The 72,089-nt window shown below is 41.2% G+C and overlaps 1 protein-coding gene across 4 annotated transcripts; it reads left to right on the forward strand.

The window, feature by feature from the left end:
* The first annotated feature begins 3,001 nt into the window (after window positions 1–3,001).
* On the forward strand, window positions 3,002–37,574 carry nr4a1 (nuclear receptor subfamily 4 group A member 1). Of its 4 annotated transcripts, none has more exons than XM_012957244.3 (7): window positions 3,002–3,272; window positions 30,644–31,458; window positions 33,362–33,491; window positions 33,944–34,095; window positions 34,589–34,791; window positions 35,947–36,125; window positions 36,681–37,574. In XM_012957244.3, the coding sequence occupies exons 2-7, from the start codon at window positions 30,646–30,648 to the stop codon at window positions 36,935–36,937; spliced, it is 1,734 nt and encodes a 577-aa protein (XP_012812698.1). In that variant the 5' UTR covers window positions 3,002–3,272; window positions 30,644–30,645; the 3' UTR covers window positions 36,938–37,574.
* The last annotated feature ends 34,515 nt before the right edge of the window (window positions 37,575–72,089 follow it).

The raw sequence follows: 72,089 nt of genomic DNA on the forward strand, positions 1-72,089 counted from the left end.
CCCTCTGCCTTGTGGAGCTGAGCCACTGGTCCTGATTGCATTGTGGACAAACACAACTCCAGTACCCATACTAAATACAAGACTAGTGCTAGTGATATGCTGTGTCTGTAATGATAGCTAGGTGGATATAGTCAGCTAAAGGCAATGTGCACTGTATTGCAGCTCCATAGGCAGTGAAAACGTTATGCTTCAAAGGCCTTTATCTGGGACACTATGGTCATATACCTATGAATACATACAGTAGCTCCCTGGCTAAAAGTCATAAAGGCTCATGTACGTCTGCAAATGCGGTTGCAGTCCTCACACTTTTCTTGCAGTCACTTTCACTTAAAACCACTCATTCCCTCTGCCTTCCATTCTAAATTTTGTGCTGCTGTGCCTATTGACACAGGGAAACCCCAGGCAACTGGGGGGTGAAGGTGGTGAGTGGGGCATGGGCAATTAGGTTGCAAAGAAGCTTTTGGCTCGAATCTGTCGGGTGCAGATATTTAAGTGACGGCAGCACAATGGATTGGGTTGGGAAAGGGCAGATCAACTATTGGTCACACAACTTCCAAGCAGCAGAATACAGGGTAAGCTTCTTGTCTACACTTGCACAGGGTGCACTCGTGTATATCAGATGCAGGTACTGCTAAGCTGCTGCTGCAACTGTCCAAACGCAACCCAGTAGAACTGGTGAGCAAATCTGTTCAGTATGTTCCCTACCATTTCTGGAAATAAATATCAGCCTTTCAATAGTTGTATGTTTTTTGTAGTGCTTGATTGGCATCTACTAAACCCTAATACATACCTCCCAACATTTCATTAAGAGAAAGAGTGACGCGGGTAGTTGGCAAAATTTTTTTGGCCACGCCTGCTTTGTGACCATGCCCCAACATGCCACACCCACTTTACATGCCCCAGATGTGCCATTATAATCACTAAATAAAAAGAATAAAGGACATATTAACTTAAGTGTCAGTATGACTACATTAAATTGATAAAGGGCATATTAACCCCAGACATCCCAGTAAAATTACTAAATGAAACTGATAAAGGGCATATCAACTTCAGACATGCCAACAGTTCTGTGCATTTGCCAAAGTTATAAACAGGGTCAAAGCCAGAGGTACATAAATCTATGTTATTTCCTTCTATTCTTTATCAGTTGAAAGCAAAACAATATTAATGTACCACTAGAAGTTCTAGCCATATTAACAAGGCCTAAGGTTCCCAGACTTATAAGGGCCCCTTTTAAATGTCTGCTATATTTTACCTCTTCCCCTGCATGCTGTGCTCTGCCAGAGATTCCCAGAGAGATAAATGTTAGGGGTGGAAAGGTGAAACTGCCCAGCACACAAATATAGACAGCAGCCTCTTCTGCCTGATAAAAGACAGTGCCCCCTCAGCCCCTGACCCGGTGAGCAGGAAAGGGATGCCGCCAATGCTAATAGTTAACCCTTGCCTGTCACAAATGCTCCACCCAGGCCCGGATTTGTGGAGAGGCCACAAAGGCCCGGGCCTAGGGCGGCAAAAGTTTAGGGGTGGCATGCCGCCCCGCCGCAATTAAATTTTTAAATTTTGCTCCTATACAGAGCAATGGGGACCTCTCCCCACTGCTCCGTATGGGAGATGAAATGTATGCGCATGCGCAGCTGACGCGGAGGGAGGGTTCGCGCATGCGCTCGCTGTGTGGGGGGGTGGGGTTGGCGATTCACGCATGCGCACAGGGGGAGGCCGGAGGGGGCGGCCTCAGGGCGCCCGCGTCACAAATCCGGCGCTGGCTCCACCCAGGACAATTAAACATAAAGGTAAACCTGTGAGCTTGAGGTAGCAGGGGAGATTCAAGAGTTAAGGGGCGGGGCTTTATTCCCCAGAGCAGAGTAGGCACAGCAATCAATTAAACGGCAATGCTGAGAAGCGGGACATCTAACAGTGAATCCGGGACAGTGGGCAGTGCTATAAATATTGGGACTGGCCCGCAAAAAGCGGGACAGTTGGGAGGTATGTAGTATAGTCTTCCTATAGTCAGTATAGTCAGCATTCTCACAAACCTTATCAGACACCATTCCCTTATACACACTGCTTGACCCTTGGGGGCAGGCCAAGGTCTAGGTCAGTGTGGGTAGAAGCAGAAGCAGAGAGGCTCTTCTCATGAAGGCTAAAAGGAAACCTTCTACAAAATATTTATCCACTACTGGAACATCTTCTAATAGTAAACACCTATTCCCGTTTTTAGCCAAAGGCCCAAACGTGGGTTGAAACGTTCATAATGTGCCTGACAGGCCCAAGTGACAGAACACAAAGGGGGGCAGAACTGCATATTTGTGTCTGTAGCACTGGGAGAAGGTGCAAGCTGCATTCCACAGCTTCAGCAGGATGATAAATTTGGCGCAGGGCGCAACTAGGGAGCTGTAAGTTCTGCTTCTCTAGCCACTAAACCCTCCGGCGCTTCCCATTGCGCATTGTGAATAACACAGTAGCTAAGGGCACAATTACAGAGAACCCCCAGGGGAGTGTTTGTGTCTATTTTGCACTTTGTCCCATTTCTTGTAAGTAAGGCTCGGAATCTCAGGCCTCGGCAGCACTGAGCTGTTCAACTATAATTAAACCGAGTAATAAATATCTGCTCCCTAAGCAGCAACTACAAATCCTTATATAAACGCCCCCCGTGATGAACACGATGAAATGAGAGCAGGATCTGTACTATTAGAACTGACGTCCCAAGGCAGGAGGAAAAAAATAAGCCACAAACAAGCTCCATTTAGCTCAGCCTGAGCTGCGGGAAGCTATAAATACACCGCGGGCTCGATGTCTGCCCCCATTGTTGTCTGTGGAATAACTGCTGGAGCTTGTGACACAAAAGCATGAGAGTTATTTCGGGCTTTTCTTCTCTGCTGCTAATTTTAGCTCATTGATGCAGATACAGGGATTCCACTGACGTCAATGGGGCTCTGTGCTGACGTCACGGGCACTCCCCCCCTCCCCGGCTGCCGGGAGAAGGAACAACCTGCCAGTGAGAATGCGAGTGAACTTGTGTGAGAAGCAGAGACGGAGCGTCAGGTTTCCCTCTCCGCTCGCCTGGGCGATGGGCTGCCGGCTGCGACAGAGCAGGAGCTTCCCGACTGGAAGAAGACAGATAAGAAGGGGGCTCAGGGAGGGGGAGAGGGCTAAATGTGACCCAGGGATCCCTGCTTGTCTCCCCCCACACAGAGCAGGTGGATGCGTCTGGAGCCTGTAACCTGATCAGAGCAGTCGGGACTGGGGAGAGACACACAGAGTGTGCCCACTGTGTAAGTACAGACACTGCTCTCAGTGCGTGGATTTACTGCTCATGCTTTAGAGATGACTCCAATAACAATCACACATAAGGGTATATTCTTAATCACATATATATATATGTAGTCTTCAACTGAGGCGGTGGAATATACCCAATGTATAAGAATGAATTGCTTTCACTAGAATTGAAATAGGTAAGAATAAGCTTTGTTTATTGTATCTGTATGATTGTATTCAATGGGAACTGCCATACAGCTTTCTCAGTTGGTTTACACTGAAATGAAACAGGTGCCCAGTTGTTAAACTGGTAGAATAGTTGCTGGGATTTGCAGGGCAGCAATACACTCTGCTCCAGTAATGGAGCAGTGAGCTGGTCATTCCCTGTCAGGGTGCTCCCCTCTCATACTGATGACAGGGGAGCACCCTAACAGGGAATGACCAGCTCACTGCTCCATTACTTCAGTAGCTTCAGCTGCCAGACAGTACTGAGATGCCCCTAGAGTGCCAATTGTCATTCTAAAGCTAATGGTATAACCCCCACACAGAATGATCAGGGAACTTGCACTGAACTCTTACTTCCAGCATCCTTGAGCAGCTTTGGGAGCAGTGTATTCTTTAAAAATCTATTGAATAAGGACAGTGAGGCTTGACTTGAAGTTTTGATTTGTTAGCAGAGCATGCTGGGACTTGTAGTTAAGTAGTTGCTCGACTTCCACTGTTTGACTGAATATGGAGTGGAAAAGGCAAGACATTCTGGGCTGTAAGAACAGAGTGTCCCTGATCCTTTCTGATGTAGCACAACAGGAGCAATCCCTAGTGTGCAGTTACTTGAAATCTGATGTTCCATTGGGACCAGTGAGAGCAGCTTCTGTCCTGGAACTTGAATGCTGTGCTGCCATACACAACATAGCATTGTCTGAGCAGTTATTAGTTGTGTTTGTAAAGACTCTCTGATTACTGCACTGCTGCAAATCCATTTTTATTCTCTCCACGATTCTGTACAGTGGGCAGGTCCTACCTGCAGCCCTTCATATTAGAGTGAAGACACACTGAGATACTAGTAGCAGCTTCTTGTCATGGCTACTGAACTCCAGAAAATACCCTGCCATAGACAGTACTAAGAATTGCCTCTGCTAAAACACATGTAGAGAAATTATCAGTAAATGATCATCACTGTCCATTTTAGTCAGTGCCAGATTTCTTATACTGGCACCCCGAGGCCGCCCCCATTCTTGCCTTGAGAGGAAACTTCTGTGATTTTGGGAAATCGCGGCGCCGCTTATGCCATCCCACCGGCGATTTACATTATCGCCGGTGGGATGGCATTTCGGGGAGATTAGTGACCCATGACAAGGGAGATTTGTCGCAGGTGACTAATCTTTCCGTGTATCACAGCCCTAAGGGTGCTGTAAGTCTTCTTTTGGCCACAGCTGAAGATCTGTAGTTTGGTTTATCTTGTTCCAACTGCAGTTGCACTATCACTAGATACCAAAGGGAAAATGTATCTTTAGTGGTACATGTTGCAGTTAGGGGCACCTGAATCAGCCTGCAGTGCTACCTATATCAAAGGGAAAATGCATCTTTAGTGATACATGTTGCAGTTAGGGGCACCTGAATCAGACTGCAGTTCTACCTATGGGGCACATACAAACAGGGCATTTTTCAGGCAGATGTGATTAAGACCACATTCAAATGTGTTAGTGTCCTACAGACTTTGAAAATCTCCTGCAATAATGTTAACACACAAGTCCCATAGGCAGAAATGTGGGGACGTCCAGGGTATTTTAAGAGTGTAAAACACACAGTGGGCAAAATGTACCAAATCACTACCTGTGATATAAGCCAAACATTGGTATCCAGGTATTGGATAGAAGTGATAAGCAGCTTCACAAAAATAGGCACTACATTGCAGAAGTGCAGTTTCCAATAGCAACCAATCAGCAATCAGTTTTGAACAGTCTACTACATGTTAAAAATGAAAGCAGAGACCTAATTAGTTGCTTTTGGCAACTCCACTTGTGCAATTTACTGCCTGAGTTTGTAAATCAGCTCCTCAGTCGCAATATAACCGTTTTAGTGGGTTTTGAATTTTTCCCCTTACCCCTCTGCAACTTGCCAACCTTTTAAACATTGTGCAGATGAAAGCATGTCTGTACTTTGTAAAAATGTTTAAATTTTGCTACATCTGGACTTTACTGCCCCTCTTCCCTTCATCATGCAAACCTGTATATGGTTGTTAAGGTCAGTCACCCTAATAACTCAACTGTACCTAAATGCATCTGGGGGGGGGGTCCTGAGCGCCCAGATGGGTGAAGGCATTTGCTGTATGGTTTAGTTCCACGCTGCTGGTGCAAGTGGGCCCTGAGGGGGATGGTGCAGACATGTAGGTGAGGGAGCAAACTGCTCATAACTGCCAATGTTCTAATGATTTTTGTTTTCTGAGACACCCTAATCCTGACTGTTAACATCACTGCCCAAATGCAACAGCAGGGAGTCGCAGAATAAGGGTTGTGGCAGACGGGGAGACTAGTCACCCGCAACCAGGGAGATTTGTCGCGGGCGACTAGTCTCCCCGAAATACCATCCCACCAGCGAGTATGTAAATCGCCGGTGGGATGGCATAAGCGGCGCCACGATTTGTCGCGGGCGACTAGTCTCCCTGTCTGCCACAACCCTAAAAAGGTTAGAAGACCAACTGTTGATGTATTTCAAGTGAGGAAAAAAAGTCTGTTGCATCTGGCGCAGTTGCAACAAAGTACAGTTGCAACAAAGTACAGTTGCCTTCATTTTGGCAATCTGGATGCAGTTGCAGGTGGTGCAGTACAAATGTGCATCAAAATTGCACTTTGCTCACTGCACATGTTCCTTTATTAATTCCTAGATGTTTGGCTTCATGTTACTATGTTACATCAGTATGTGACCAGTGGGGTTCTGCTTTATTTTTGGACTGGATTAACCATTGTATGTACTCAACAGAGTAAAGAGTATGGCAGCTCATATTCACATTAATACATTCAAATGTGCAGAATAACCTATGCTAATGTTGTTTGCTAGAAAATCATGGGGAAATATATTAAACACAACTCCATCTGTTAAATAGGGTATATTTTCCCTTTAAGATACATTGTGGTAAGATACATTGGGTTGACTTATCCTTTAATGAGGTGCAAATGACTAGGATTGGAAATTGTTAGCTGATCACTAACCTGTGACTAGTTTATTTCAAACAAAAAAAACAAGGAGACTCTGCTGTTTTGCTTTGGGCCGACTAGTAATGTTTTCCCTGCGCGCTGCCAACATTTTCCATGTCTGAACGTTGAACCTTAATGAGGATTTTTCCAGAACTTCAAATGGCCCCACCAGATATGTGTCATAGTACTTAGGGCGCATGGGCATGTGCATCTACTTGTTTATCTGCTCACTGGGAATCTGTAATTAGAGAAATGGGGTTTCTTTCTTTGTAAATAGTGGGATTTCCCACAAGAGGAGTTTATATTTTATATGTGTAATATCAAGCCATGTACATACTGTTTGTGCTTTTGCCTTACATAGGGACAGATTTACTAACATTTTGAAAGCCCTTTTTGTTTTTCTTCCCCGGGGAAAAAACACTTTTACTGCAATTTACTATTATTTGCCATTTTTTCCTGGCAGGAATCAGAGTGTTTTTAAGTGCATATGTGTTTGAGGTTATAGACCTAGTGATATGCTGGTTATATCTGTGGCCTTCCCCTGTTGGATATATACTTAGTGCAAATGTTAGACACTAATATTTCAGAATGATTATATATAAACAGCTATTATACACCTACGTTTCATGCAGATTTTAATAATACTGCAGAAAAGATCAGAGACAACCTGATATCTTCTTTAAAGGTGAACTGTGCTTATAAGGAGGGGCTGATCCTTTCACATAGACCATCCTGGAAGTTAGCACTTACACCTACTCTAGTATATGAGAATCTCCTCAGTCCTTCTGTTTACAGTTTGGCAAGATTGCCACAACTATAGGCAGCTGCTGAAGGGCAGTACACAGATATTACTACACTATGCTCTATTAATATAGTAATACCTGTAATATATTCAGAGAAGTGTAAGTTTCTTGGAAGATACAGCACTAAGCATGGGCAATTATAAAGTGTGATTGTTTTTAAAGGGGACTTGTCACCTTAAGAAATAATTCCAAATTGTTTTTTATTGTGTTTGTCAAGCAAAATAAACTTTACTTACACTATATAAATTATTTTAATCTTATTTTCTTCAGCCTTGGAATTCACAATTGCAGCAAGCAGGCAGGGGCCATTTTGTGGACACTGTTATCAAAGCAGGCATTGCATCCTGCCATTCTGTGCCAGTATGGGGGGACCTGATACCCATGTCCATGCACTGGTTACAAAGTTAGATGGTGAGGAGGGAGGGGGAATTTAAGGAGGGCAGCAACGTCTAAAAAGTTCTGAATTGAAAGTGAAAGTAACTGTCTGCCTAAGGCATAGAGGCGGGGCAAGCAATATATGATTGACAGCTGGGATTTGTAAATGCTTTTATAATGGGTATGGATGTGGTAATAAAAAATGATTTTAGGTTTCATGTTTAATTTGAAAAGGGCTTTTATTATACAGCTTTTTATGTCTGGGTGACAGGTCCACTTTAAGCAGTTATGGAAGGCATAGCCTAGACAGAACCTGCAGGTTTCTACTTCTGACTTTCTATGCTTAATGTAATGGTAAATAGAGGATTTCTTGACTTTTCTATCCTGGAGGTTGAAAAGGACAAGTAAAATCTTCTGTATCTTTTTAATTTATAAATTGCATTTTGCCATATCTATACATTACACACTCATTCGGTCTCTGTCTGCCTAGCTACTATCTATTTGGCTGTATTCTATAGGTTCCTGGATTGAGAGGTTACAAGCAATGAATAGAAGGACCCCAAAATGTGATGTTTTGTATATTGATCTCACTGTTAGGCCTAAGCTTTATATTTCTCTTACCTTTTTCTGACATAAGGAGGCCTGAAAAAATATTACAAGCTCTATTATACTGTATATTAACAAATCAATTTGACCATTATGATTTATATATCTGCAGTGTTTATTAATAAAGGGCAGAGCCATAGCAATGATGCACACACAAATAATCATTTGAAGAGATGCTGTTGGTGCAAGCTCTCTTTGCATAGCAATGAATGGGGTGCAATGAGTGACCCATGCTCTAACCTCACTCTGCTACCTCCGTTTTCTGTCTCGTGCCTTTCTACTCTCTCTTACCCACACATTAGGGTTGATTCACTAAAGTGTGATCAGCGGTATCGCACTAAAGTATTATCGTGTGCGTTAAGACGCATATCGCATGCGCTAAATAACATATGATCGGAAGGCGTTCATTTTAACACATTGCGTTAATTCTCGCATAGAAATAATACCAACGCATGATTGACAAACACATAAGAAGCATTAGTCTGTGCGAAAATTAACACCTACTTAGGGCAGGAGGTACTTAAAGAAAATTGTGGTTCATGAGCTTTTGGCAACACAACATGGACTTTGCAGTGGGATTTTTTCAAGTATATGTTGGCCCTAGAGTGATGCAGCCTCCAGTTTTCAGGGAAATGGTCATTTTCAGAACAGTAGTTTTACGAACGTAATGGTTACGTGTGTTAAATTGTGCGCTAATATAGCAAGAGGTGAAATATATTGCGCACAGCGGGAATTAACGCACGAGCGGAAAATAATGCAAGAAAAACGCTCATCGCGACTTAACGCAAACAACATCGCATCTTAATTAATGCAAGTATCCTATAGTGAATCATGCATTAAGTTGCAAAAAATAAGAAGCGATAAAATATTTAACGCATGCTATAAATAGCGCTCGAAATATTGACCTTTAGTGAATCGGCCCTCTTGTGTCTTGTACCCCTTCTTCTTTTTCATCATAAGCTCTTTCAGATAGGGCCCTGTTTACCTGTTGTATTGCTTAGCATAGGGTTGCCACCTTTTGAATTTGCCAGGCAGGGGGTGGGGTGGGAAAGTGATATTTTGTGGGCGAGTCAATGACACCAGGGGCAGGGCTATGACACGGGGGTCAGTAATTGGCTGATTGCAGAGCTATGTCCGGATTTCATCATTTCTAAATCTGGACTGTCCTTCCGAAAACTGGGCTGACAGGGTGCAGATCAGTGGCACCCTAGGTTAGCACCTTTTTGGGTTTTTTTGAAAGAAATATTTTTGGTCATTGTATACACACATTTATTTTACAGTGCTGTGGAATAAGTCTGCACTTTATAAATACACGTTTATTCATCCAAGCCAACACCCAAGCACCTATAAAGAGTTAGAACAGTGCAGCTTTTACTTGTTTTTTCTTTTTATTGGCTTTTGAATAATTTCCCTATCTGGATTCAGATCTAGGGGTTGCAAATCAGTCAGTTCTAGGGAAGCTTTATGTCCCCTTTAGAAATGCAGGGTAAAGTCACTGACCTGTATACAGATATAATTGGCCTGCAGCCGCAAAACAAATACATGTTTTTAATTATGTTGTGTTCAGCCACAAAGAATAATCCATGGGGTGATCTAGGTTTTGGCAGGACTTGCCCCTTGCAGATGTTGCTTACAGCAGCCCCCAACAGCTGTGGTACATTTGGCTGACATATCCCTGCACGTAGGGGAAGGCTCACTGCCTGCGTCATTTTGAGAAGAGTGAGCACAAGGAAACACTAAGTGTGTAAGGGATCCCCCAGGATTAGGTTCCATTACGATTACCATTACTGTGAAATCCCCTAGAATATTTTTCTTTGCTTGTAAACATTGCAAAATAGATTTAGAGAACCACTACCCTCCCTTGCACTCTTTGGATAAAGAGCTTTTTTGAGCAAATCTATTCAAATTAATATATATTGAATGTCAGTGTGCGGGCTGCTGCCTGTCAGTGGTTATTAGAAGCAGATTTCATTTTTCTGTCTTCCAGCAATAACATATACAATGACTTGTAAAGTGAAATAGCAAAGATTTACATTCTGAACAGATGGAAGTTGTTTGGGCATAGTCCAAGAACTGGTTACTTGAGAAGACTGTAAAGATTTTCCCTCTGTTACATGTTGGTAGGGACGTTATGTGCAATTCAAGGCCATGTTTAGCACATGAAAACTTCATAGTTTCTATGAGCATTTCTGAGATTTGGAATTATAGTAAGCCATAGTAATAGGTTTTCTGTTCTTCCCAATGCAGATTTAAAATAAATCTGCAGTTCATTCTGTTTTATGATTTATAAAAAAAATTCTGTGCCGCCGGTGTCCTGGCGGCCCAGTCCGACCCTGGCTACAGGTTGGGTGCGGGCAGGTCTGGACTGGAAGTAAAAATAGGCCCTGGCATTTGTTCGACTTCTTTGAGCAGATGAACACCTTTTTGTGCACAAGGCTGTTCAGCAGTAATGCTGCTCACTAACTATGCGCGATTTGATGCTCAACCCAAGGGACCCGCAGGTTTAGCCTTAGAGCAGGCAGGTTAACATTGAAATTTGGGCAACCATTGTGGGTTAGGGTTGGGTGCAGATCAGACTGGGTAAGTACACAAGTTTACCTGTCTTGGAACCTAAGGTGTGCACAGAAATAGCATACAGAGTGGAAAGACACAGCTACAGGTTGGGTGTGGGCAGGTCTGGACTGGAAGTCAAAATAGGCCCTGGCATTCTGAGTACACAGAGGTCCAAACTGCTATGGCATCTTACAGCATCCCCTATGGCATTTGCCAGTCCGGCCTGGGTGCAGGTCATACATTTTCTGGGTTAGGGTCGTGTGTGGGTTGTTTTTCATGACCTGCACATCACTGTTGCTCACTATCTTTACCCCACCTGTAAGGAAAAATAATTTATTTTGATTCTGATTGCAGTATCACTTTCTACACTAGTGATGAGGCTCCTCTTGACCCCCACCAACACTGAAAAGTTAAGCATGAGGGGGACAGCATCAGAAAGGTCACCTCAGGGGTGCCCCTGCCAGCACCTTAGCGTGAGAAGGTAGTTAAAACTTTCTGTGTTTTTTTTGTAGCCCACCATCGGCTGCTGACCTTAAGGTCCCATGTAATTTAATACATGGGTAGAGCCATATTTTCATGTTCCACCTGGATGGGGAGGCAGCATTGGCTTCTACATGATACTTGATGTGTTTCAAGCATGAAAGAGGAGTTAAAGATCTTGTTGGGTGATTATAACACTCACTATACCATTTTCTTTCATTCTATAAGCTGGCTGGGCGATGCAGATGTAGCTTATCAAACCACATTTTGTTGTTATTTAACAAGACTAGTCTTTAGTAACATAGCAGGAATATGCTAAAAGGCCTGAAATTGGATGGCACAAAGAAGGTAACCAAGCAAAAGGGATCGGGAGTTGCCCTAAAGCTGGCCATACACTGAAATACCCGCTTATTAGGCAAGGTCGCCAAACAAGGGAATCTTTCTCCAAGATGCCCACTTTTAGGTGGCCAATGGTATTAAGGCAGTTGAGGCAAGGACCACATCAAAAAGCTGTTGGGCTCCTTGCCCCAGCTGGATTTTTAAATCTTCACAATCGTCATCTGCCAAATGTTCAGCTAGATTTTGGCCTGGTAGGCCCTTTAAGGGCCCTATACATAGCTCTATAAGCTGCTGACGTGGTCCTTCTGCAACTTTTATCGGCCCATGTATGGCCACCTTGGTTTGGCTGGTCAGGTTTAAACCTTTTTTGTAAGGTAAATTTGTTGCACTAGGCAACTGAAAACAACACATTGTTGTCTACAAAAGCTAAAACGTTGCAAATAATTTAATGATTATCAGAATCATAAAACTGAATTCAGTGAATCTCTGCATCATTTTTGGTCTTGTTGCGTCTGTGTCAAGTTCTTAGAGCTGTGTTTACAACAAAAATACTGATAGATGATCACAGGAAAAGTACCTTACCCCCTCCATTAATATGCTATTATCATTCTGAGTTGTGAAAATATATATACCCAACACTTGGTCACTGAAACCCTGCTGTATTTGCCTGTTAATGTCATGTGCACAAGCAGAGAATGGAGTGCTGCCCCAGATGCTAAAATAGGGCTGAAACCGTGCGTTGAGTGATGATAATTGAGTGCTAAGCAGAAAGGATTGATGGCCATACTACGTTAGAAACTTATCAAAATGCGTTACTGTGCCATTAGCTTTTTATAGATGTCTCGGCTATATCCGACCCTAGTTTATGGTGGATCTTTACGATCCTATGTGTGTAAGGAGACTCTCCTACGCCTGCTGGAATGCAACTGCGTATACAGTTAAGGTCAGAGGTGAAAGGGGCATTCTATTTCAGCTTTCCTGGATAGCTGTTAGGAATGGCTGTGCTTGTTGCAGGCAACTGGGAACGGGCTTCACACTTTATGTACTTGTTAGAATACTTTATATTTCCAGAATAGAAAATGTTAGTAATCCAACTTTTATTCCTTCTTCCACATCTTCTATCTTTAGTTGTAGAATCAAGGGATGGCCCACTATATTTTAGGAGTGATGATACCATAGATGTCGCTTGGCAAAATAGCAGACCTTCCATGATGCCAGTGAGGCAGGGAGTTTGGCAGCCACAGGTAGCATTGTGCAAGGCACACCTCACTATGAGACAAATATATACACCCAACCTGTTTTCCTTATTTTCACACAAACAAAGAAACATGTCTTTCGTGATGGGACATAAAGCAATGCGCACTGACTCCTTTCATTATCACTGGGGCTTGAAGGATTCCTTCAGCTTCTAAACAGACACAAGCAAAACACTACACTGGTATTCTGTCTTCCCTCATTGTGTGACCATTTTTAACGTATGCAGTCTTCTTTCCTCACCCTTAATGTACGTACGAGATTGCACAAAAAATGCCTCCTATGTAGAAAAACAGGATTATGGTTTCCAGGGTGACCCACCAAATTTTGTACAAATGGCACACTAAAAATTGGGCTCCACTATTGACCACTTCTATTAGTATTTGGCTGTTGGCGTAGTTGTAATGTGTTGTATTAGTGACAATCCCCACTCTACCCTGAAGGTCTCCTTCTCTGATATCTTTTATGCAATTCAGAAGCTTCCAAAATAAAGAATTGCCATTGTCAATCCAATTTTACTGCTACTAATTCCCTTCAGTTGTCCACTTCGTTGCTGTCGGTTTGTGAATGTGATATTTGTCACTATTATCTAATTTGGTGCTGTCCGACTGGCTGCCCATGCCCCACCCCCAGTGGCCCCCCATCTGTATGTCTCCTGTGATGGCTTAACCTTGTGTAAACTTTAAATGTTATTAGTACTGAGATTAATGCTTCCCTGCATTATTCATACTTTAGATTCAGGATGTAAGCCCCTGTTTTGTTCACACCTTTAAGATCCTGCATTTTCAGACTGTAAACCCCTGCATTGGTCACATGTTCACACCGCAGACTGTAGGAGCAGTGTGGGTATTGTACTGCAGTACACACATGTTGGAGTGGTCATGATCAGTTACTTGTGCAGTCATAATAGTTTTCCCTTTCACCTTCCCTTCTCTGCCTGTACTGCTCTACCCTGCCTGTGTGTACCATGCTCTGCCTGCCCTATGTTGCCTGCCCTATGCTGCCTGTGTGTGCCATACTCTGCCTGCCCTATGCTGCCTGTGTGTGCGATACTCTGCCTGCCCTACCCTGCCTATGTGTGCGATACTCTGCCTGCCCTATGCTGCCTGTGTGTGCGATACTCTGCCTGCTCTGTGCTGCCTGTATGTGCGATACTCTGCCTGCCCTATGCTGCCTGTGCGTGCCATACTCTGCCTGCCCTATGCTGCCTGTGTGTGCCATACTCTGAAAGCCCTATGCTGCCTGTGTGTGCCATACTCTGCCTGCCCTATGCTGCCTGTGTGTGCCATACTCTGCCTGCCCTATGCTGCCTGTGTGTGCCATACTCTGCCTGCCCTATGCTGCCTGTGTGAGCCATACTCTGCCTGCCCTATGCTGCCTGTGTGAGCCATACTCTGCCTGCCCTATGCTGCCTGTGTGAGCCATACTCTGCCTGCCCTATGCTGCCTGTGTGTTCCATACCCTGCCTGTGTGTTCCATACTCTGCCTGCCCCACCCTGCCTGTGTGTTCCACACTCTGCCTGCCCTATGCTGCCTGTGTGTGCCATACTCTGTCTCCGCTATGCGACTTGTGTGTGCCATACTCTGCCTGCCTTATGCTGCCTGTGTGTGCCATACTCTGCCTGCCCTATGCTGCCTGTGTGTGCCATACTCTGCCTGCCCTATGCTGCCTGTGTGTGCCATACTCTGCCTGCCCTATGCTGCCTGAATGTATGTCATACTCTGCCTGCCCTATGCTGCCTGTAGGGAGGTGAACCTGGCAGGGGTTTGTTAGCATTTGGAAATAGTTCTTAGGGGGTCCCTAATGTGTGTTAATACTGTATAATATGACTTAAACTTATTTCACATAAGAGTGATGGCCATAGTGTTCATTACTGTAATATGCAGTTACCAATTTCAAATGGAAAACTGCTCTTAAAATGCATGCAATAGACCTGAGGCTGCAGCTAAGCTACCTTCACAGGCAACTTTAATTTTATAAGATGGCATCCTAATTAGTTGTTTAATTAAAACTTGTAGTGCAAGAGAACAGACTCTTACCACCTTATCCCTGAGGCAAATGGCTTCTTCCTAGTATCTGACTGAAGTATTGCAGTGGCAGGGGTGCTTCACTGTGGTGTAATTGCTATTTGACTTTGTTCTGCTGCACACTTGGAATTACTGTGTTTAGGAAATGATTTGTTGTTTGATGATTTGCTTGTTGCAACTTTCTAACCAGGTTCAGTGGCAGTAGTCCCACAGCATTGTACTTTGCTAAGTGCTGGTGGTGGTAGGTGGTATCCACATCACCTTACTAATTTCAGGTCACACGACTCTTGTGACAAGGGGAGAAAATAGAGGAAGCCAAGTGATTGGCATCAGAATATATGTCTTAGCCATAACAATGCCTTTGTGGCTGAAGTGATTCATGGGCATTCCCCATGTTTTGTCAACACAAAAGTACGTCACGGCATTCAAAATTCTCCTTGAGCGCAGCTACCCTAAAGCAGAGGTGATGGGACATTTTGGGTTTTAGTGGTCCAACATTTGTTTTAAGGCCCCATACGCCATACTGCTATAGTTCCATGACTATACAAATGAACATTTACACAAATTTCATCCTACAGGACTGCTCCCCCAACTATTGCTTTGGGCCTTCGTGGTGGGGCAAGCCTATAGTTTGGGAAGCTCTTGCTTTTGGCAACGCCAACTTAACAAAGAAGCAATTAACAATTCAGAACGGCCCATCCAGGATTCGACCAAGATTTGGCCTTTTTAAGCACAATTCAGATCTGGCCGAATCCACATGCCTGGCCGAACCAAATACAAATCCTTAAAAGTGCTTGACTTTTTGTCACATAAACACAGAAGTTGAACATTTTTCACTGTGCTCTCTTTAGCCCCCATGGCCTTAATTGCGTGTGCAAATTAAGATTCGGTATTGGGCTGAAAGTTTCATGAAGAAATAGTGGATTTGGTACATCCTTAATTAGCACATGACATAAATACAAGGCAAACCAAACAGTTTATCAGTTTATCAATATATCAATGTATTCAGCACTATTATTGGATCATATTTTGCCACCGGCACCATTCCAGTTAATAACGCATTACTTTCTGATTGGTTGCATCGCACAGGCGTTCCCATATCTCCACACAATGCTAAGGAAACAAACACTTTCCCTCCTGCATCTCTAAAATGCCATCTGTGCAGCCCACCTCTTCTGTTGATGTATGATTAATACAAGCAATTTCAAATCTTCTTTAGGCAGTGGCTTGAATCCCAGAAAGCTGCTGGCAAAGCAGTCCATAATAATAACCACCAGCACATTCCGAAAAGCAGCAGCCCTGGGCCATATTCCAAGAATCCAACGCAAACATGCCATAAAGTTGAATTAATTACGCATGTGTGTGGACCTGCTTAATTCAACTCAGAAAGAACTCCAAAAATAGAATTTAACAAAAGGAAAAGTGCATAACCCATTTCTGTTTGTATTTCATATTGCATTGGTGGCCTTTCATATCCTCTTCATGGCCTGCCAGCTGCTGACAGCTTGCCAATACTTTGTGTTTGTACATCTTGGGGGCAGTGGGTTCACCTTCAGCAGGATCCAGTCTGGAAGACAACCACAAGTCCTGAAAAAAACAGGCATTTTTAGAAGAGAAACTAATTGTTTAAAGTCAGGGGTGCATTGAGTGCCTTTACTTAAAATCCCTGCAGTTAAAATCCAAGACAATTTTGCACCTGCTGTCTGCTATACAAGTAGCTGTGCATAATGGCGCAAGCTAAATAGGCCCATTAAAATCAACCCTTTTATAGTGTTTCTGTAAAGGACTTTCTGGCAGGTATAATCCTGAGACAAGACAAAAACAATGAAAAGACCTGTTTTCTGCTTGGATTTAAGACGTTAATTTCCAGTAAATGACATAACTCGTATCTCTGCGCAGGTAGGATAATTGAAACTACAAAGCACTGCTAAGCCAATTCTACAAGCAGAGTATGATCATTTTAAACTGACATTACTGTATTCATTTGCCTGGTATGTGTATGGGTTTTCATAATAAGGGCATATTCATAGCTTGAATATACTGGATTGAGAATTTGTGGGTCTACAAATAAATGAAAGAGGTTGCCATAACTATAACTACATTACTTTCTCCTGCTAACTGAAATGATAGTCATGATAATTTTAAGTTGCTTTCATGAATTTTAGAAGTTGCAATATTTAAAACCCATGTCCTGTTATAAAGGAGTGGTTGACATTTAGGGGCTCATTTACTACTTGAATTTTTTTTTTTTTCTTTTTAAAGTTGCAGAGAAGAAATGCTGCGACTATGCGTCTAAACAGCTAAAAATCAAAATTGGAATATTTGGCAGTTTAAACTTGCCGAGTTTATGTAGAAGTCAATGGCGAAAGTCCCTTCCCTTTCCTTGATGTTTTTTCTTTTTGTCTTTACTCTGGCCTTTGTCAGAAAATCCTGACTTTTTTTAATTTTTACAGTGACAAATTGATAAAATCTGGATTTTTCACTTTTTTAAAAAAGTGGAGTTTTTTTTATGACTTTTCTTGCAACGACATTTCTGTGCAACTTTTTTTTTTTTTTAGTAAATATTAGACATTTGGGAAAACGAGTTTAGTAGAATATGTAGATTCAAAAATACGAGAAAATATGACGTTTTAGTAAATGTGCCCCCTAAGTATGCTATAGAATGTCCTATTATAAGACACTTTTCAGATAGTCCAGTCTTCATTGTTATAGGTTTTTTTTTTGTTTTGTTTTTTTAATTATTTGCTGCCGCCTTCCCTCAAATAAATCCAAGCAAAAGAAGAATGAGGGATAAGGTGTATCCCTAACATATATATTGCTACACTCTTAGTTGAGATCAACCCAAAAAATATTTTTTTGCCTAATAAAAGAAAACATAATTCTAAGCAACTTTACAATATGAATTTATTAAATGTTACTGCTTTAAAAGTTATTTGTAAATGTAATTGATATTGAAAGCAGCATTTGCTGAACTGGTTATGATTTTTTAAACAATGTTGGCAAAGTTAAGCTGGCCACACATGTGGCGATTTTCGATCTTTCATGCGACCATCGGTTGCACAAAAGATCGTTCCAACCCTCCACTGACATTCAGGGGTGAATCGTCAGATATGGAGGTAGAAACAATAGGATTTCTACCTCCTTCTGCCGATTCAGCCCTGAAGGCAGATTTTGCTCAGGCGCCTTCAATGGCGCCCGATCAAAATATTTTAACCCGCCCGATCGGCAAGTCAACCAATATCAGCAGCCTTCTGCGATATTGGCCGTTTGGCCGAGTTGCCATACATGCACCGAATATCGTACGAAACAAGGTTTTGTACGATATTATCAGTGCGTGTTTGGCCAGCTTTATTCTCCTCCAGCAAGGCAGGTCTGTCAGGCTGCTGTCTGTGTTACATTGGTTCAAATGCCAGAGCCACCAGGGCAGAGAATAGAAAAGGACAAACACTTCTTTTAATAGCAATTATATATACAAAAAAACCATTACAAATTTGTAATGAATGTATATTGCAAAGTTTCTTAGAATTATGTTTCCTTTTATTAGGCAAGAATTTTTGTGTTGATGTTTCCTTCGGGGTGCAGATGTGGGATCCCTTATCCGTAAACCCTTTTCGAGAAAGCTCCAAATTATTTTAAGACCATTTTCTATAGAGTTTGTGTTACGCATGTATTTCTAATTTTACTCTTTCTCTTCAATTATAAATAATGGATCTATATTTTGGCCAAATTTAGGTATTGTGATCCAAATTACAGATAGATCCCTTATCTGGAAAACCACAGGTTTCAAACATTCTGAATAATAGATCCTATACTTGTAAATCTTGTCAGGGAGCTCTTTAATGTAAGTGTCTAGCTTAAGTACATCTGCGCCTGCCATGAAATCCATAAATATTGCTAAATAATACATAATAGCACTGATATGGTACCTCAGTGAGTTATGACACAAATGAGATCACAATGACCACAGAAAGGCACAGAGCAGCAGGCCCTTCCAGGGTGACAGGTCTTACAAAAGTTCCACGTGGTACAAGTGACATCAGTAAGTGCCAGTTAAAACTGAAGACATCACTGAGCACCATTTATAAGGATATATTTTACAATTTATGCATGGCTTTTGTGATAAGAGTATATGTTGTGTTTATGACTTTTAGTATTACAGTATTGTATAGTGTGAGCACTATAGAAATAGAAAATAGAAAAAGAAATATAATATGTAAGAAGCAGCCATTAGGGGCTGAGGTTCCTGCCTCTCAGTTCCAATGCTTTTTGAAGAATTTGTTGGCCATCAGCTATACATCAAGTGGAACCAAAAATGTAAAAGTAGTGAAATTATCCCCTGACTAAAGGAAAACAATTTTTATTTGTTAAACGAAGGGTCATAACAGGAGTATTGTACATAGCTATAAATCATCTGGCCTCTTATGTAATACCCATTGCGTGTAAAGTACTGAATACTGAAATTTTCTCCTTAGATTTATGCCTAAATATTTTGTAAAAAATATAATTCAGTTCAGCTGTGCAAACAGACTTTGCTACTTTTTATGGATGCCCTTTTTTTCTTTCAAAACTTGAGTCTCATTAACTTAAAACTAAGCCTTTTTGCATTCCAGGAATTAAGTAACTACAACTCCCAACATCCCTCCCCCCACTAGCGAGGGAGCTGGAAGTTCCACAACAGCAGGGGATGTGACAGTTTCATAGGCCAACATAAAATGAATGGTTGCCATTAATCCTGAATTTTTTTAGTTTCCTAAACAAGAATACAAGCCATCTGCGTATGCTTGAGATGACAAGCAATTGGGTATCGGCAGTCAGTCAATGCACAGCTGTGCTCTGCTGCACAAGAAGCAAAACCCCACGACAGCACAGACTGTGAGAGTATCTCAGGAAATGTGTGTTTGATAGTGTCTCACTAGCTAGGGTGGGGTGTATGCTTTGCTCTGTATGTGTAATGCTCATTCGTTTACTTTCTCTGGCTGCCTTGACTTTCCAAATCTTGTCAGCTACTTGTATATTTCAGCTTACTGGCCACAGAAATGTAATAGTCTATCCTGTGTGCTAAAGTTAGGACAGTAGAATAAAGGTGTGGTGTATAAAACATAATTTTGTTAATTTTATATATTTGTCTAAATGTATGTATACACGTTAGAATAATTATGATGTTCAGCAAATCAATACTTTTTCTCCATATAATGTTTGTAAGTGCAACCTGACAAATCAAACACTACCTTGAGAACATAGCCAAAAGTTGTTCCTATACAAGCTGTTAACATTGCAGTCTGATTGGGCAACATGTGGGCCAGCCAACCAATAACATCGAGCAGAATACACACTGGCATTTCCGCCTGGCCAAGAATCTCTCGCAGGTCTCGCATCAACAGGTTGGATGTTTGGTACAGGCTTTTTAAAGAGATTGCACAGTGATCTGTCAGTATGCGTAGGACCAATCCATGGAGAGAAAATTACTGACTATAATGTATTGCTAGTTTTGAAGTCTCTGTACAGAAATAAAACTTTCCATTGTTGAGTGGTGTGTGCAGGCATGTTATCCAGAGTGCTTGGGACCTGGGGTCTTCTGGATAAGGGGCCTTCTGTAATTTGGATCTGCATCTTTTGTCTTCCTGTAATTGCCTTCCTGTAATTTGGAGCTTTCTGTATAACTGGTTTCCAGATATCAATTCCCATACCTGTACTAGGTTTCCCAAATCAAAACCATTTTTTTCCCATATTTTGAAAGAAAAAAGCTTTGCTAATTACCCGTTCCTGCTCTGGCTGTTGCAGCACTAGACCCCCCAAGGCAGGCATGCCAAACTGGTGTTATTCCCTACTTTGTAGCCTTTCTAATTTACAATTGCATGCAGCAAAATTACTGTATGCAGTCTTGACATATGTAATCTGAAATTATCTCTAGCGGGGTATAGAAAGGATTGTTAACCCCTTATGTAAAGTGTTAATGCCCCCCCATATGAAATAAATCAGCCCTCACTGAAATTAGTGAGCTTTATGTGACCCTTTGTGCAGGGCATGTCTGCCATGGAGTTTAGTTTTAGGAAGTAATTTGACAACTCATTAAAGGGGTAGTTCACTGTTACATTTTGGTATGATGTACACAGCAATAATCTTAGACAATTTGCTATTATCCCTCAATTTTTTGTTGTTCGTTTTTTTTTTTTTTTTTCTTTTACATTTTTTTAAATTATTTTGCTGCTCCCCAATTGTGTGTGCTCCCTTTGCCCAGACAATATATTAGAGCTAACTTTCTTCAAAAATAGCTACCTCAAGCACAAAGCTGCATGTAGAGAGACAGATTGATGAAAGGGGCATAGTGAAGAGTGAATGTTAATTTTGAAACAAGACTTTAGAGACAAGAATTTTATATTTAAGGACATTTCTTCTTTCCATGCTAATGCAGTATGAGAGGAACAGTCTTCAAACCAAAATATACATGAGGGACATAGGTGGAGAGAAGATGTAAGATTAGGAAAGCAACTGGTGGTTAATGATGGTCGGTTCTTTGAGGACACTAAGGAGGAAGCCCTGTGTCAAAATTTGTACTGGGGCCTTTGGCATTTAGGCTGGGCCCCTGGGTGGCTACTTTTGTTATTGTAGAGTCTACGGGCAATGCACAAGTCTTTGGACACAAGCAATACGGCAGAACCCACTTAATGCACACAAATATTTAGAGCAGTTACAGTATGATCAGCATAAGCAAAAACCTTTACCCTCTTTACACTAATACATTGTTGCCTATTCACTTCAAGAAATACTACTTATAAAACTCATGACACATGGGTCATGTTATTGTTACAGCCCTCTCAGGGTGAATCAGTAATCAAAATGCCTGTATCCAAAGACAGCCACTTCCCATAGATTTGGTTGAAAATGTAGTGTCTATGGCAGACACTTCTCTCAGGATGGTATCTCTTGGGAATGCAAATACTACAGACTGCCTATTTACCTTTTAAGTAAATGTGAGGTGTATGCCCATATGGCATTAGCCTTATAGATGATAATTTCATATGCTTTCAATATCTAGAACAAGATTCTCCTAAATAAAGGCAGTGTTAGAAAACTTTCAGAGCAGCCATTAGGATAATGGACTGAATGGAATTCCTAAATGTATCTCCCAGTGGTGTATTTATTTTTTTAATGAGCCTAACCGCAAACTCACCACAAAACTCTGGGAATATCCTATTTCATAACTGTATATTAAGATTGCCACAGCATTTGCAGTTTCCTTCAATTATTGTTACTCCCCTGATACTAGTAAATGCCTTAATAAACTTGTTAATTCATATATTTTCTAGAAATAAAACTGTTCAGTTTAAAAAAGGGTACGGTAACCAGGCCATATGGAAGAGATACCAACAGGACAGCTGTGGCCCCTGTGCCAGGCAGAGAACCTTACCTTTATCAATACAAATGTTTATGCCCGACTTCATTTAAAGGGATACCATGTTTACATAACTGAACCTTTTATCATAATAGCATTTTTACCTAAGCTTTTAAGGACAATCAAACCTAAAATCTTATGGGGTGCCAATTTGTTAGGCGCCTCAAGATGATTCTAATTGCTACCCTGGGATCCCTCTCTGGTGCTTCTCTTATTTAAAAAAAAAAATATGAGCCCAGGAAATCCTGCTGCCATTGTAGTTATTATTATATTATTTCCAATGATCCTCTGTGCCACCCTGTGCAGAGGCATCAGCAGTACAGAAAGTCTTTAGCTAGTTCTGTACTAAAGCCATCATTCAGCCCAGGCACTTATTGGAAAAAAACACCTAAACTGGCAGCAGTGCTCACTGCAAATGCAAAACCTTCCCTTCTGTGCCTCAGCTAAGTCTCCTTATCTCTCTCACTCTCAGACCTGTGGAACAGGTAACATTTTGAAGCAGCCATCAAAGTACCATCAAAATGCCCAAGTGCCCCATAGCGTTAAATCAGCCACTGGTATTCCAAGCAGAGAAATTGCATGGTCTTGTGGCACACTTGCTTTGATCATGACAGTAAATTTTGAATATCTGCCAAAAAGCAATACAGAGCAAGCATAAAAAAATGCTGATAACTTTTCCAGTAGGAAAGTATTTTTTTCAGTACTGTTGTAAATGCTTTTTATTCCGAAGACGGTTTTCCTTTAACATTTTGTTCCCAGGGACTTTAATTTTCCCTGAGGGCACGCAGCTGCCTGGTGAGTGCACAGGGAGTGATCAAACAACATGACAGGCACTGGGCGGATGTCACAGCACCCATATACAATATCCTTTTCTGCTCGCTCTTATTTCTACCTATTTTTTTATGACAATTTCCAGTTTTTTTGCCTTCAAAGTTAGATGAAAATATCTCATGTAAAAAAAAAATAAAAATAAAAAAATAAGTGCTATGTATACTGTCAGAAATTTACTATACATACGCCTGAGTGTTCTTTTATACTGTACAATAAAAGGAAATATCTAACAACACACCATTCATTCAGAAGCCATAGAGTAGGCCACTTTTTGCCTGCTTTGGGGTTCACAAAGCCCAATGAACAAAGCCTGCAAGCTCTAACCCAAGCAGAATTAAAATGGAAACTTTGTTATTACAGTGAGGCAATGATATATCGCCCAACCAAGTCAATGTTTCCTATTGACGCAGCTAGAATGTTATCTGTATTGATTATTACGACTAATGCTTAACCGCTTAACCATATGCAATATGGAGAGTAATTGCCAACTAAGTGTATTATGGATTTTTCTTAACACTCAACTAAACAAATGACCCATGCACTACACAATGGAACAAGAAATGTGAACTCTGATCACACACGGCAAAACATACAGCGAACACAACTGACAATTTGCAGGTTGCAGAGAAACCTGTTTTGACAAAACAAAGGCTGCCAAACTGGGAGTTGTAGTTCAGCACAAAGTTGAGGGCAGGCGTTTGGAAATCCCTATGCAATAAGGCAGATCTAGCAAGGGCAGTGTATTCTTGAAGAATAAAGATACTGTATTACAGGGATCGCTTATCCAAAAATTTAGAAAGCAAATTTTTGTAAATAATTTCCTTTTTCCCTGTAACTTAAGGTATTTTTTTCCATTATATTGCTTTGCATTAAAGTGGAAGCGCTTATTTTACTTTGACAGGAATGCCTGTTGCAGAATAACAGAAATAAGGACTCATTCCACTGTTAATATGAACTCTCCTGTGACATGTACCCAGCTGACATTTGTATGCTTCCCATACAGGTTTCAGTGCTTAGATTCATTTACTACATCTTTCTGTCAAACCTGGGGGATCTAAACTCCTACAGAAAGTTCATGTAAACTTAGAGGTCGTCTTTGAGCACTTTTGCCATTTACATTCCTTCTTTATTTTAGTGGGTTTTGAGACATTTACAGTTTTTGACTGATTGTGCCAGGTTTGCAGCTCTTTCAGAATCAGAGTATCAGTGACACCAGGGGGGAGATTTACTAATCCACGAATCCGAACCCCGAAAAGGAAAACATCGCAATTGTCGCGACTTTATTGTATTTTGCGCGACACTTTCGTCGCCGTCACGATTTTTTCGTATTGAGCGATTGTAAACGGTGGAAAAACCAATCCGATTTTTTCGTGCCGGTGACGAAAAAGTCACGGAAAATATACAAAAAAGTCGCGACGGCGAAGAAGAAGTCGTGGAACATACGAAAAAGTCAGGATGGCGGCGGAAAAGTCGCAAAATACTGATCATTACGAAAAAAATGCATTCGGACGCCTTCGGACCGTCCGTGGATTAGTAAATGTGCCCCTAAGACTATACAGGCAGCATATAGTCAGTGACTACCTGAAGGAGAGCTGCAAGCTTGAAATTAAGAAGTCTAAAATGTGTCCTGCTAATGCTAATACCTCAAAAATATGCAAAAACAGAAAGTTTATGTATATTGCAAAAAGTGATCGGAGCACTTTCATTAATTTTCAAACTGGGTTCAAATGGGAGTTCTGTTATAAAAATGAAAGCAAAATTGGACTGGCTGCTCTGGGTTACCTGCCTAAGGCGATTGTATTCATATCTCTGTGTACCTAGCCCACATAGTCATATAACAGTGATTACTTTTAAATGGAAAGGGAAAAGTATAGCGATTTCCTCCCATAGGACTTTACGGCAAGTAAGGCAGCCATTAGAGTGCAGCATGGAGCACAGGAACATCCTTCCATAAAACATCACTTTTATTCAAACGATTAAAACCATCACGGAGTTAGGCACCCACAGCTTTACGTTCTGATGAAGTGGCGAGAAGCCATGAAACGCGTAAAGCTGTGGGTGCCTAACTCCGTGATGGTTTTAATCGTTTGAATAAAAGTGATATTTTATGGAAGGATGTTCCTGTGCTCCGTCCACAATTTATCTATATTTCACTAAGTTTTGCCTGGATCGGGGGCGTGTTTGAGACGTTGTAGCAGGGTGTACCTAGTTGCAGTTCAACCCATCTGGTGAGTGCTCCCCTTTTTGCTATTAGAGTGCAGCAAGTGTCTATAGCATGAGATCCCACATCAAAGGCTTATCATTCAATGTGCCCACTGTTTTACCTAACTAAAGAGTTATATTTGGTGCTTAATGCACTACAAATAAATACATGTGAAGTGTTTAAGTTATATTGTATGTGCAGTAAAAGTTAAATGCAGTTTGAATCAGGGATACAAGTCACACAGGAGTTGGATTGTGTATAAAGGCACAGGCTGGCAGGGCAGCTGCTTCAGATCAGAGAAGTTGGTACTAATGGTTTATCAGTCGGAACTGACGGTATGTGAGTTGTAGTTCTTCTGGACCAGGTATTAACTAAATATGTATGTTCGTGTTTATTTACTAAATAAATGGGTGCACGCTTCAGAACCATTTATATTGTACATCCCCATTACAAAAATGTATTTTCTCAGGCAAACCCTAATATCAGTGCAGTACCGCAGAGAGGGCTAATGGAAAGGGATATTGGCTTTGAGGTGCGCCCGGCATGTCCCACTGTACTACTCCTGCGGGGGGGTTCTCCTTGACTATAAACACAGTAGGGCCACAGTATGGGTGTCACTATAGACACTGTAGGGCCACAGTATGGGTGTCACTATAGACACTGTAGGGCCACAGTATGGGTTTCACTATAAACACAGTAGGGCCACAGTTTGGGTTTGACTATAAACACAGTAGGGCCACAGTATGGGTGTCACTATAGACACTGTAGGGCCACAGTATGGGTTTCACTATAAACACAGTAGGGCCACAGTATGGGTGTCACTATAGACACTGTAGGGCCACAGTATGGGTTTCACTATAAACACAGTAGGGCCACAGTATGGGTGTCACTATAAACACAGTAGGGCCACAGTATGGGTGTCACTATAAACACTGTAGGGCCACAGTATGGGTTTGACTATAAACACTGTAGGGCCACAGTATGGGTTTGACTATAAACACTGTAGGGCCACAGTATGGGTTTGACTATAAACACAGTAGGGCCACAGTATGGGTGTCACTATAAACACAGTAGGGCCACAGTATGGGTGTCACTATAAACACTGTAGGGCCACAGTATGGGTTTGACTATAAACACAGTAGGGCCACAGTATGGGTGTCACTATAACACTGTAGGGCCACAGTATGGGTGTCACTATAGACACAGTAGGGCCACAGTATGGGTGTCACTATAAACACAGTAGGGCCACAGTATGGGTGTCACTATAAACACTGTAGGGCCACAGTATGGGTGTCACTATAAACACAGTAGGGCCACAGTATGGGTGTCACTATAAACACAGTAGGGCCACAGTATGGGTGTCACTATAAACACTGTAGGGCCACAGTATGGGTTTGACTATAAACACAGTAGGGCCACAGTATGGGTGTCACTATAAACACTGTAGGGCCACAGTATGGGTGTCACTATAAACACAGTAGGGCCACAGTATGGGTGTCTATAAACACTGTAGGGCCACAGTAACCACAGTATGGGTGTCACTATAAACACTAGGGCCACAGTATGGGTGTCGCTATAGACACTGTAGGCCACAGACACTGTAGGGCCACAGTATGGGTGTCGCTATAGACACAGTAGGGCCACAGTATGGGTGTCGCTATAGACACAGTAGGGCCACAGTATGGGTGTCGCTATAGACACAGTAGGGCCACAGTATGGGTGTCGCTATAGACACAGTAGGGCCACAGTATGGGTGTCGCTATAGACACAGTAGGGCCACAGTATGGGTGTCGCTATAGACACAGTAGGGCCACAGTATGGGTGTCGCTATAGACACAGTAGGGCCACAGTATGGGTGTCGCTATAGACACAGTAGGGCCACAGTATGGGTGTCGCTATAGACACAGTAGGGCCACAGTATGGGTGTCGCTATAGACACAGTAGGGCCACAGTATGGGTGTCGCTATAGACACAGTAGGGCCACAGTATGGGTGTCGCTATAGACACTGTAGGGCCACAGTATGGGTGTCGCTATAGACACTGTAGGGCCACAGTATGGGTGTCGCTATAGACACTGTAGGGCCACAGTATGGGTGTCGCTATAGACACTGTAGGGCCACAGTATGGGTGTCGCTATAGACACTGTAGGGCCACAGTATGGGTGTCACTATAGACACAGTAGGGCCACAGTATGGGTGTCACTATAGACACAGTAGGGCCACAGTATGTCGCGTTAGGAATAAGCCGTTACATCACAGACACATAATACAGGGCGAGACCTGGCCGCCACCTTTCCATAACCTAAGTGCCCATGGAATCCTTTCAGCGGTAAATATGAAGAGAATCCCCGGGAACCCTCGTACCCTGGGCTATATCCGACTACTGGTGACGTCCTTGCGCGGTGTCCCCCCCCGTCTGCTGACTACTATTTCAGGGTCGGAGCTATTTTTAGTGCGTGGGGCCCTATTAATAGATCAAACAATGTTGTCTGCGTCATAGGAAACAGCCTGCGTCACACAGATACATTCCAGGAGCACGCTGCCTGTCTGCTACCGGAAAAGCCACGCCCCCCGTGTCCTTCTATGGGGGACGGAGCAGGATCACCCTTGTGCGTCACACACCCCCTCTGACAGGGCCCCGCCCATGTGCGTCACGGAGGCTTTAATAACATGTAGATGCAGGACTGAATCCCAGTGAGCTTGGAGACAGCGACAGCACAGTAACCCATTCCTCTCACTGGCACCGTGCAACACGCTGACCCCAGCGGACAGCCCGTACCGGGGACTTACAGCTGGGAGATCTGGTATGTCAGCTTAGCTTGCCATTCCAATCACAAGGTGCCACAGGGGTTAATAGCTATCTAGATACATCCCTTTGGGAGGTAGACATGCATGCAAGGGGGACAGGTAATTATTTGCAGATTATGTTATTATCATTTTCTATGTATGTGAGTGTATGGCTCCTGCTGGCTGTGTGGGGATCTTTGCATAGACTGCATGGGGTGTGCATTGCTTGCACCGTGTCAGTAGGGCATTGAGATGCCTGTTTCTAGGTTAGTGGGCATCACCTGCACAATTACTCCTTTTCCCCAGGAGATGGCTTTGGGGAGACTGCTTGTACAGGCTGAGGCTGAGAGGAGCCTCTGTGCATTGGGGAGGTTCGATGGCAGCTCTGGCTGCTTTGTACAGCAACAGGTGCAGAGGCTCTCTGCTTTGTATCTCTGCTTTGTATCTCTGCTTTGTACTTCCCTTAGCGGAGACCTGTTCATAATGTGCTCATAGCAATGCACTCTCTGCACACACCTATATGGTGTCCCTCTCTATACATAATAAGTCATGTATTAGTGATATATCCTGCAAACAATATGATATGCATGCTTCTGATCATCAAGATGTATAGATCTTTCCTGTGCTCTGTTGCCCCAGTGTGCACCCTCAAATATAGACCTGAGCTGCAGATTAGGGCAGCCAAGCAGTAGCCCCTTTAGCTGCTGTGCAACTGCAACTCCCACAGACCCTTGACAGTAATTGTTTGCAACTACCCCTTGCTGGGAGTTGTAATCCTGGAATAGCTAGAGGGCTGCCAGTGGGACGTAGCACTGGATTTTTGCTTGGCCTTTTTCATCCTGGTCATGTTGCTTTCCTTATGAAATGTGTTTCATTTGCACAACCTAGGCTCCTTAATGGTTTCTGTTTTTAACCCTTGTTTTGTTGCTTCCATCAAATTTTGCAGTCAGCAGCCATTTCATATATATATATATATATATATATATATATATATATATATATATATACTCTCCCATCAGCTTGCTGTTATATATAAGGATATGCACGCTAAGAAAGTCCAGAAGTATAAAGATCTAATCTTTTTTTTTTTCTTACTGTAAATGAGAAACTCAGATACATTAAAGGGAGGGTTGACCTTTCTGGGACAAATGGGCTGCAGTGCTTTTGTGTTCTTGTGCAAAGTGCTTTCTTGGCTCTCTGCAGTTCCCTATCTCTTCGTACTGGTTGCATTTCCCGTGGGGAAGTCTCTAACCTATAAGGCTTCTAAAACAGTCTTGTTGTGTTGGATCAATATGGCCTTTGTCGACAGCTAAACAACAAATCGGCAGGCCTCCCTCTAGTGCACCTCACAGGGGGAAACAAGTGTTGACCATCCATTGAAAACAATGATGATGGGAGATGGCTCTGAGCTATAGATAAAACAATTTCTTATTTTGTGAAAGCAGCAGCCCCATTCTGAATATTAGTTTTATAAAACATAAAGATTGTTACAGAATTGCACTAAACATATGTTTTGCTTCAAATTACTTTCTGATCTACAGTCCTTTCTGCAATTAAAGGCTTCTGAAGCAAGCCGCCAATTTGTCTTTGGGCAAGTACAGTTTGCTGTATCATAGGAATCACTTGACTTCTATGACACAAGTCAGTGCAGATAATCATGGGAAGCTGAGCTGTCAATCGACACCCTGCTTATTGGAGTGACATACTGTCATGGGGTGTGAACTTCAAGAAGTTGGATGGCAAGTTTCAGCTTTTCTTCCAAAGGATTTCTGTAGACGCTTAAATATTTTAATTCAACAGGTTTTCTGCCAGAACCTAGCAGTTTTTACACATACAGGCTAAAATGTGGTAGAATTAGTACGTATCTTTCAGATACACTGTTATATACAAAAGCTGGTACAGGTGTGGGACCTATTATCCAGAATGTTTGGGACCTGGGGATTTCCAGATCTTTCCATAATTTTGTTCTCTATACCTCAAAAATTGCTATTATTTAAACTACTATTATTTAAATGTGAATTAAACCCAATAGGATTGTTTTGCCTCCAATTACGTCTTAGTTTGTAAGTACAAGGTAATATTGAGTTTGCATCTTAAGGAAAAGTATAATACACTTGTTGTTTGTTTGAGCATATATATTGAAATATAGGTAAAATGCTCCTCAGTCAGTGCCACGGGGCCTCCTAAACCTCCTAGCCCCCACCCTCCAGCACTGCCTGGGTCTGCTCCTTCCATATTTATGCCCCTGGAAGAAGCCGTTTGTGACTGTATTCCTCTTCCCTGTATTAGAGTGATACACAAAACCTCTTCAAGAGAGAAAAAAAGAAAGTGCTCAGAATTGCTGATTTTTCTCAGTCCCATCAGTGCTCCATTTTTCAGTTGTGATTTTTACAAATGAAAAAGTGCTTTTTATCTTAGATTTGATGAATGGTGCATGAAAATGCCTTTATTTGAAATTAAATAAGGGAAAAAAATAGTTAAAACTTTGTAAACATAGCCATTTACCTCTCTTATTTGACACCATGTTTCTGGTTCTATTTTAGAAATGCCCTGTATTCAAGCACAGCATGGAAGTCTGTCTCAATGTGCAGGTCCCTGTGACAACTATGTACCAGACATCTTAAATTCTGAGTTTGGCAAATTCACCATGGACCTTGTTAACAGTGAAATTGCAGCTTCCACCTCCTTGCCCAGTTTTAGCACTTTCATGGACGGATACACCGGAGAATTTGACGCCTTTCTTTACCAGATTCCTTCTTCAAATCAGCAGTCCTCACTGAAAGTGGAGGAATTCCAGGTTTTTGGTTGCTACCCAGGTTCCTTCACAAACCAACTGGACGAAACCATGTCCTCCAGTGGATCAGACTATTATGGTAGTCCCTGCTCTATCCCATCTCCTTCAACCCCAGGGTTCCAGAACCCTCAGCTGCCCACTTGGGAGTGTTCCTATGGTGCATACTCACCAACTCAGAACTATGACAACATGCGGCATTGGACCGAGCAACAGAAAAGCAGTATTTCACAGCAGACTTTCTTTTCTTTTGGCACTCCAGCTCACAGCCCAAACATGGCTGCCAATCCCATGAAGATAGCTCCTGCAACACACAGACTTGATCAGCAAGTTGTGGATGCTGATGTTTTTGCTTTGGCACAGAACTCTTCAGCAGGCTTTCCTGCTATCCCTCTTGGTCAGGCACCTGGGGTACTTGACAACTCCGTTTTACTGGACAGTCCTTTATCTCCTTCAAAAACACGGAGTCCCAGTTCTAATGAGGGACGCTGTGCTGTGTGTGGGGATAATGCTTCCTGTCAGCATTACGGAGTACGGACCTGTGAAGGATGTAAAGGATTTTTTAAGGTAAGCTCCAAATTAGTATTCAGTTTGTAACTTGGCTTCATGATTTATGTTAAGCTATGCTTGCCTCACCTGTTGGTCTCCCAGGCTGCTGGTTGGCTGCAGACTTGGCAAGTAGGCCTGGCACCTAAATTTGACTGTGAGCCATCCAGTCTTTGCGCTTTAGCTGATTTGCGTTCTTTGGGATGAAGAAAAGGGGCTCGTCCCAAAACCATTCGTGGTGTTAAACAGGAGCAGCTGTCCTTCCCCGTTTACAGTTTCTTGGCCCAGTCCTACAGTAGTTGATCATCTCTGCTGCCTTTTCCTAACGTCAACTGAAAGGATCGAGCAGGGGCAAACTGGGGATAAGAGAAGGAACCCAACACCAATTAAACAGCGGCAAGGGGACCAAAAGTTTCCATTAGGCAGCAGGTGCTGGAACGGTGTGAAATAAACTGCAACCTTAACCCCTTCCATAGTGGAAAAAGTAAGAATCGCATTACCTAGCAAATCACACACTTTGATGTGCCATGATACCCAGTGAACCTGCTTCACATATTGACATGTTCAGGGCCAGGTTCTTAGATATTTTGCCAAGTCCCATTAATGTGCTGAAATTTTTCAGGCTTTTTTCCAACAATATGCAGCAGTTGTATTTTGGTACACTGCTTTCAAAACATTATTTTCACATTGAAGGAAGTAATATCCAAAATGTAGTATAATACATTTACCATCAAAAAGGCAGTTTATGGACTTATTTTAAATAGCTCCCTTTTGTTACTTTCTGTGTCCCCTATGTTGTTCTGCAGTAGCGGTACAAAATGAGACTGTTTTGACTACTGGAGACATATGAGGCTCTTATAGACAATTGCAGATTTTAAGTTATAAAATAATGTATCTCATTAAACAATCAGGATATACTTAACCTCATGGTGGAGTGTTTGTTATATAGGGTGTAAAGTGATCTGACGTAATATATTTGACTTTTAATTTTAAAAAATAGAAATGTGTATGGATGGGAAATGGTTGAAATAATCAGGACAGAGTGTCCTATGCCTCTTGTTTATAAAAACTGAGCAATAAGGACACCCTCATCGGATACCATGTCGTGTCTGGGCTGCACACCTGAGAATCTGTTAAGTTACTTAGGCCCAGAAATAGGTCCAGACTGAGACGCAGGGACAAGGCAGTTGGGCATGTTGGCAAGCTTATATTCAGCAATAAATTACATTATGTGTAACAAGCTTGTTGCAAAACATAGACACAAACAAAAAAACATTAGTATTTTAGCAATGGCCATATTGCTCATGCAAAAGAAACAAATCAAAATGTGATGTTGAATAAATTCCATGTTGGCATCACTGCTGTAGGGCTTTGCTGTACAAAGAAACTGTGAGATGCATGTATTTATTTTAAATACCCATTCAGTATTTAGTGACACCCACCCAAAAAATAGAGAAAATACTTTTAGTAGTAACTGTTAAAACATGTGTGTTAAAACTTCCACTTAGACTAAAGGATACTTTGACTTTCTCAGAGAAATCAGAGAAATGAGGATCTGATTCTGGATACAGGCAGTGTTATTCCACTTTAAAGGCTGAGAGTTGGCCTCCATTTGCAGAAATCAATCATGGGATCTTGGGATGGATAAATCAACTGACTCCAGTTTGAGATCATCTAAATGATTTGTTTTTCCATATCTTGGTCCACGTTCGTTGTGTTGTAGTCAAATCAGATGCTTTAGAAGAGAAGCCCTACTAATTAAGATAGGTGAATCACTTTCTTTCTCTGAGAGCCAAATGTCAACTTGATATTAGGAACAGTCCGACACAAGAGAAATGTTACAAAAATAAATGGGAACAGTAGGGTCTTTGTCTTGGCCTGGCATCTTGCTGCTCCTGACAATTGTTCCCTTTTTTCCCCGTAGAGAACTGTACAGAAAAATGCCAAGTACATCTGCTTGGCTAACAAGGACTGTCCCGTGGACAAAAGACGACGGAATCGCTGCCAGTTTTGCCGGTTCCAGAAATGCTTAGCAGTGGGAATGGTAAAAGAAGGTATGCACGGTTATGTCCTGGAAATAGACACATTTATTTAGATCTCCAGCCTGGTAATAATTATAACAATAAAAGAAGTACAAAAACCATAGAAGTGTGCCCTCTATTTTGCACCCGATACTAGCAACTAGCTTCTCAGTGTAGCTGGTCTGCCCATTCTTTAAGAGGAATATTGATGTCTATTCTTTTTATGTTTTTTACCTAACACAATGTGTTGTAGATGCTTATACACACTGTATAGCTTAATGAACCTGCCTACTGTTGATGTGGCGTAGGTACACTTATACAAATAGTAACAATGTGCCAATTAACCTGGAGCACTGGAGAAAGCAGTCATTTACAAACCACATATTAGCTGAGTTTTGTCAACATTTCAAGAACATGTTGTTCATGTTGCATTTTCTCTTATAAATCGTATTTCTGTGCATTTATGGGATATTTTCTTACTGCAGTTGTACGGACTGACAGTTTGAAGGGCAGGAGAGGTCGGCTCCCATCAAAACCAAAACAAATTGCAGAATCATCGCCAGTCAGTCTGATCAATTCGCTGGTGCGAGCGCACATTGACTCAATCCCCAGCTCCTCTAAATTGGACTATTCCAAGGTAAGTAAACACTAACATTTCTTGTATTTCTCTCAGTGTAGATTAGTAAATTTAAGAAAAACCTTAAACAATGCACTATTAAAAAAATATTTACATATTGTCCACTGGCAGTGTTTGCTCTGTGAGGAGCCCACGGGCCAAGTGCAGGGCCTATGGTTCCTAAAGGCCTGGGGAGGTTGTGGTTCATCAACAGGCCTTTAGAATGTTTCCTAACACATAAAACCACTGAATACAGTATGATAATGTAAGATACCTCTGTTAGTGCATTCCCCAGCTACTAATATACTTAACTGGAAACTTCCTCCCCTGTGTGTAACTTGCTTTCATCCATAAAAAGGAGAATAGTAGATGACCTAAATGAATGAAGGATATTCACATTGATAATTGGGTAGTTCCTTGGTGTCAGTGCATTTACACTGCTCCTTTCATTTAATAGCTTAGTATATAAGCATTGTAATTGCTAGAGATTAACTCTGGTACCTATCTCTGTTAGTTCCAGGAAAACGTGCCTGTCCAGTTAGAAAAAGAAAGCTCTGCTGATGTGCAGCAGTTCTACGACCTTCTCTCTGGTTCACTGGAAGTCATTCGCAAGTGGGCTGAGAAAATTCAGGGATTTGTGGAGCTCCCCAAAGAAGATCAAGACCTACTGCTTGAATCCGCCTTTCTAGAGCTTTTCATTCTGCGCCTGGCTTACAGGTAAACCAGCTGTCACTTGCAGGCAGGCGTTATGTGCTTCTCCCTGCTAATCCTTGTACTGAACATTAGACAGGACATGCAGTAATAAACGAGAAGAGCTCAACTACCTGCCCGCCAGGGAAATCAGATTCTCCCGAGTGGAGTTCAGCCAAAGCAAACGTTAGACCAAATTAAGGCCTGTGTCTGGCACTGGCATGGAGCTGTTAATCCAAACTGATTTTAGATTTAAAGAAACCACAGCTTAGTTATAGGCTTGTACCCAAAAAAGTATATTTTTTTATTCCTGCCTTGTCTGTCCTGACTGTGATTTAAAGGGGTTGTTCACCTTTAATTTAACATTTAGTATGATTTAGCGAGAGAGAGAGAGAATTTGCAATTGGTCTTCATTTTATTATGTGTGTGTTTTGAATTATTTAGTTTTTTGTTTAGCAGCTCTCTGGTTGCAGGGTCTAAATTCTATAGCAACCAAGCTGTGGAGTGAGACATTGGCATATGAACAGGTGAGGGCCTAAATAGAAAGATAAGTAATACAATATAACAATATTGAGAGTTGGAAGTAGGGAAATAATTCAAATACTATAAAAAATAAAATAAAAATAAAGACGAATTGAAAAGTTGCTAAGAAATGCTCATTCTATAACATACTAAAAGTTAATTTGAAGGTGAACTACCCCTTTAAACTAGGGACTTCAAATACTGGTGTCCAATGCACCAAACCACGGCAAGTACTATTTCTTAACTTGCTGTAAAAGTATAGCAATTAAACAGTATCTGTACCAGGGCTGGAAATAGGGGTAGACAGAAGAGGCATCTCTTCTTTCACCTAACCCTAGTTCCATGCCCTTGCACACATGGGGGTGGAGGGCCAAGCAGTTACCTAAATACCATTTTAGTTAACTCTAAGCATAGTGTCTATTTAACCAGCCCTTGAACAGGCGGTTTAGAACCAGCAAGTAAAAAGCTCACAAGACTGTAGTGGACCCGAACCATTTAAAGCATTACAATGTTTCCAAAATCAGCTGCAATCTATATGAAACAAAGTTTTCAAACCTCTATATGAAACAAAGTTATTACATCCATCTTTGTTCATTTTATACTTGGTTCCTTTCTGACTGATACATACTGTAACCATGGCATTCCTCTCATTACCAACAGGTCAAGACCAGAAGAAGGAAAGCTGATATTCTGCAATGGTGTTGTGCTTCATCGCACACAGTGTGTCCGAGGCTTTGGAGAGTGGATAGATTCAATCATTGAGTTTTCCCACAACCTCCAGCGCACAAACATTGATGTCCCATCCTTCTCCTGCCTTTCGGCTCTTGTCATTATCACAGGTGAGTACAGAAGAAGTTTGTTTAGACCTACCTTAGCTCAAATACGGAAGGTGTATCTGAACACCAGCTTTCAGGCTTGGTCAACCCACCATTTGAGACCCCTTTGGGGTAGCAGCCAACTCTATGGAAACCAGTGGCCTAGAGGCTTTTGCAGTAATGTAATATATTTCCCTAATGGGACTAAAAATTTGCTTTGCAACAATTTTCTTGTTTGCGAAACAAAAAAATACCCTAGCAACAGTAGGCTTGCGATTGCAATTTTTTTTCACCTCATGTCTCATCTGCCATATAATGATTCCAAGATCAGCAGTGATTACTATTGTGTATTATTTCAGTTGTTTTGATCCACAAACACTGCATAACAGTGTTCCCATTAAAAGAACCCTCTTTATAGGCTGATCAGCAGAGCAGGGCCAGAGACACAATAGAAAGATTTAATAGTATAAATTGTGCAACAAAAATCAGTTGCAAAGCATCTCATAAATATAAAGGTATTGGCTTGATGTTTTCACAACTGAGAAAGCTAAGAGATCTTATTATTTTCTTCTTCATTAGATCGACATGGCTTGAAAGAACCGAAGAAAGTTGAGGAGCTTCAAAGCCGGATTATCAACTGCCTTAAAGAGCATGTCCCCTCCTCTATGAATGAGCAGAACAGACCCAACTGCCTGTCCAAGCTTCTGGGGAAACTTCCAGAGCTCCGCACCCTCTGTACGCAGGGTCTTCAGCGTATCTTTTACTTAAAACTAGAAGATCTGGTGCCTCCCCCTCCTATTGTGGATAAGATCTTTATGGATACTTTACCCTTTTAAAACTGCTCTGCTTTTGCCTTTGGGCCCAGAGATGCTCTAAGTGAAAAGAGGAAACTCTTGGAACATTCAAATATTTTGACATTCGGTGCCTTGGCCAGCAGATTTGCAATGCAGTGTGATCTACTGGATCTTACTAGGAGTCTTTATTTTTAATACTACAGAGAACCCCGATGTGCCTTTGGCTCAAAGTGACTTTTTCCATTATTTCCCCCTTTCTTCAATTGTCTCATGTTTAAACATGTTTTTTTATTGAAACACTTGCAGAGATCATCTGGTTCTGAAACAGCCTTCCTCTCACTGCTTCTGTAGATTGGGTCTGTCCTGCTACAAAAACTCACCCCTTTAAATGCAACTGTTCCCAAATAGGTCAGAAAGGATGGACCCACCACAATCACAGCCAGTTTGTAAAGTCTTGTACATAGAACTAAGAGAAAATTGTAAATAGGTCTGTGAAATGCAAAGCTGCCCTCTTCAGCTGTGACTTTGGTTCCCACAGCCCTTTGAGCTGTGTGTAAATATGTGTAATTTTTGAAAAGAAACATTTATATTTGTGTATCTTACTGGATTTACAGTATGTGGTTTTTTTCCCGATTAATATATATTTAATATATTGAATAAAAAATTTGCTGTAATAATACCCTGCTTTATCTATTTCCCCAAAGCAACTCTTATTCTTGAGACTTGTTTGGCTTTCTGCATACCAGTCATTACAATCCATACTTTTATAGCAAATAGGTCTACTTTAGGTTTTGTAAAACACCTTGTATACACCTTATAGTTGTATTTTAAGGGCAAGTGAACCATAATTATGAGGTGTTTTGTTTTTTTGTTTTAAATAATCTTAGGGCATAGGTATGCTGCTTTCCATCCCTTACAGCTCTAATGCCATTTTAATGCCATCTTAACTTCCCAGTACGTCCTTCGCCCTGAAGGTGCCTGGCAAACACTGCAGCTAGAACTGCTCAGTAGTTATAGATCAGTGTTGCTCAGTGATTCTAGAGTTTTACCACTAAACTGAATCCAAGTGGCAAAGTTAACACCAGATCTAATGATAATCAGAAGCCAAACAGCTGCTCAAAAGCAAGCATCTGATTGGTTGCAAGAGGTTATTTGACCTGGAGCAAATATGATTTTTTAAATTAATTTTTACTGCTAAATTTCAAAAGACATTGTTCTTTTCTTTCTATTTCAGTAGGATGTATCTACCCCCTGTAGATTGAGGCAGCTGTGGCTGCTGTTTTAATCATTTTTTTGGTCTAATCATAATCAGGGTTGAGCAACCTGCAGTTGTTGTTGCACTACAACTCTCCATGGAGAGTGCAGTGAGCTTCATATCAACAATGCAACATATATATTTAGATAAATGTGGAACACCGATTAAAGGAATAATTTGTGCCTATTTGTTATATTTAGTAATCAGTATATATAGTACTGGTTAGAAGCCATAGCTGTCCTAGTGGTAATAACTCTCTGATTATAGAGGGCAGGGTCTGATCTTATGAGAGGATAGGTTGAAGTATAAGTTCATTATACAAAGCTTTCGCAAAAGAGTTTTTTCAGTGTTTTATGTGCCACAGGCGGTGTGTAGATAACATCATTTAAAAAGAAAAAAAAAAAAACAACCTCTCTATAAAGTGGCAACTTATTCAGCAGTGCCAAAAAATAAATCACATATAATTCATAGGAAAAATATAATCTCACTATGGGGGTGCTAGTTGCCATTGCTTTGCTGCCTTGTTAGTTACAAAAATGGAATAAATGTTTCCTTGCATCTTCTTGAAGAGAAGCAAGATCTTTTCTACCCATGTGCTATACGTTTGTTTACACTTACAGTATATGCATTTAAGTATAACTGCTTTAGTTTGTATGAACAATAGGCAGCCATTCCAGCAGAATAGGGCAAAAAGGCACATGTTTAAAGAAAACCGATAAGCTCAGTTCTTACACAGGGGTCAAACACAATTCATGGCTCTCTACAGGACTGTGGAATTAAAATGTTTATAATGGAAAACAGGAGATTTATCACCAAGAAATATTTTATTCATGGCTGCTTGATTAGGGAATAGATACAAACTTTAAATGTAAAAGAGAATGTTTGCTCTCTGACATTACTGGTCCTTTAGGGGCCATATACACCTGTGTCCCAGCACACTCTATCCTTTGAAGGAGTTTGTTTTAAACATAAATCTATCTGAGCACTGGTGTGTGCCATATGCATTCCGTCTAGTTCTCATTTGCTTAAAAAGGTGATGTTAGGGAGAAGTTAGAGATCATGTTCTTTGGGACCTTTGGGGTTTATTGATTCAGCACTTGGCTGTGCACATTCTTGCCATTCCACCCAAATTCACCTCCACTTGAGCATATGGTGGGAGAAGAGATATTCAGCTCCATAAAGCAGCGCAAAAGAGCAAATGGATCATGGGGCAAGGCAGTTTCAGCTGCTTTAACCTTTTTAGTTATGTGACTTTTTAAAAATGTCACAAGATGCATGACTTTGATGGTACATGACACTTGCTGACATTCATACCATCATCATACGAGAAGAACAGGGGTCTCTGTTATGTTACAGCTCTGGAAGTTCAGTAGAGGCCCATTAACTTCTGCACTGGCATTTCCATTCAATTCCTATTTGCTGCCATAAATGTTGTGTCATCCTTTTGCCCTGCTCTTTAAATGAACAAATTACTGATCCTAGGTGGGACTTCAATTCTATGGATGTCCCTCTGCATCAGTTATGTGCAACCTGAGGCATTCCATCTAATAGAGCAGTGCTGTCCAACTTATATGTTGGGGACTGATAAATTTTCATACAGTGTTCTCCTGTGCCAGGATATATTAAAATTATGATGAAGTCTATGGAGCCCTAGAGTAGACCATAAAAATCCCTGGAGAGCCACTTCTAGCCAATGGACCTTCAGCGGGACAGCCTTTTAACAGAGGATGCTAAAAACTGCAGTGTAACAGGGCTCAGTTTTTACATGAAGTAGGCCTATAATTAGATTCACCACTTAGGTCAGTTGTATTAAAATTATGATTCTGCATAAAGTTGTCTGTGGAGCTCTGGGGCAAACAGGGAACCATAAAAGTAAATTGGTCAGAAGATCAAAAATGGATATCTTAGATCTATTTTTATACAATTCATTTTGCATTTGATTAAAAATAAAGTCTTTAAAAAAATAGAGTGAATTACAGCCTGCTGTTATGTACAATGACATGGGATGAGAAATGCATATTCACAACCAGAGACTAAAAGCAAAAATATAGAACGTAAGCGGTAAAATAATCCTTATATATGAAAGACCAAGAAACTAAATCGTAGATTCCGTTTATACTTGTAATTTTTAGTGAAAGCTCTGAGCCAGGCTTGGTAGTGTGCAGCACTGCAGTCCATCATAATGTATGTGGTTTCCTTACATGGAAATTGCCTGTGGCTGATGTGACATCTTACAAATGTTTGGATTATGAAGTACAAGAGTTACCCAACTGTTTCCATGAAGTGGGTGGATTAAACTTACATGCTTGTAAACCCTGCCGTATTGGAATTAGCATTGTAAAGTCTATAAATCTCTTGGGCAACAATTAAATATGATTGGATGACTGCTGGAGAGCATGCTTGCAAATGTCCAATCAGGTGCACTGTATTAGAATGACTTTACAGTTCATGAAGGAAAGAACACACTGCCTTACATTTAGGCAATTCCTCACTCATAGGAGTGCCCCTAAAAGTTGTGCTAAAAAGTCTGCAACAATAAATCACTTAAAGGTAAAATGTTGGATGGTGTGCTTTTTCCCTGTATGGACTGTAATGCTGTGACATGGAAGCAGCCTAGGGATATTGTAAGTAAGTGGTGTGTCAAAGAAAAATCAGTATCAAAATGATTTTACAGTTAACTCAAGAAACACTATCTGTTCAAATATATTTCCCAGAGTATTTCTTACATCAACACTTTTTACAGGGGAGTAATGAAAAGCACAACACCTGTAAAACTATGGACATATCAGCAAAATACATTTTGGAAATACAGTATAAGCTAAAAGTGGCAAAACACCTTCCTGTAAAACATCTTTTCAGAAAACAAGGGCATTGATATGAACTTGGTCCAGCTTTAACAGCCTCTACCCTTCCGGGGATACTTTCCACTAGATATTGGAACAGGAACAGTATTAGTGAGATTAGATTCCATAAGGTTGGGTAGCAACACTGGGGTTCAGGCTTGGCTTGACATCCCAATCCATCCCACAGTTGATATAAGGGCTCTCTCCGTGGGCCAGTCATGTTCTTCCTCTCCCATCATACCAAACTAATTCTGTATGGACCTCTCCTTTGAACAGGGACATTATTATGTTAAAACAAGGTTTTCCACAAGTCTGTCTTAAGGTTTGCTTTAACTGACACCAGGACCCTGAACCATGAAATTAGCCCCAGAACACTAATACTCCTTTTACTTACTAACTTGGAATGTATATGTTAGAGTTTAATGTAATATTTGCCTATTTTTTCTATTCCTGTTCTCTATTTCAGGGAGGTATTCACTCTTAAGACTTTTAATACAACAGTAACCAACATTACTCTGTAGCATACATGTCCATTTTAATTTTCTGGTTTCTTAGTTCTAATAAGGAATAGTAGTTTGGATGCATATCCCTTCTATATATTTATATTTGGTCTGCTTTACCCATAATATTTAAATGATTATGATACGCATTGAGACCTACCTCCTTCTATTGTGCAGTATCCCTGTTTGTTCTCTTTCTTTGTTCTTTTCCCCCACCAGACTTGGGTTCCTTCATCTTCCAGCCTCCAAGATGACTATAAGGTCAATGTAATACTAAGTGCAGAGATTTAGTATTTGGGTTCCTAGCAACTCAAATACCTTTCTCTTTATGCATTCAGAAACAAAAGCAACTGCATAGCAGTAGAATAGCCTTGTATGCCTATGTGCACATTATAGTATGACAGAACTCTCATAATGGCCCACTAAAAGGTGTCACTACCTGCAAAATATCTGCCCAACAAGTTCTGCTGCCTCTAGAGATGCTTTGTGCTAGTTGTCATCCCTGTGGAGAGTTAAGAGTGACATTCCCTCTGATGGATCCCAGCTGCATTACAGGGAGCTGTGTGCCAGGAGCCAGTGTCAAGTCCAAGGAGACTTTCTCGGTGGAATGTTGCATCTGGCAAAGTAACAAAGTGCCTAGTAGTTGCTGATACAACTATTACCTGATGCTGATCTAAACACTTCCCTTGCTATTCATGTTCAAGTTACCTTCTCTCCTGGACAAGTCTTACTGCTCTGAATTAATTAATACTAGAATATATCTTTATGTACATTTCTGGTGCTCATTTCAGTCTGATCATGTACGTCTTTAATTAGAGAAATGCATAATCCTATATAGGATCCTTTTAAAACCAAGCCTGAGGGTGAAGCATACTGGCTTCGAAAGAATAACTGTAGTACTAGTGAGTTCATGTAGTCACCAAAGCACATTACCTTTCTTGTTGCTTTGGGCCATTAACAGAATCCTTAAATCCCAGTCTGTTTGGGGGCCCCAAAGGGTGTGTTTGAGGAAAAGCTGTTATTAATAATTTAACATTTAATTTCAACCATTACAACTGCCTGAAATTTACTGCCTATGAGATAATAAAGGCTAGTAACACGTCAGTCAATATTACTACCTGTTATCCATATAGCAACAGCATATTTTTGTGGCTCTTCACAGAGATCTTACATCAGTTCCTGCCCGGTGCCCCACACACTATGACCATAACCTGCCTGTATGTTTTTGGAGTGTGGCAGGAAATCAGAGTACCCAGAGGAAACCCACACAGACAAAGGGAGAGCACATAAACTCCTTGGCATTGGTGCCCAACGGCAACCGAACTCAGAACCGCATCACTACAAGGCACAAGTGCTACCCACTCAGTCACTGGAACAATAAGTAATTAGCTTTGTTCAGCTAGCTGCAAGTAAAACAATAAAAGCAAAGATTTGATGGGTTATCATGAGTTACTGCAAATTTGCCCTGTGTTGGTAAATGAGCCCTAACTGAGTTTAAAACAAAATCGTAGTTTATTTGTTCAGTCCATATTTCTTTTACAATCCGTGTGCTTTCCTCTAGGCTCCCTGTGGAGATCTTAAAGCAAACACTCGCCATGAATGAATGATTATTATGCATAAGTTGTTGGTATTATGATTGTTATCCCTTATTTATATACAGTAAACTTATTCCATAGTACGGAGTTAAAACCACGCATGGGAATTTACTCCAGGTGTCCTGGTTTCCTTGCGCACTCCAAACACATGCAGGTAGGTACTTGGCTCCTAATAGAAAATTCAGAATAGTGCTTTTATGTGAACTGGACCTTTGGTTGTAACTTCCACTGGGACTGGGATGGATGTGAATGATAAATAATCAGTATTTGTTGGCCATAAATAAATAATGTATGACTATTATCTATATATAAGTTCTGCAAGGTAAGGTTTAGTAGGTCTTTTCTGATTTGTGTGTTTTTTTTATTTATTTAGAGTTCTCTTATGCAGCCCTCCTGTTTGTAATTTGAACTGTTACTCGGTTGCTACGGTCCCACTTTCCTATGACAAAACATTATCACGTAGTATGATTCATAGTGGATTGCTTCCCGCTGGAACATTGCAGATCTGTCAGTAGCTCTTCTGCTTGCACCTCTGCCCATCGCCTTGTCAAGGCTTTATCGGCAAATAACATGGTGTCAGCATGCTCTGCGATCCTCAGCCAGCCATGGTGCTGATACAGTCTTTCAACTCCCAGATTTGTATACTTTTCCATGGCATGAATAAGGCATGTGACATAAAGACTGGCAGATTATTTTGCTGTAGTATATGTAACAAAAAGAGTGCACTTAAAGGGCTAAAAGACAAATACTTTTTTTTTTTTTTTAAATTGCTGTTTTAGATCAACCCAGGGTAAGTTATTGGGTTTGCCTGTAGGGTTAGAGGGGTTTTCTGGAGACCAATCATTACAGTAGCAAGAAGTCTTGCCCACTACACACCCCATCGCAATTTCTCATATTGGGCCAATTCATTTCTATGGGAAACATTATTTTATGGTTTATCACATGAGATTCAGTTGGAGAAGAGAAAACTTTTCTCACAATGCACATTCCCTGGTAATTTAGTATTTATACAAGTGCTTGTATATTCAGAAAACAGGGGAATTTAGTTACAAAATTATGATCATAAAATTGGTTTACGTGGTGTCTTACCAATCTTCTGATCATCATTTTGTAACTAAAGACATGTTCCCTGAAAATACATACACCTACATAGATACTACACTAAGGGGCACATTTACTAATCCACGAATCCGAATGGGAAAAATTCGGATTGGAAACGAACATTTTGCGACTTTTCCGTATTTTGTGCGATTTTTTCGTCGCCGTTACGACTTTTTTGTAGCCGTTACGACTTCCACGAATTGTCGCGACTTTTTCATAGCCATTACGATTTGCTCGTATATTGTCACGACTTTTTCGTATTGAGTGCTCGTAAACGGCGGGCAAACCTTTCAGACTTTGCATGATTTTGGAAGCCTCCCATAGGACTCAATGGCACTCTGCAGCTCCAACCCGGCCCAAGGAAAGTCTCCCATAGGGCTCAATGGCACTCTGCAGCTCCAACCTGGCCCAAGGAAAGTCTCCCATAGGGCTCAATGGCACTCTGCAGCTCCAACCTGGCCCAAGGAAAGTCTCCCATAGGGCTCAATGGCACCCTGCAGCTCCAACCCGGCCCAAGGAAAGTCTCCCATAGGGCTCAATGGCACTCTGCAGCTCCAACCCGGCCCAAGGAAAGTCTCCCATAGGGCTCAATGGCACTCTGCAGCTCCAACCCGGCCCAAGGAAAGTCTCCCATAGGGCTCAATGGTACTCTGCAGCTCCAACCCGGCCCAAGGAAAGTCTCCCATAGGGCTCAATGGCACTCTGCAGCTCCAACCCGGCCCAAGGAAAGTCTCCCATAGGGCTCAATGGCACTCTGCAGCTCCAACCTGGCCCAAGGAAAGTCTCCCATAGGGCTCAATGGCACTCTGCAGCTCCAACCCGGCCCAAGGAAAGTCTCCTATGGGGCTCAATGGCACTCTGCAGCTCCAACCTGGCCCAAGGAAAGTCTCCCATAGGGCTCAATGGCACTCTGCAGCTCCAACCTGGCCCAAGGAAAGTCTCCCATAGGACTCAATGGCACTCTGCAGCTCCAACCCGGCCCAAGGAAAGTCTCCCATAGGGCTCAATGGTACTCTGCAGCTCCAACCTGGCCCAAGGAAAGTCACGATACTGAAGCTTGAATGAATCCGAAACTTTGGTACTCGGCGCGACGGCTATGAAAAAGTCGTGACAATTCGCGCAAGTCCTAATGCTACGAAAAAGTTGCGACAATTATGAAAAACTCGTAATGGCTACGAAAAAGTTGCGTCAATTTACAAAAAAATCACAAAATACCGATCATTACGAAAAAACCGCATTCGGACGCTTTTCGGACGTTCATGGATTAGTAAATGTGCCCCTAAGGGTGAAGACACACAGAGCTACTAGTAGCAGCTACTTGCTACTTTTCTGGAGTTAAGAAGCAATGAAAAAGTAGCTGCTACTAGTAGCTCAGTGTCTTCACCCTTAAGGTTATCTCAAATATTTAGCCAGAATAAGCTGATTAAAGAACCTATAGCCTAAGCAACTTGCCTTGGCTTCTGTTCCAACCTGAGATCTAGTGGAACAACCATCAAGTGTAGAGCAATCAGTATGACATAAACCTAAGTGGTGCATTAATAAAAAAACACTTGTTTTCAGTAAACACTCTTCCTCATTTATTGAAACTTTTGTGACTGTCATGACCATTTGCATGATAGCCAGGAAAGCTTTTAATAAACCTGATTACTGTCAATTTTCCAGAATGTGTTTGTCTGCTTTAAGCAGTTACTAACAGAGCAACAGGACTTGAAGCTTCTAATCAGCACTAGCAGTAAGGGCTATCACCAACTTGAAGCCTTGCTCCCCTGTTTGTATTGCATGTGAATCATTCTGTGTGGAAAATAAATTGTTAAATACTAATGTGCCGGTAAAGCTTTACCATTATTACCTATCGATTAGGTTTATGGACACTTACATTTTTAAAAGGGAACTCAGGGCAAAAATTCTCCCTGCCCTTATCTGGGGAATCAAATTGGCCAGCTTCAGAATCTTAAAATGTACAGTCAGTCAAGTGTCTGGTATTTGTGCATGCATAAAATAAAAGGTAAGATCTCATGTAGCCCTACCCACTAGCCAAATGCTTATAGACTGCTTGGCCAAGCAGAGCATGATTGAAGGGGAAGTGTGAACTCATATCAGATTGCACAGTTTTCCCCCCATAAATCTGTCTGGCTCTTGGCACATAGTCGTGCCAAGGGTGTTCCAGGCTTGATTCCAAATTTCAAATCTAGGCACCGCATATCCTAATCTGCAAATTCAACAGGTTTTGGTAGTTCTCTTAGCTTTAAAGGAGACTGAGCTGTCAACATAGCAATCTTGGATTCCACAGCAAACAAAGGGGAAGGAATTATTTTTATATTAAATCCTACTTCATTTAGCATTGTTAGGAAGCCCCTATGCCTAGTTTATTATTTACTCAATATGACGTATCCTTAACCCCTTAACATCTTCAGTCCGTCATGGTTCAACCCCTAAAAAATGTCATTTTGTTACCAATCCTTGAAATCCCATTTGCTACAGATATCACAAAACTGTGGGGAGGCATGCATTTTTCATACCATGCCATGTTTGCAAATATTGATAAAATGGGCAAGTGCTAATTTAGATTTCAAGAGAGCTTGGTATGTCATGTGTCTCTTAACCTTCTATAACCTGTCAGCAGCACATTGCTGAAAATGTATTTAATTATACCCGCAATATCCACAGTGCATGCTTGGTATTAACATCCTTAGCATTCTGGCTTAGCAGTTATTCTCTTCGAGCTGGCTTTATGTGGTCAATGGTAGTGTATAAAATATACTAAGTTTAACCCACATATTTAATAAAGGGCAAAACATTTCCCTGAGTGCAGTAACCTGTAGCAACCAATACAATGCATTTACAAAGGTGATCAGTTAATACATCCTGCTGATTGGATGTTATAGGTGCATAGACCGTAGCATGTTTTGCACCCTTTTATTGCATGTCCCAAAATGAATCAGCAAAGGTTAATCTTCAAACAATTTCTTTACCTGACCTATTGCCAGATTCTATTCTTTTCCCAGTGATGCTTTTTCGGCAAGGTGAAACCAGGGACTGCAAAAAAAAAAGTCACTTGAGGTAACTTTTCAGAGGCATTTATTAAAACAGAAATCCATCTCTTCTAATGTAGAGAGTACAACTCTGCCCTCTGTACTAGGGATGTGCCCCACTGACCCACTCCAATGCAAAAAGGATTCAGGCAACAGCAGCACCTCTGATTTTTCCATCAAAATCTAACTTTATTATATATAGGTAATTGGGGCACACACTACACTCTAACACCCCAACTGGGATGATTATAAAATGAAAAGCATGAGTTGCAGGATGAAATACACTATTAGTATGTCACATAGATCAGGCTTAGCACCATTATTCTTTGTATATATCATTAGCCAAAAAAAGTGTTATTTTGGTGAAGACAATTCTTGATGATTCTCATATTTTTTCTCTTTTAACTCTGACTGACTGGCACTATACAGCCCCTGCTCTATATACAACAGGACATCTGGTTATGTGATCTAGGCCGCAGGTGGCATCTTGCACAAGTGTATGTGAACCCTAAAAATATATTCAACTGGCACAGGTTTATTTATAATGCAACCTCCTACATGAGAAGGGGTGCTTTTATTCCCAATATGTCCTACCATTCAGGCAGCCAGGGAGGTTGCTGTGTTGGAGCCATTTTGGCAACCATTAAATTCTCATACAGCGGCATCCAACTTTATTCTTTCAACAGGCAAGTGAAGAAATTAGTAGTGTATGATAGGCCAAATGCTATTTTATAATGTCATCACATCAGGTGAAAAACTTTTAGGAAGTGGAAGTGATAAAATGCCAGACTGGAGGACTTCTTGTGCCGAGATGGATTATGTCAGCTCTCAGGTAATTACTGTACTTGCAACATTGCCAAGAATTAGGTAGGGATTATATTTAAGGATTGCTGCAAGACACATCTTATTGCTGAATAAAAATGAAGCAAAGGACTTGATAAAGTGAAGCTGAGGAGAATATTTAGCCATCATGTTTTATTAACGGAATATATTTAACTGGGATGGGCTGTACCAAATAATCTCCCCTCACTGGGTCTCAGCCTGACAATATACTGTATATACAATATATATGTATACAAATAGATATAGAGAATGAATAAAAATACATTGACAAAACAATATAGATCACACTTAAGAGCATAAGACATTTGGGCCTTGAAGTTACTAGTAATGTGTTGTGTATCCCTGCAGTATTATTTGCCTACATAAGGCTATTGTTGGTTATACAGCAATATACCTGAGTGAGGGAAAAACATTTCTAATAACATCAGGTTACATTGACTGAAAGTCATTTTGGCTTTTTACTGCCAACAGATTTGCCACATTAGTGCCACCTAGAACAATATATTTATTCTGCAGAAAGCATTGCCATACCCGAGTAAAGAGGAGAGAACTGTGCAGACTCTGGCCTAGGGAATTAAGGATTTGTCTGAGAGAGGAAGTCAGACACTGGAACAACATGTTTACAAGAAAGGAGACAAGAAATCCTGTGTTTCTTTTGATAGAGGACTCAGTTCAGCGTTTCTGTGAGTGCTTATGGCTGTATTTACATAGACCTTTCTGATAAAGCTTACTTAGTTTTTACCTTTACTTCTCTTTTCATAACGTGGGAATGGTTTTGTTTCTTGCCTATGATACTGAAGGCCCATGAATGCAGTGATTAATTTGAAATAGGGATGCACCAAATCCAGGATTCGGTTAGGTATTTGGCCAGGATTCTATTTTTTTCTGCAGGGTTCGGATTCAGCCGAATTCACGGTCCTGGCCAAACCAAATCTGAATCCTAATTAGCATATGCTAATAAAGATTTGAAAGGTTAAATGTCACTGCATGAACACAGAATTGAAAAATTTTTCACCACACACGCAGCTTGGGTGTTGCCAACCAAGCAGTAAAGAAGATATACGTATCATAGGAATGAGATAGTTGCCTTTCATATACATTTGTTTGGTGCCTTAACTGCAGATTTCTATGAGTCAATAGTGTGTGTGGCTTGGAGTCTCTTTTCCAAGGTCAGATGTTTGTATAATTTTGGAATATTTGTTGGGGGGAAGCAGAGTATTTGGATGCTAGAGCTTATATTACTACTTTGGCTGCTAGATAGTTTTTGAAAAAAATGCCCTCAGTTGTAAATTAAGGGAAAAATGTTTTGACAAGTTGCAGACAATTTTTTGTTCAAGTTGAGAGAGTGTAATGGTGGAGCCTTAGTGCATGTCAACACTAGGCCTGTTTGAACCCAGTTCTCAGTCACATCTTAAGTGTTGTACTTGTTGTACGTATAGGGTTGGTATCTGTTGGGATGTTTTTGTGTTTATACAGATTTGGCCAAACAATTTGGAGCGCATCATACGGTTTGCCTTCTGTTTGCAGTCACATTTTCCTTCATGGTATCTAAAGACCTTGAGATCATCTAGTTAAAGGAGAAGGAAAGGCTAGTAAAGAGTTAATCTCAAGCTGCAGGCATACCTTCAGTTGTCTCAATAGTGCCCTTAAGTCTCCCCATATTTCACCTGTTCAGATGATCAGAAGCCAAACAGGAAGAAAAAACGCTGAGCTGGGTAGAGAAGATTCCCATAATGCCTCTCCTCTCAGACTTGGCGACTTGGGACTGCAGGCGGCCAGGCAGCGCATGCGCTTTTCTGACACAGAAGCAGGCGTGCTCCCCTTCACTGAGACACAGGAACAGCCGAGGGACAAGAACAGCCGAGAGAAGTAGCTGTGAGTGAGGCGCCTAAGCTATCCCTGCACATCTGGGCTACAGCACTCGGTATGGGGGGCACTGGCGGCAGGGGCTGCGCTCTGTTGTACTCTTCAGCATTGCTTGTGTCTCACTGTCTCAGCAGCGGCGGGGGGTGTGTGCTGGTGTCTGCGGCGAGCACAGGTGTGTGGCGACCGGGGGGGGGGCGCGGGTGTTTGGTGCGCAGGGGGGTGCGAGCGCAGGTGTTTGGGAATCCAAGATGGTGGCCGTGATAGACTACACTAACTGTGAAGTTAAAAGACAATTTTGGGGAGAAGTTAGTATTATTTTAAAAAATAAAGTTGGCGATTTGCTTCAGGAAAGGGGGCTCTACAATATATTAGGTAGAATAGTAGAAGCCTTTCCTTGCTCTTTAATGATACTGGCTTAATAGTAAAGTTTTATGTTAGGCATTCTCAGTTCACCCACCTTAGCATGTCCCTGTTAAAATATAATTGCTGATTGGTTGCCCTGGGCAACATAACCAGTAATGCTTCACTCCACTTTTTACGCAGCATGATAAACATACCCGTTAATGTAGCTATCCTTCACACCCAAAGATGGGGCCACTTCTACTTTGATAGGTTTGATGCCCGATTTTAGGTATTTCTTATACAGGTATGGGAACCCTTATCTAGAAAACCCGTTATCCAGAAAGCTCCGAAATACGGAAAGCCCATTTCCCATAGACTCCATTTTAATCCAATAATCCAGAATTTTAAAACTGACTTTTCTCTGTAATAATAAAACAGTACCTTGTAATTGATCCCAACTAAGATATAATTCATCCTTATTGGAGGCAAAACAATCCTATTGGGTTTAATTAATGTTTTATTGATTTTTTAGTAGACTTAAGATGTGGAGATCCAAATTACAGAAAGACCCCTTATCCGGAAGACCCTTGGTCCCAAGCATTCTGGATAAGGGGTCCTATACCTGTATACTTAAGGGTGCTTTCTAAGTTGAAATTTCTGTCTGATTAACCAGTTCCAGACTTTTCTTGTTTTGACTGTTTTAATAGTCAGCTGCCCTAAACATTGCTTGTATTTTGACTACTGGATCAAATAGTTGTTTGTATGGCTTACCTAGGAGTGGGGTGGTAATGTCTTTTTCTAGAGGTGCAAGCGTGATCTGGCGTAGTAGTGCCAGGACTTTGTCCCAGTATGGTTGTATCAAGGGACAATGCCAGAAGATGTGAGGTAAGTCTCCAGGTTGCCCGCATTCCCTCCAGCAATTTTGTGTTGTTTCCGGGAATAGTGCATGGAGTTTGACTGGCGTATGGTACCAAAACATGACTTTTTTATAGATGTTTTCTTGTTGCTTTACACATGTAATGCCTCGTTTCATATTGTCCCATATGGATTCCCATTAAGTTTCCTCAAGTTCTCTGCCTATCCAAGTCTCCCATTTGTGCATATAGTTGTGTTTGTAGTTCTCCTCTGTGAAAGGATTGACTAACATTTTGTAAATAGCGGAGATCAGGCCTCTTAATAACTGGCATATTATGCCAACTGTGTTAGATACTAGGAAGGATACTAAAAGACTAAAAAACAGAACTTAATTAAGAGAATTAAACTACACAAAGCTTGTAATTCAGAATTACAAGAGCCCATATCAAAATCAAGCATTTAAAACATCCGAGGCAACTGTTCCTCAGATCTTGCTGTGTTATACCCTGGTTGCTAACACATTACAAACAGGAATTTAAAACGGGATTGGGATAAGTATTGCACTATTTTCTTGTTAGTTGGCAGCATGCCCCTATATCACCACAAGCTGATCGCTGGCTCACTCTAATCCCCAGTAATTGCCAACTGAGCACCCTCACACATGTTCTATGCTGGGTGTTTATACATAGATTTTTGTAGATAACAAGTTGTCTAATTCCAGGCAGTGTCATTCTGTGGCTACTAAAGCAAATAAAGTGCTGTCTTGTATAAAAAAGGGCATTGACTCAAGGGATGAGAACATAATTTTGCCTCTTTATAGGTCCCTGGTAAGGCCTCACCTTGAGTATGCGGTGCAGTTTTGGGCTCCAGTCATTAAAGGGGTTAACTTTTAGCAAGATCTAGAGAGTAGTATTCTGAGACAATGTGCATTTGGTCTCCATTTTTATTACTTGTAGTTTTGTAGCTCTCCAGTTTTAAGTTTCAGCAGTGATTTGATTGTTAGGGTCCAAGTTACCTTAGCAACCAGGGAGTGGTTTGGATGAGAGGCAATTTTATGAACAAAAGAATAGAAAAGAAAGTTACAAAAAGTAACAATAACAATAAAACTGTAGCCTCACAGAGCAATAGTTTTTGGCTGCCGGGGTCAGCAACCCACATTCAAAAACTGCAAAGAGTTGGAAGAAGAAGAAGAATAATTAAAAGGCAGGGACCTCCTTCCTACTGTGTCTCATACCACATAGCACTTATATATATACATATATATATTTATTGTATTTATTTATTATATCACTTGTCCTCCCTGTGTGTAATTTTGTATTCTGTAAGACTGTACAGCGCTGCGTACGCTTGTGGCGCTTTATAAATAAAGTTATACATACATACATACATACATAACAAATAAATAATGAAGACCATTAGAATAGGCCATTCTATAACATACTAAAAGTTAGCTAAAAGGTGAACCACCCCTTAAAGAAGGCTATTAATGCTGGAGAGAGTGCAGAGACTGCAACTAAACTGGTTAAGGGGATGGAAGATTTAAACTATGAGGTGAGACTGTCGAGGTTGGGGTTGTTTTCTCTGGAAAAGAGGCGCTTGCGAGGGGACATGATTACTCTGTACAAGTACATTAGAGGGGATTATAGGCAGTTGGGGGATGTTCTTTTTTCCCATAAAAACAATCAACGCACCAGAGGCCACCCCTATAGATTAGAGGAACGGAGCTTCCATTTGAAGCAGCGTAGGTGGTTTTTCACAGTGAGGGCAGTGAGGTTGGGGAATGCTCTGAGATCTCCATGTTCTCATGTATCCCCATGGGTCAGTCCAACGCTGAATACATTTCCTCGTACTCTGTAATAATAAAAAAGTACCAAGCACTTGATAGTAACCAAGTTGCATAAACACTGCTTTAATCAGCGTAAAATGTGTGAACACACCAATGCTGCTTACATGTGCTGGACCGCAAATAGTGGGCGTAGTTTCCGGAAATACATAATTTCAGGGTATGTAAAGTTTTTAAAAAACTTTCAATATATATAAGGTATGAGGATCTAAGTTATAGAAACGCCCCTATCCAAAACTCTTGATCCCAAGTATTCAATTACCGGTATACCAAACATGTTCTGTAAAGATGTAAGAGTAAATTTGCTTTAATGCAACCAGAGCCAGAGAGATTGAAGTTTATACCCTTCATAGAAAATGATTCACTACTGTATAATTACATCTTTTTTGATTTGCTTGCACTTTTCTGTTGCACTGGTGCAGTGGGGCAGAAATACCAGTGGCAGGAAGTTATATTAGCTACAATTTTATGGATAACTTTAGCAGGTGTCTATATTTGAAGATAAAAGTACAGTAAAGTAGGTGAATGCAAACCCTAATTTGAATACAAAATATGAATATATTTCTATATTATATTAATTATATATAGCCCTCCTCTTCTATACTCCTTCCCTTTTTTTCTATTGTTCCATTTTTGATACACGTTTCTCTTCAATACTTCCTGTCTGCAACCTCTTTTCTCATCTTTCTCTTCTATACTGAATTTTTCTGCTTTTCTGTATCCCAAATCTGTTCTTTTCTAATATATGTTTGCATTTACTGCCCCACTTTTCCTTTTCTCTTCTGCTCTCCCCATCTCCTCAGACTCCAACCCCACTCTCTTCTCCTGTTCTTCTCAGAGTAAAGTGCTATTTGACATGTCGACAAGGCAATTGAATGCTGAATGAAAATGCTGTCCCTGGTTCGTGCTGTGAGCCTCATGCATGGGTTACTCAGCCTGGCAGTAAGTTTGTGCTTATTTTGTGTTTGTGCCCCTACTTGCTATTGTTTGCAAGGCCCACCCCCACAGTTAATTTGTTTTACTGAATACTAAGGATATGCTTGAATATGAATCCTGGGATTCATCTGAACTGAATGCTGGATTTGGTGCATCCCTAATTGAATTAAAGATATTAATATGCTTTGTGTGCCTGTCTGGTCTAATTTGTTTTATAACTGTAATTTAATTAAACTTGTATGCCTAAATAATGACGAATACAACATGTACATGGTTGGCTGCAGCGTACAGACACTTGTGGGAAGATACAGTAGCCGTATGATAAGTTTCTGGCTGATCTGCACACTCGTCAGCCCATGGTTGTGAGTCTGTTCGGTGCTACTGGCTAGTTAAAATTATAAGGAAAAGTTCAACTGAAATAAATGGATAACAAAGAGATCTTTTTAAAATCAATGTATAAATTGCTGGTATATTACTTGCAATCTTAAAGGAGAAGAAAAATAATTTTGCCATTTTACTGCCACATTAGTGCCAACTAGAACACTATATTTATTCTTCAGAAAACTTTACCATACCTGAGTAAAGAGCCCTAGAAGCTCCCTCCATTTGTTTAAGATAGCAGCTGCCATTTTGGCTTGGTCTCAGTAGCTTGCTGCCTGCGTGTGCCATACTCTGCTTGCCCTATGCTGCCTGTGTGTTCCATACTCTGCCTACCCTATGCTGCCTGTGTGTGCCATTTTCTGCCTGCCCTATGCTGTCTGTGTGTGCCATACACTGCCTCCCCTATGCTGCCCATCTGTGCCATACTCTGCCTGCCCTATGCTGCCTGTGTGTGCCATACTCTGCCTGTCCTATGCAAACCTGGCTTCCATTATCAGCCCTCCCCATGTAGGCCAGAAAGATTCCGGCCCTCGGTACCACAGACATTGGACAGCACTGATATAAGCCATAGGTGGACTAATATTCAAAATAGGCCCTGACACGTCAAGTACACAGTATTTAACTAGCCCAGCCAGTAAATCACCAGCTAGGGCTGGGGATGGTGAATTGCTAATACCCTTATAAGGACAGGGCTGCCTATGCCCACACATTTTCCTTGCCCTATCCACCCATTCCCCCACCCTATGATGTCATCACCCCACCCCAAGTGACATGACTGCCCACCTATCCCCAATCCAAAGCCCAAATAGCAACTGCAAATTAAATAGCAGGCCTATGGCAATTTATAGCTGCCACTCTGGTGTTTGCCAAAATATCTAGCTTGCCAGTGTGGGTCTGCTACACGTGCCAGCTGGCAAAGCCTTTTCTCTTAAGGGCTGTGGCACACAGGGAGATTAGTTGCCCGCGTCAAATCTCCCTTGTTGCGGGTGACTAATCTCCCCAAAATGCCATCCTACCGACGAAAATGTAAATTGCCGGTGGGATGGCATATGCGGCACCGCAATTCCCCCAAAAACGAGGAAGTTGCCATGAGGGTGGGTCTGATGGGATGGCATCTCGGGGAGATTAGTCACCCGTGATAAGGGAGATTTGTTGCGGCCGACTAATCTCTAAGACAGTTAGGATCAGAAACTTTCCTCTGAAGTCTAGTACAAGTGAGACTTAGGAAATCTTGTGATATACTGATTCACAGTAAATATTTGTTTTCAGGGCCCCTACCAATGTAGAAGTCTCAGGCTTTCCCTTATGCAACAATCCAAGCAGCTCTTCCTTCCCAGTAGGTAATAAACCAGCAGAATGCATCTGTAGCCAAGTCTATCACAGTCAGAGCCACCATCAAGGGAAGATAGGGTTTAGTCAACAGCTAGGGCATTTGGGTAGAATGTAGTGAGGCCTGAGTAAATCATGGGCATGGCAAGATGTGACTTATTTTGAGGAGTTTTCATTTTAAACATCTTATTTGGTAGAGCCCACATCTTGAGCCTTGTCACATTTTCACATACAGTCAGTCAGTGGTGCACAAATTAGCAGTGGCTTCATTTAAAGTTTAACTTAGTAATTATCTAGTGCATAGTGTGTGCAAACACATCCAGCTATTTTATGGACATAGGGCATAAAAACAGCATTTTCCTCATCTCCTTCATTTCCACATTAGTATGAACAGATTAGTAGTGCGCCCAGCCTGAGCATTATTGTACTGGGGGTATTGTGCTTATCTACATATGCCCAAGGTACTGATTTGTATGCATGAGAGGAACAGGCAGCTGTACTGAAGGTAAAGCTAATGTTATTGGCTTTCTGAAACAGCACTGGAACTGGACTGACAAGTTGAAAGTGATGGAATTGTTACTTAATCTTCTTTTTACCTACAGATATACTGGTTTTTAGCTTTAGGAAGGTGCAAAACATATATTCTCATTTCAACTTTGAGGTATACAAAAGTTTATGTCACACTGAAGGGGCTCGCATTATTAATGATATTATTATAAAGAATCTAAGGAGGTAAAACAAATAGTTTAGTTAGGGACCCCAAGAGCCCAGCTGCTGATCCATGTATGCAGGGGGCAATGTCTGGGTAATAGTAATATTAGGGGTATGGTGCAAAACCCATATATGGTTAATCCAAACCACAGAGAAAATCAATTGATTCGCTCCTCTTTTGGGACATAAAATGGGGACATAACTGTAACCACTTTTTCTTTAGGTGAGGTATTTAAATCACAATTCTTAAGCAGATAAAGTGCCAACCGTACACCCTCTGTGTGAGCCTGCATGCCAACGTAACCCTCAAATAAATGACTTCCCTATGGTACAAAAGCCCACAATTAGCCCCAAATGATTCAGCGTATCAATATTACCGGAGTCATTACTGTCTGCATATTAATGGTTGTGCTTAAAGCACTTTCACTCTTTAGAAAACCTAATACACGTATAAAATGTGTGTTTGGAACAATCATTTTAATATGCAGACAGGGTTTATTTCAGCAATACTGATATATTGAATTAATTGGGGACCTAGTTACTGTATTTACTGTAGTGCAGTTATTAATGGCAGGAGTTCTGTTAGGGGAATGTTTGCATGTGGAGCCTATTAAGCTTTGATACTTCTCTAGAATCAGTGGGGTTGCGGTTGGACCAGGTGCTTTTGGCATAGTGGGGCACAGCAACTTAGTTGAATGGGCCTACCCCTCAGGAGGCCAAGGTGGGCAATGGGTTAACAACATGGCTCCTGGATGAAGGGAAACAACAACAAGAGATTCTCTGCACTCACCCATTATCAATATATATAGGACATTAAGACATTCTGTGCATTAAGTTACTAAGAAATGCCCACCCCCTTTAAGCAAAACAGGGATTGTTTGTCCATATATTGCAATATACTTCAAGCTGGCCAACTGCGTCAAAGTCATCCCTTCTGGCCAGTCCTACACTGACTTATGCGATTCATTAAGAATTCTACTACTTCAATATACGTTTAGCAAAGGGACTAAGTTTTACCTGCAACTTTCTTGCTTTCAAGGTTTTCAAGGATCACCTGACTGCAGCTGGGAAGGGTGGGAGCTACAACATGGAGCTGGCCACTGGTCCTGTATAAACTATAACAAAAAAAGGGAAAGTTGTGCTCAACCACTAAATTTCAAACCATTAGGCGGGGGTGCAATAGATGAAGGGCCCTACCAACTAAAAGCAAAAGTTAAGGTTGTGCTCATTACTAGCAATTTTCAGTTATTAAACAGAGGTGCAATGAGGCTGTAACCCCAACATTCATCTAGACGTAGACGAGAGATCCTCTACACTCTACACATATCAAAATATTAAGGATATCAATACATTTTGTGCATACATCTACAAAAAATGCCCTCCCCTTTATATAAGCTATGCAAAAGACAGGTATGACTTTGATGCCACGGGCCAGCCTAAAAATATTGCAATATATGGAGTCACAATATTTCTTTTGTCTAAAAGGAAGGGGATTTTTCAGTAGCTTTATACACAAAATGGCTTAATGTCCTAAATATACTGTTGTGTTTGAGTGCAGAGGATGTCTTATCTTTGCCTTGCTACCCAAGTAATATGGGGCCCAGGGATTTTTTATGGCAGCCTTGTATGAACAGGGAAGTATTTGGGCCCTGTGCCACCCTAGGCACAAAGCTAAGTACACCCCACCAGACAGAGGAAGCAACATCACAGGCATTGGTGTGCGTGACGTCACTCCCAGTGCGGGGAAAAATGCGTTAGACCCCCCCACACCCGAACAGTGGCGGATGGGGTGTGTATTTATTAATTTTGTTTTTTAAACTTTATTGATTATATAGACACCCAAGGGCTGCCCCCCATTAGGCACAGACCCTTGGCTGCCTATATATAAATACAGTGTATGACATTGCTATTTTCAACATTCCAGGGTCAGCTCAGTTTGAATGAAGGTATGCAGATCACAATGTACTTCCTAGTTACAGTACACCCTATAGTATTACTCTTAAACCACAAAGCATTATGCCATATAATTTAAGGGACCCAAATGTAATTAAAAGATACTGCTCAGGCCCAGAAAATGTAACATTATCTTTAATTATCTGTACATTTTAATATAATCACCAGTGCTTCATTCCCCTGTCTCTTGCTGGAAGAAATCCATGCACTGCAGGCTTCTCTAGCAGCCACAGGGTTTCCGTTGCCTCGCAACAAGGGACTTGTCAAGCCAGGGATAGGGTTTCTCTTGCAGATCATAGCTGTCAAAAGCCTGTGGGGCTTCGGGATTCACACATTAGGTTTGTGTGACACATGCGGAAACTCTGATGCCCTTGAAAGGGGTAACCAATACTACCACGACGGCTGCTTTTAAAGGCAGCACCTGTTACTTGTTGATTTGTCGACCCCAGAAATAGAAGGGGAATCGTGAGCCCTCGCTGCGTCCTCTCCCCAAGTGAGATGAGCCTCTGTCTGGCCGACAGTCAAGCACTTCACAGGGACACCAGTTCAGGTCTCATTTTCTGCTCACAATCTGGGGCATTTAACCCTTTCCTTTCTGGCATTTAACCCATTCCCTTCTGGTTCAACCCAGCAAACAGATTATGGTACAGGAAAAAGAAAATCATACAATAAGGACACCTATTGGTCTGCAGGAAATAGAAAAAGATTTTACATATAACATTAAAAAAATGGGCATTGTTGCACGTTTTATAGTCATTTTCAAGATCAATTCTGCCCAACAGAGATGGCCAAAAAAAGTGTGTGGTGCCTCTGGACAATAAGGAAATCCCTTAGAAAGCCGCAGTTAGACAACCCTGCTGTCAGTTTTAGTCTGTGGGTGGGTAAATGTATTGTGCAGTCCTGTCATTTGTCACACATGTAACATGATTGTTGTGCCTTTTGACCTGCCACCCAGTGTGAGCATCAACTCAAGCAGTTTCCAGGCCCCTGATACATGGGAAGCTAAACTGCTGCGCAGAGACATACCAATGGCAAAACTTAGCTGGGGTAATTTCTTAGCCTGGGTCAGTCTGTACCACTGTATTAACCAATAGCAACCAATTAGAGATTTTGTCATACCTCCCAACATTTGAAAAATGAAAAGAGGGACAAAAAGGCTTGGCGCGCGCAGCGCGGCAAAATTTTTTGGCCACACCCAATTTGTGGCCACGTCCCAATTGCCACACCCCATTTTTAAAATAGTTAAAATAGTGCCCACGATGGCCCAATAGACAGCACCCCATAGAAAGTACCCTCCATACACAATGCCCCCATGGAAAGTGCCCCCATACACAGTGCCCCCATACACAGTAGCCCTCCTTACACAGTGCCCCCCATACACAGTGCCCCCATACACAGTAGCCCTCCTTACACAGAGCCCCCCATACACAGAGCCCCGCCATACACAGTGCCCCCCATACACAGTACCCCCCTAATTGCCCCCATAGTGAGTACCTCATACATAGCGGCCCCCATTGCAGCCCCCATAGACTTCTTGGGCTCCTGCTCCTTACTCGGCTCCTCGTAAGGCAGCGACAGGTCCTTTTATAAGGTTGCGCCCGTGCGTACGTGTGACGTCACACGCGCGCACGGGCGCAACCTTATAAAAGGACCTGTCGCCGCCGTACGAGGAGCCTAATAAGGAGCGGGAGCCCAAGAAGTCTATGGGGGCTGCAATGGGGGCCGCTATGTATGAGGTACTCACTATGGGGGCAATTAGGGGGGTACTGTGTATGGGGGGCACTGGGACAGTTGGGGGGTATGATTTTGTGACTACATACTGTAAGCTAAGAGCTCGTTCCTGCTTGGTTCCAAGGTGTAGCTGCACTGGTGTTGATTATCACACTGCTTCTGTGGCCTACTTGGTCCTCCACTGACACTTTAGAACAAAAAAGCTAAGGGGTGGATAAAGGTGGCCATACACATTCAGATTTTAGTCTCCTTCGACAAAGGCAGATATCGATTGTATGTTTAAATGCAACAAACTAAAACTAACATTGTAGGATAAAGCAAATCCGAGGATGTTCTGAACATGAAATAGTTGGTAGATACCAGTTGTCTGAAAGTGACTTCCTGGAAATGCATTGTAGGCCCCCCAAGGATATTGTCACATACAAAATACATGCGCAGATTTTATTGTTATCCGACCGAAATTTTCTAACCTGTCAAATCAACTAAATGACTGCTTGCCATGTTATGAAAATTAACAGGATGGTTATTCTGAGCCCACACGCTGTCCAATAATCGCACAAAACTATGTTTCATACGATTGTATTGGTGCGTGTATGGCGTGTTGGGCATGAAATGATTGAGATGAGTGGGCTTGGCATGTCACACAAATATTGTTGGGGTGGGGGTCTGATAGTTCATTACTTCTGATATTGCTTGTAAGCTACCCAGCTGTCCAACAAGCAATATTCAGCTTTCCCAATCAGGAAATTCTGTACTGTAACAGCTGGAGGGCCGCATTTTTAATATAGGGTACTTAGAAGGGAAGTTCCATTTAGTATGTTGTAAATTGACCCATAATTAGCAACATTTCAACTGGCCCTTTTTTTCTTTTCTTTTTTCTTTTTTTGCCTATTCTGTCTTGCAATTTAAATTCTATCTGGTCACTGACCCAAACAAGAATTGGTTTTCATTCAGGTTACATTTTTATAGTTACAGTTCTTCGACTTCAGCTTATTCTTCCACTTTTTCTTCTTCTTCGCGCCCCCCATTTTCTAAACACTACTCCTCCTACAGTTTTAGGGGTACAACTCCCAAACTCCCCACACTTCTTCGCCCTATAGCGTAGCAGGTTGTTTGTGCTTTTCTAAGTGATCCCGACCCCCGTCTTTTTGTGGTGCCGCTCTGAACACCCCAATTTTCCCATTGACTTTAACAGGGAAGATTTTCAAACTGCTGCCACTCTTACAGCTTTGAAGCTACACCCTCAAAATTTGAATAACATAATCATGGGGTCACCCCAAATGAAACAGCGACTTTGTTGGATGGCCCCAAAGTGGGAGGGGCCAACAACAGCCAATCAAATTTCACCCATTGACTTTTATGGGGAAATTGAAACTGCTGCCAATTTTACAGCTTTGAGGCTACAGTACACTCCCCAAACTTGAATCACATAGTCATGGGCTCAGCCTGAATGAAAATATGATGATTGTTGGATGCCCAAAAGTGGGCGGAGCTGTGAACAGCCAATTAGATTTTACCTATTGACTTGGCAGAAATCCAACTTGCTGCCTATTCTCACAGTAATAACACCGGGGTCCCCAAACTTTGCAGGGTTAGGCACCAGGTAACTGCGGTTCAAGGTTAGAAAAAGTTGGGGGAGCCACCAACAGCCAATCAGATTTTACCTGTTGACTTTCAATGGGGAAATCAAACCTGCTGCCATTCTCACAGTATTAAAACCAGGGTCCCCAAACTTTTCACAGTCACTAGGGGACTGCAGTGTTAGGTTTGAAAAAGTGGGCGGGGTCACCAACAGCCAATCAGATTTCACATATTGAATTTTACTGGTTTGATGCCAGGGTTCCCAAAGTTTGCAACATCAGTCAAACACATGATTACGTCAATTGATCTACACTATTGGTTAAACTTTGAAGTATGTTCTATTCAATGCTAGTACTTGTGATTTGTTCCAGCACTCTCCCATGGAATTATCTTCACACTTAGCTTTTTGCCTTCCAAGCTGTTGCCCGTTTGTAGGACTGGATATCAACTATAGAGCTTCAGATCAAAAAGTTATGTAAAAAAAAATGCAAAATACCAGGACCAATTGCACATTGTCTCACTATAACATTGTCTTTAACATATTAAAAAATATTTTTTAGGTGAGCTAGTCTTGCACTAAATTTTATAGCTACCCAACGAGAACCTTTGCTCTACATGATACATCTTGATCTAAATTGGTTAAAGTATGTTTTTAATGCTAGTTTGTGCCAGTACTATGAAAACTTGTGCAGTCACAGTACAATGCATGTATTGCTAGCACCTAACCCTCATGCACAGCAGATATACTCTGTACTCTTGTGTCATTGCAAGACATTTAGCATATTACATGCAAGGAATCTCTGTACTTTACAGTAAAAAAGAAAGGGGTGTGCAAGGGGATGCCCATGCCTATCCTATGGCACTTCCCTAGGTGCAGTGCTAAAATACCCAAAGGCCAGTACATTCAGAGACTGTCTAAAAGCACTCAGAGCTGCACCTGTCAGTCTCGGTACATCCAGGGTATTGTAGGAATTGGGATCTTAACTATAGAACAGCTGCTTTTTGCCATATTGTTTCTAAAGTCAGAAGCAGTGCATCAATAGAGGTACATAACATGCTTCTAAATCAGTTAATATGTACATATTGGAACATTGCCCACAGTTATATTTTCTTCTATTATGCTAAAAAATAATAAAAATAAAAATAAATAATAATAATAGTAAAACACATCAGAGTTTTGCTCTGACTTTGAGGCTTGTATAGTTTCTTATGAAGCCAGTGTGATAAAAAAAAACTGTTGCTAATGTGCAGAAAATAAATAATCATTTTTGGAAAAAGTCTAATCAAATTTTTATGCCTCTCATAGAGCAGCAATATAATCCAGTATATTTTAATGGAGGTATTGTCTCACCATGACTGGATTTTTAGTTGCTGTGATTGCAAGTTTAAAAGTCACGGCGACTAATTGCCCCATCTGTTATCATTCTTAGGTTAATGACACAGGGGCAATTTCTTACCCACATTTAAATACAGACGGCAAAATGCTTGATAAAACCCTCCCATAGCTGAGCTTGAAAATTTTGGTAAGTCAGTCAAGATTGGGTGAATCCCATTCCCAGTATTTTCTGGCTTAGCAGGTGAGGGGCAATATGCCTCAAATTACCCCTCAATTAACTTGAATGATAGTCTGTTGAACCCTGCCTGTGCACTCACAGGTCAAGCAGTTATTGCTTAGAAACAAGGCATTTCTGAGTGATAATCTCCTGGACCATAAGTGCACCCTCACAGTCCAGGTGATTACCTTTCATGCCAGTTGGGAGCCATTCCGGGCATTGTGCCAGCTACTGAAATGGAGAGTCCACATTCAGCAAAACATTGGGCATCTTCCCTAGTGCCACTGCCGTAACAGGCAAGTGGGCAGTTTTAATTAGTCCCGTCCAAGGCTTATTAAAGGAACAGTAACATCAAAAAATGAAAATGTACGGTTTGTGTTTGCTTCAGAAAGAATACTATATTTACCGTAATATAAATAAGCTGTTGTGTAGCCATGGGGGCAGCCATACAAGCTGGAAAAAGGAGAAAAGGCACAGTTTAGACAGCAGATAACAGATATGCTCTGTAGAATACACAGGGAATCTATGCAACTTATCTGTTATCTGCTTTGTAACCTGTGCCTTTTCTCCTTTTTTAGTTTGAATGACTCCCCCGATGGCTACACAGCAGCTTTGTTTATATAAACTATAGTAGTGTTTCTGATGCAAACACGCAACATTTACCAATGCAGGGGAACAGTACATAATCATTTACTTAATTACTTAATTTACTTAAGTAATTTACTTAATTTCCCGTTCATTTTTTTGGTGTTACTGTTCCTTTAGGTCTGTGACACACGGGGAGATTAGTCGCGCCTCAACAAATCTCCCCACAATGCCATCCCAACGGCTTGAATGGAAATCGCCGGTGGGATGGCATACGCAGCGCCACGAGTTGCCGAAGTTACCGAAGTTGCCTTGAGAGAAAACTTCGGCAAATCGCAGATTTGTTGCGGCGCGACTAATCTCCTATGTGTCACAGCCCATAAGAGAACTAGCAAATGAACGGCACATATTTTAGAAAGGAAAATCTTGAGCTGATGGTACGGTGATAATATACCTTTAACTTTCTCAGAACTGGGAGGGGCTTTCTGATGTTTACCAAAAGGCTTGGTAATTTGATGGTCTCTTGTATAAAGTCATCTGCTAGCAGTCTAAGTACCCAGGATAAACTTAAAGAGGTGCAGCTGAAAACTGAGCCCACTTAAAGGTTAATGAACAGACAAGTATGCATAACAGATTTCTTTTCAAACTAACAAGGTGATTGATGACCTTTAACCTTTGGAAGGTTTTAAAGGTCAAGCACTAACATAGTGTTAAAAAATATCAAGTCACGGTATTAGTCTGTAACTCACTTGTAAGACTGTATAGAATAAGTTAGCAATTCCCAGCTGCAAACTGAGGCAATGTAAACAACTTATTTTACTCACCAGTGCTGCTTTCATGGGTTGGCCCACAGAATTAAAAGGACATGATGTTGACCAGTTTAACAAAAGAGCTACCCGCTGATTGCTTACTATTGGCTACTAGACCTGTAGCTAGTGTGCACAAGACAGCCAATGAGATGTGCCCTTCCAAGCTATCTGGTGCTGACTTTTAATTCATTTTCCCCATATGCCCAAGCTGTACACCGATCCTTTAAATCAGTGCTCTTCAACTGTTTTTTTTTACATAAAGGGGCCCAATTATGTGACACATTTTGAGGTCAGATCATCACATGACAAACAAATGGATGTGGCTAAAATATCCTTTGAAGGTCCAAATCTAGTCTAGGTGCCTATAGTTGAACAGTCCTGATGAAATAATTTCTAGTACCTAGCAGCAATAAACCAATACATTAAAAACACAAATAACCAAATGATGCCCTAAAAACGTTCAATAAATAAAGTGCATTTTACATTCCAGACACAGAGACATCCACAATAGCATTGAAAGTCCATGGGGTACAATCCACAATGAGTGAGAGAAGTGGCAGAGGAGGATGATGGTAATGCTGCAATAACAAAATGGGGTAACGCAAGGAACCCATTTCCCTAGTATTTTGTCCTCTGGTCAGATTTCAGTTTATTCCTTGCCATCTTTAAATAAAAGACCAAATCTGCACAGAAACTGCTTTTCACTCCCCCCATATGTAACAAAAGGCACTAACTTTACCCAAGTGCAGTAAGAGGGAAGACACACGCCCCAACTTTTGAAAAGTCTAGTCCTATGGCTGTTGGCCCAGCGAAACACAACACTCAGATGTCACATCTACTTCAGTAAGCCCAGACTATTTTTTATTGTCTTTATTGGCTGCCTAATCATATTAAAATTCACCTGCCTTTAGGCCCCAGTGTATAATTCAATCATTGGCTTCACATTTCCATGCTTAATTTAGAATTTCAGATATCGCAGGACACTGCTGATTAAAAATGCAATTGCCCAAAACACTGGGTTAACAGCACTTCTGGCAGCTTTCATTTATTCATGAAAATACCTGCTGTGGTCTTATTTGCGTAATGACATTAGCTCAGCTGAAACTGACGTGAGTTGCTGAACTGAGAGGCAAATGTACAGTATATAAAGGCATGTTACACCCTATACATTACAAAGGGACACTGCTCCTCATGTTAACGCGTGTAGTTTTTGTAGTGCTATATTTCACATACTACAGATGTCTCCAGCCTGGATAACTGAATGCATTCTGTGGGGCAAGAGGGCACATGACAGGATGTTCTTGTGTTGGTGGTTGCCCATGGGGACCATGGAAACAACCAAGAGCAGTTTGGATAAAGCAATAACAGCTCCCTATGATAATATTTTCTATAGGATTTGTACACACACACAGAACCTACTCCAAGTAGGTAAATATAGATATTCCCAGACACTTTTCACATTGTATGGATTGAGGGATGCTTTAAGGAACCAGTGAGCCCAGGGCAAAGATCTCATTGGTGGATCCCCAGAGCTACCCCAAGATATTTGTAAAGGGACTACCCTCAAGCAGGAGAACTTGAATCTATTAACACAGGAAATAAAGAAGTAGCAATTACACTTTTGTTACTTTTGAGTGAAATTTGCCCATTAAAGGAAGAAAAAAATATACCCTTCTGTTTTAGAATAGGGATATCGGAAGTGACTTCAAAATTGAATGCTTTGTATAACCACATAACTCAGGAGTCTCATGTACTAAACAGTGGTGTATTGTTCTGAAACCAGACCCCCCCTAGCCACATGCCACACCCCCAGGAAGCCCCCCCAGGAAGCTTGTTTGCAGTAACGTGCTGAACCATAGAACCACACACTCTGCTGTATGGTAGTTACATCACTGGTAATTGTTTTTCTTTCTTATTATTTTGCTCAGGGCCTTTACTGAACAGCAACCAAATAGCAGTTTCAAGCCTAACAGAAGCAGAACATTAAACACCCACTTCCACATTGCCGGAAGTGATGTCACACGCCAATCATTCTTACATTGTGAAAAGTAGATTTTCATTTGTTATCAGCGTTTAATGTCCACCCCACTGCAGCTAAAGGGTCTGCGGGTCTCCCACAGGATGGGGACATCAAGTAGATTGGGGGTACCCATCCTGCTGTAGGACTCTACCAATGTCTATAACATACTAAAACATAATATTAAGGTGATGCACCCCTTTCATAATGTGGTTAGTTTGCATACATTGTTGAGCAAAAATTAGATTCAGGAACATCTGTATACACCTGTACTTATTCTTCCAAACTGGTGTCCCATTTGACTACAAGGTAGTCTACCTTGAGAGACACTACTTGGGCTCATTTATCAACACTAGGCAAATTTGCCCATGGGCAGTTACCTATAGCAACTACCGGTAATCAGTGATTGGCTTAAACAATGAATGCAACAATTGGATCAGTTGCCATAGGTTAATGCCCATAGGCAAATTTGCCCACTGTTGATAAATAACTCAGAGTGTCCCTTGTTTAACAAATAGCCTGCAGCTGTGTTACACATTCAGTTTTTACAGCCATACTCTGTTAGTACTACCTCTGAGGCGACCTAAATGTCACTTCCAAGTGAGAGGCTTTCTTCATTGCCTCAAAGAATCGTTCTACTATAGCCTGTCACGGTCCCTTATAAAGGCAGTTATCAGTTATCTACACCACTATAGATTATAAATAGGCCTGAACTCACCAAGACTGATTCCAATACTTTAAAGCTGGAAAGGCAAAAGAAAAATGGGTATTTACATACTAAACTGCATAGAGAATTAATAGTAATAATCTTCCTGACACCTGACAAAAGATGGTGTAAATATCAGGCTACCCTAATTCTTAGAAGGTAACAATATTGCAAAAGGGCGAGGCCTAAGTCTTAACTGTGAAAGCTATGACAGCTATGACTACATGACGCTGTTAAGGAGGTCAAAATAAAATATTTGACCCTTGTGAAAAATTTGCTTCACTCATTATTTCCACAACCCACTTATCCAATATCCTGCCTCTTAACTCAAAACTAGTCTTTATGCTGTTCTGCAGGGTTTGCTGGAGGGCACAGTGTACTGCCGTTTCCATGTAACTGCAAACATTTAGGTCATAACAAGATGAGGCCTCAAACCTGTGCAATTTACTGCCCTCCCTGTCTGAGAGGCAGATCAGAAAGTGGGATAGTTTCATTAAATGCATGATACTTCAGGACTGCAATGATAAGTTGGGAACTGTTGCTCTGATAAACTGGAGATACAGTTCACATTGGTACACCAGCCAGCATTTTACCTTTTGCCAGCACTGTATAAAAGCCTCCACCCAGGGGCCCACGTAACCAATCGGTTAATAGCTGGGGGCCCCTGCTAACTTATTAGTTTGGGGCATTGTAATTCCTGATGCAGATCCTGTCCAGAAGATCAATGTCTAGAACCTAAAGGTACTAATGGCATCAAATTAAAGCAAAACTACTTGGTTGTTCATATACTGTACAAGCAAAACTTAATTTAGAATTTAAATTATCCAAATAGAATCCATGTCTTGTTGTGTAGCATAGGAAGGGTATTAAAAGCAATATGTCAAATCTTGAATTTTTTTTTGTCCTTAATGGTCACCGAATGGATCAACAAATTTAACTGATAGAGGAATCTTCTCTTGAACGAGTTCCATTTTATTATTATACATGTGTTGTTATGACACTGTGATGTCGCTTACAAAGTAAAAGTAGCATTATGTAACATCATTATTTGCTTTTGTCCTTCTGATTTCTGTTTATCTCAGATGGCTACTCACAATTTCTTTTGTTTCACATGACAGTGTAGTATTCCAACATTGCATTTGGTTTAATGGAATAGCCCCTATGAAAATACTACACTATTCTCACAATCTTCCCCACAGACCCTTCAGAGACGCTATTTTACACTTTCCTGGAGGGAACCTAGAAACATACAGCATCCTTTTATGTATGGGAGTTGGAACTTTACTGACACCAGGATAAGAGTTCTAAAACAAACGCGTCTCTATGCTAGGCGTGCTTTGCCTAAGATTTAGTGGCAAGTTAAATATGCAAGGAAATGGAATGGGAACACTGTGTATCAGAAACAAATCTGCAAAACTATAACTTTATTGTGAGCAAACTGTAGTGAACACTTTGTAGTGATATTTTGAGAGGCTGCCTATCCATGGTTAATATAAAATCTCACAGTAGACTGGTGCTTACTTCTCCATGGAGGTTTGTTAGCCAAGCCCACTAAGAGTGGACATCATACATCATCTGTTCTACCCATTTTCCTCTCAATGACCAGGAGTAAAAAAATAATGTTTTTACCATGAATTTCAAGCAATGAAAGATAAATAGCATTGTGAATCATGCATTTCTTGTACAATAGTGCACTGAGCAATGTCATACAAGAACTGCATTTAATGCTGAATTCTGGACAGAATATGGCTACATCCGTATCTTCTTAAACTGAGGAACACATGAAAGGCGGACAGGGCAAAAATAGCTGTGTTTACTTTGCCCAGCAGTATTTTTATAGCATTAGTTTTTGACACCATGGCTGTAAATTCCTTTGTATGCTTTGTGACCACAAAACCCATCATCTGCACAACTAACCCTTACTGCAAGCAATGACATAGAAACCACAGTGAAACTCAAGCTCATTTGGGAGGGTGCTGCCAGGAACCTTATGAAAATGTGTCATTAATTTAACCATCTGTATTGACACATTTGCTAAATTGTTCTATAATTGTTCTGTATATATCTTACTGAAGTTATTAACATCACCCATCATTGTATTTATTTATATTATTTTTTTTTCTGCCGTTCTAGTTACTCAGGACTTTTTTACTCAGTTGGGCTGGGATTACAGAGCTTAACACGCAAGTACAAAGATCGGCAACAGTGGTTCTTAAACAAGGTGATAATGTATTGGTGGAACTTAAGCAGTAGAGAACTGTGGGTTGCAGACAGCAGACCCTGCGATTGTGCGCTGTGGTCAGGGGCAGACCATGAGGTAAGGTTTATGGCAGACCCCTCCCCAGCTGATTCTGATGCTTTCATTTTGCTAGTTGTTTATGGTGGGTGCGCAGTGAAACTTGGGGGGTACTGGTAAAGAAAGACTGTGCTCACTGACTTCCCCCTTCTTAGTTACACCACTGTATAAACTGAAGTAGTTCTCTCTTTGGGGGTTCTGTGCATAAGGCCCTTCAAGTTGAACTCCAAGGGGTTTCCGCTGCTTTGAATTAACACATGCTGTCCTATGGTGGTGGAACTCACCCAGGGTACTAATGATCTAAACTACTTACTTTGTGGCCTGACTCTGCTAGCTAGCCTTAATAAACTATCTTTTGTTCAATTACAACTCTCATCATATCTGTGTACTGATAAGACAGGCATAGTTGGGGTAATAATAGTCAATTATCAATTTTAATCACAAGTTAAATAAAAAGAAAAAGAAGAAAACCATTGAAACTGCCCATACATGCTACCATATATCTTTTTCTGATATGGCTGCCCATGTCTGACTGTTCCATTCAATTGGCAAACTATTGAATCACATGAGCAGATCTTTACCTGATTTTGCCACCAAGGTCAGGCTTATCCAGTTGATCAAACCCCCAGGATAGAGACCAGATAACATTAGGGGGCATATCAAAATATGAGTTTAGAGCTTTATACGCACAAACTCACTCATGTTCTATTCATTCCTATGGAATTTTTAGACTTGTATTTATCAAATAGTGAATTCACACATTAATAAATATGCTTCTAAAAATCCCATAGGAATAAATAGAACATGGATTTTTTTTAGGCTTCAGAGTGCAGACACTAAAAAGACTGTTATATAAATTAATATAAATGTTATCGGGGTCACAAGACAGCACCTGTCCTTTTGTTCAAAACTAAAATCAGAAACACTATATATATGAGCATGGGATCCCTTATCCAGAAAACATTACACAGTCATCTCCCACAGACTTCATTTTAAACAATTTATTTTAACATTTTTAAAAATTATTTTTAATTTTTTTTCTTTATAATAATAAAGCAGTATGCTGATCTAAATTACAGACAAATCCATTATCCAGAAAACCCCAAGTCCTGAGTATTATGGATAACAGGTTCCATACCTGTCCATAATGATGAGCATGAACACAATGAGAATATGCTGCTTTTTTCACTAGGGTTAAAAAAGGGTTAACTAGACCAGACAACAATAAATACAGTAATGATATATATTTTGTATATATTTATTTTTAGCAGTTTGTATTGGTATAGCAACTGTCCATTACTTACACTAACATTTCAACACTTTACAGATGGTAAAGGAATAACTGGTATCAGAGTGCCTGGTTATATATACACCCTTCAGACTGGCTGTCCTTATGGTTCCCCAACCCACCCCTGTCTAATTGGATGTTGCCCTTTTGTTGGAAATCAGGAGTTGTGTTTGAGACACAACTACAGTAACATATATACATAAATTAATATAACTTATTACCCTCCTACTAGTAAGTTTAATAATGTACTGCTGCCCTGCACTGGTAAAAGTTTTGTGTTTGTTTCAGAAAGAATACAAGAGTTTATATAAACCCTGGTGTGTAGCCATGGGGGCAGCCATTCAAAAGAAGAAAAGGCACAGGTTATATAGCAGCTAACAGATAAACCCTGTAGAATACAGTGGTGTCTTATCTGTTATCTGCTATGTAACCTGTGCCTTTTCTCCTTTTTGCAGCTTGAATGGCTGCCCCCATGGCTACACAGCAGCTTATTTATATAAACTATAGTAGTGTTCCTGAAGCAAACACACCAGTTTTACCAGTGCAGGGCCACAGTACATTATATTTCCATTACTTTAAAAGACTTTTTTTTTTGGTGTTACTGTTCCTTTAACCTAATGTTGCCCCTCTTCTCTTATTTGCAATCTTCCATGTCTGTTCCTGGAGCGACCATGTCAGACTGGGTGCAAACACACGGAGCAGTTTTTGGGGGTGAAACACACAATTATACATGTCTGCCCCAAAATGTGTCTGTCTGCAACAGAGCCGACATTCAGTGCAGACACACAACTGAGCAGATGCCAGTGGATCGGCTTTAGGTCTCTGACAACATCCTTGGGATCAGCCCCTGGTGCCATAAGCCTTTGACTGTAAGCTCTGTGATCATCATCATCATTTATTTATAAAGTTCCAGCAAGTTGCACAGTTCTTTACATTCATTTATAACAAACTAGGGTTACAGAAACTAGGATCACAGGGCCCTGCTCACAAGAGCTCATTCCTTTTATCACTTGGTATTTTCTTGGTGTATACAGGTAGGGGTTCCATAATCTGGAAACCCCTTAACCAGGAAAATCTGAATTACAAGAAGGGCATCTCCCATAGACTCAATTAGTAATGAATTAAAAATGTTAACAGTATTTCCTTTTGCTCTGTCAGTAATAACAAAACAGTACTTTGTACTTGATCAAACTAAGATATAATGAATCCACACTGGTGGCAAAACATTCCTGCTGGGTTTATT

This window comes from Xenopus tropicalis, chromosome 2 (genome assembly GCF_000004195.4).
Source record: "Xenopus tropicalis strain Nigerian chromosome 2, UCB_Xtro_10.0, whole genome shotgun sequence".
Classification (NCBI taxonomy): domain Eukaryota; kingdom Metazoa; phylum Chordata; class Amphibia; order Anura; family Pipidae; genus Xenopus; species Xenopus tropicalis.

Bases quoted from the DNA above. Each gene is read 5' to 3' on its own strand.
- nr4a1 (XM_012957242.3), top strand. The intron at 31,459-33,361 runs GTAAGCTCCAAA...TTTTCCCCGTAG, and splicing joins GATGTAAAGGATTTTTTAAG to AGAACTGTACAGAAAAATGC. The intron at 33,492-33,943 runs GTATGCACGGTT...TTCTTACTGCAG, and splicing joins AGTGGGAATGGTAAAAGAAG to TTGTACGGACTGACAGTTTG.